The sequence below is a fragment of the Salvia splendens genome, chromosome 6 (genome assembly GCF_004379255.2).
Source record: "Salvia splendens isolate huo1 chromosome 6, SspV2, whole genome shotgun sequence".
NCBI classification, from domain to species: Eukaryota; Viridiplantae; Streptophyta; class Magnoliopsida; order Lamiales; family Lamiaceae; genus Salvia; species Salvia splendens.
Window position 1 is genome coordinate 5463214 of NC_056037.1, and position 54370 is coordinate 5517583.

Consider the following 54370-nt stretch of genomic DNA (forward strand, 5'->3'; position numbering starts at 1 on the left):
GTTCCGAAGGAGGCGCCAAGACCACGTCTTTCTCTGGCGCTCTCGGGGGCTTCTGGGCCTTCCCCCTCCCCTTTGCCGAAGTTGACTCCGGCTTCTTCGGATCCGAAGAGGTTTTTTGCCTTTTCGGAGTCCTCTCGGCATCAGACGCCGAGCTGGTGGTTTTCGGCCTCTCCGGCTCCTTGGACTCCGAAGATTTTCGGGTAGCCTTGTTCAGCATGTACACTGCCAAAAAGCAAGAAAGCAAGGTTAGTTTTCTTCGTTAAAGCAGTAGAACATAAAGGTAAAGAGAAATCCTCACCCTCGGCCTCTTCGTCCGAAGACGAGATGTCGAACACGACGTCGCCCTTGACGAGCTCAGACTCCGTGTATTGTTTCCTAACTATGGGAATCTTGTTGAGCTCGCCATAGAGCTCGGCCAATGGTTCTAACCGAGGATGAGGAATCACGGACTTCGGCCCTCTCCAGGGGAAGCCCGGAGCCGCTGTCCTATTATAAAAAAAGAAGCGGTTTTGCCATTTCGGCCACTTGGTTTTGCAGAATGCCCTAAAAGGCTGTAAGGGGATCAAGTAAAACCAAGATCCCTTCCTTTTAAATTGGAAAAAATTAAGGATTGCCCGCAGAGACAGATCCTTATCTAACCTACGGAGTTCGGCAGCAAAAGCCGACAAGTGCCTCCAAGAATTCGGAGTCACCTGACCTAAAGGGAGTTGAAAAAAATCAAGAAGCTCTACAAAAGGTGGGGGAAGAGGGAAACGAAGCCCGCATTCTAAGCAGGCTTCGTAAACGGTGGCATAACCCTCCGGCGGGTCGTTAGCCCTATGATCATCGTCGGGAACCACCGCCTTCCCCCCAGGAAAAGAGTATTTTTCGTAAAGGGATATCACAGTATCCTTACTCAAGATACTGTGAAAATACTCTACGGTCTTCTCCCCGGATTCTTTCCGGCTAGAAGACCCCTTACCCCCTTTTCTACCGCTACCAGACTCAGACGAAGAAGAAGCAGACATGGTTCTTACTCTTTGAAAGTTTGAAGAAATCCTGAGGAAATTTTTGAAAGCGGAAGGAAATTTTTCACGCAAAAGATAGAGAGTGCAGAAGAAGCCAATAGCAAAGGTGTTCAAATGATGAAGAAAGGCGGTATTTATCAGATTTGGAAAAGATTTCAAATCATCGCACCGTTTCATATTCCACCTTTTCAGGATTCGACGGCCGGATTTTACTGTCGCATTTAATGCCGCATTTAATGCAGTCACGCGCAGGGCACGTCCCCTGACTTCAGCCTCCCCCGTACCCTTTTCCAGAATGCCGAAGTGACTCGCTTCGCCGAAGTGATTCACTTCGCTTTTCGGGGGGGGTAGTGATGGGGTGCGTACTAAACAAGCCCAACAGCAATGACGGCCCATCAGCCCAAAGCCCAAGGAAGAGTATGAGTTCGGCATTACCAAAGAGTTCGGCCTCAGCCTACAGCTCGGTAAAAGCCAACCTATCAAGCTCTGCTCTCAGGTCGGCATCAAGCTCTACTCTCAGATCGGCAACCAAAGCAGGAGTATGAGTTCGGCATTACCAAAGAGTTCGGCCTCAGCCTACAGCTCGGTAAAAGCCATCCAATCAAGCTCTGCTCTCAGGTCGGCATCAAGCTCTACTCTCAGATCGGCAACCAAAGCAGTTCGGTCTCAGTATTCGACCGAACAAGGAGTTAGTGGACCCATACAGGATGTCCAACACACCCACTACCACGTGGTGTCAACTCAGGCCACGATCGTAGGCCATGACCTACGCTACATCCACGATCTTAGGCCATGACCTACACGACATCCACGACTTAGGGTGGTGATGCAAGCCACGATCTTAGTTCAAGATATAAATAGAACTTAGATCAGATAGAAGAGGGTTAAGCTCTCTAGAGATAAAATCATATAGCAAGTCTGTGTTGTAAGCTGTAATCCCAGATCAAGCAATACAATCTTGCCCTCCCTTCTTCCCGTGGACGTAGATTTACTTCAGTAAATCGAACCACGTAAATTCTGTGTGTTGTAGTTTTCATTCTCTACCAGCTTTTACTAACATCAGAAATTCGCGGATCCATCACTTGTCTTAAACATTACATTGCCTGTCTTCCTCCATATTCTGTGAGCAAAAGAGCTTCTTTATCCCCATATTCTGCCAAAAACTAAAGCCAATATTCGCCCATCAAACTTTTTTACAAGATATCAGAAATCCCTTTCTTATGGATTGGTAAAAATAACAGGGTTAAATAGTGGAGTAATATAAATCATGAAGTTTGGTCAAATTTTGATCTATCTGAAATTTTGAAATTAGAATATTAAATCACAAAGTTTCAATTTTTTCATAATTGTCCCATCCATGTACAAATGTCGTCTTTAACGATATTAAATAACGTGTTTCTTCATTTGTAAAAGTAAAAGGATTAATTTTATTGGATGGAGGAAGTATGTCGTGCCCAATATTTTGACTCGTAATTTCTCTTACGTACAAGTAAGACCTCAAACATTTGCATCACCACAATCGGTATGATAATATTGGAAAAAACTAGTACTACTAATTTTTTTATAGAAAATTGAAAACTAGTGAAGTTAAATAAGGTTGGATATAAATTGAGAGATCAAAAAATATTTCTATTTTATTTTAAATCACAATAATTAAAATTATACTCTTCCCGCTAATTAGATGGGCTTTATTGTGAAGTACTATTATTGTTAGCCCATTTAATAGAGCATATACTCCATAAAGAACATAGAAATAATAACGAAAATATAGTAATTACAAAAAGTAAATAAGAAAAAAAAGGGAGAAACATATTTTTTCTTCCTTAACCACATGGAATAGTTGTTGGGTGGGCTTGGTCTTGGAGAAAGTGAGAGATGGGCTTGGGTCTTGGTATTAATTGTTGGGCAGTTGTACGAAGTGAATGCATAAATTCATTATTAGTTCAACTGAGGAATACATTTGCTAACTTTATCCGAATGACTTCACGTGGATTGAATATATGATTTTTCTCTATTACCTTACAATTTAAATAATCTATATTGTTGATAAAAATGATACTATTCTTCAACAATTTCAAGACATGAGATTTGTCGAAAACAATTACCATCCAACGTATCGTAAAAAGTACAAAGAAATTATATGTAAAAATTGATTATTTTGATATGATTATACTAATTCCTTAAGTCCCAACCCCATTTTTTTATAAAAACTTTCTGATTCCATCATCAGTAATAGTATCATTACACGAAGTGTTGGTTTTTTTTTGAATTTTCAAAAAAGTAATGTTTGAATTTCCGAACTTGATTGGGTCGAGCCCATTTAGTTGTCGGGCAAGTTGAATGACGTCACGAGCATCCGGGTCGGGTATAGAAGCATCCAGAATGCTGTGGCATCAACCAACAGCAGTCCCATCCCACGCGTGGCTATATTCCTCCGTGGTTTGGAACTACGGCACTAGCACCAAAGCCTGAAGTACAACACCTGCACTGCTGAAAGTTTCTCTCACTTGCTTATCCATGGCGTCCTCCTTCGTTACCTTATCAAGACCCTTCGCTTCTCACACACCGAATTCCCACTCTCTCTCCCCCACTCCATCAGGTAAATAATTCTTTGATGTTCAAATTTATAATTATTTCCGGTTTACTGATTCAATCTTTGGCTGGCGGTGTAGTTGGGGGATTTTCTGTAGGTCTAAAACGGAGGTCCTTGAAATTGAATGCGATTGCCACGAAATACGAACCTACTAAGGTTTTTACTCCTTTTTCTCACTACACTGAATTTGATTTATTTTGTGTACAAAAATTGAAAATGGAGCGATTCTGTTTGTTTGTAGGTTGTGCCACAATCCGATAGAGTTCTAATTCGTCTCGAGGTTCTACCAGAGGTACCAATTTTCATATTTTCACCGTTATTTGAAATGTGAATTTGATTTTGTAGACTGTTCAAAATTCAAAGCTTTATTTTAATAGTTAACATCAAATTATCTATGTTCTTCATTTTTTATGGTGTTCAATTCGAATGGCTGATTGTAAGATTACATGAGAGCTGTGCTTTTAAATATTGATGATGCATTGCCTTGTTTCGTTAAGAATTGCGCTGTGCTAGTAGTTTTACAAATGACAAGCATAATGCTTTCATTAATTTTCAGATGAGCCTGGATGTGTTGTATTGTTATCTTTATGATTGCAATCATTATCCATACTTAGATACTAACAGATCATTGCGTGTGCAGAAATCGGCTGGGGGAGTTTTGCTGCCAAAGTCTGCAGTTAAATTTGAGCGGTATCTCGTAGGAGAGGTAAGTTAGTTGTACAGTGTAGTAGTAGCAGTAGTAGGAGGGGAAGGCGGAGGAGTTTCTAATTTGAATACCTCATCTATTCCTTTGTAGGTTGTCTCTGTTGGCACGGAGGCCAAGGAAGTGGAGACTGGAAAGAAGGTGAAGCTAAAGAGCTTTGAATATAATTGAACCTATTGTTTCAAGAACATAAAATGTCCCCTCCTCGTACTCACTTTGGACAATTGATTACAACACAATTAGCATTCTGCTAGTCAAAGTGTATCCATCTTCCATTCATTGTATTGGACGTCCAAGCTGATTGTTTCCTTTTTTACAGGTTCTTTTCTCCGACATAAATGCGTATGAGGTATGTGAACTTATGTTTTCTAGATCAAATCGCATCAAGATGATTGATGAGCATATGTCTGAAAGAGATATATAGGTGGAGTAATGGAGATTTAAACATATGGGATGTGCGATGGTGTTGTTACTGCATTGTAGCATTGAAAGATCAAATAAAAACTGCATTATAGTAAGCATATGGTGATACTTATTTATCCCAACCAAGGATTTTCCATGCCTTGTATAGGAGGAAAAAACTATGATCGAACATACATTTATATTTATATTATCTTACCGTGAAAACTCTAGTAATACATCTGTATATATGTTTGATCAGATTGACTTGGGAACAGAGGACCGGCATATTTTCTGCAAAGCAAGTGACTTGCTGGCCGTGGTCGAGTAGATGCTGCTTACTTCAAAATCCTTTTGGCTCGGCAATGTTGTGTTGTTGTGTTCTAAAGCTTAAACAGATTTGTCACAAATTTTGCTTATTTGAGGAAGTGATGGTGAAGATGTAGTTTTGCAGGTGTCTGCTGTGAATTTGATAGTTCTGCCTAATTTTGTGAAAATCCTATTACTATTGTTCCTCTCTCTGTATACTGATATACATGCATGCTCTTGTTTTTTCCAGCTATATTGCATTCTTGGTTTTATGTCAATTTTTGGCAGCCATGTTTTTAACCATTCGCAATTTGAAATATTTGAGTGTGACAGTAAAAAAGTACAGATTTGAATTAATTCATAGATGGAGTATATCATTCCATTCCATTTATCCCTCCTTTTATACTTATCAATCTACTAAACATCAGTGCATGCTTGAACTTCAAACAATAAGGATTTCAATTTGAAAAACATAAATATTGACATCAAATAAAAGGGTAATAATTTTTTCATTACTATAATTTAGGTGATAAAAAATTAAAAGGTACTAGTAAAAATGGTAAAGACTTGAACATTTAATTAATCTATTTTCGACAATTATAAAATGACAAAAATAAGTTAAAATATACTAGTTCTCCTAATTAAGACAAAGTGAATTTATGGATCTAGTGTAAAACCCCATTTCAGCCATATCGAGAACGACCACAATTGTTAATGGATCGAGAATCACTGGAGAAACGGCCTGCGATCTTTGTTGTCGGATCCCCCAACGTCGGTAAACGGACTATACTCTCACGTAAGACCTTTTTCTGTCTCGATTCTCTATATGCGAATTGAAGAATTCTGATTTGTTGCCGTAGATTTGTTTGTATGATATTCGGAAGCTACTGGGGAGTTTGAATGATGGGGGTTTAGTGTTTTGTTGTGAAAATTAGTGTAATGATTCAAGAATTCAGCTGATCGATTAATTCTCAGTGCTTGTAGCTAAAAGAGGCACCTTTATATCGTACTGGTAAAACTAGATGGAAGTGTTTCCATCTGCTTATAACAGAATCTCACTACCAGTGGGCATTATTTGAGCATTATGTTTGGATTACTCCCACTCTATTTCGTCGTTTGTCGAAAAGAGTTCGATTATTATTTATTACGATCGCTTATTCCTGGAGCGGATCCCCTGCTCCACAATTCGTACTCCACTCGCTTATTATAAGTATTTTCCAGCTAAGAGTGGCAAATTTTGTGCAGTATTTCTGTTGTATAATTATAAGTTTCTGCTCTTATTGAGAGATTATAAAAGGAAACTAAATTGTTGTTATTGAATGTAGGACTACTTAAGGTGGATTTTGACGATGCCTCTGATACGTTACCTGAGTTATCTGTCAATGGGTAAGTAAGTTCTGAGAGCCCAATCCCCAGTTATGATCTGCCTCACCCTCTCTATGTTATAGTTTAAAAGTATTTAGGTATAAACCTGAATGTGATTTCATTATCAGGTGGACAATCAACACAAAATATTACATAGCAGATGTTGCAGTTTGGACAGCTAATCTCTCTAATGAGCTATCCATTGCAAGCTTTCATGACGTGAACCGGATAGTTGCCTTGGTTATGGTGTTTGACACCAGTGACGTAAGCCTATATTCTATTTGCTGAGTTTTGTTGTGCACAATCCTTTGTTTGTCTCTGTGGCTTTTGGATGGACTGTCCATTTTCCATGACTATCGTCCCGTCCTTGTAAATCTCATCATGCCATATGATGGACAATATCTTCATGTTGTCATTTGCAGCTCCCAACACTAGTTGCTCTCAAAGAATGGGTTTCGCGCACTGACATCCAGAAGTTTGATATACTACTCTGCATTGGTAACAAGGTGGATCTTCTTCCTGATCATCCATCACACGTGGAGTACAAGAGACGCTTGATGAAGCTTGGTGAATCTTTTGTCAGTTCTAATGTGGACTTCTCTGATTATGGTATATCTGAAACTGAAGGAAGTAGTTTATTGGGGAACGAAGAGCCATCCTTGGGATTTAAGAGATCTTGCATAGAGTGGTGTCTTGAACACAATATTGAATATGTTGAAGCTTGTGCATCAAATGCTGATTTTGACCAATGTAAGAGCCTCTAGTAAGCATGGTCCATTATTTCGAGATATATATTGTTATCATGCTTGCGTGGTTTTTGGTCAGCTTAATTCAATTCTATTTTTTTCCCTTTTAATAGCAAAATGTTGTGATTACTTAACCTATCGATGGAATTATTAAAAGATGATTCTTATATGAAGTGTGATGTGCTTGAAGTGAAAAGTTGTCTACGATCCCATCTTGTTTAAAGTTTGAATGGAGATTCCAGTACTTCATTGTATATTTCATTGCATTACAGGTCTCTCTGTCGATGGTGATTCACAGGGTATTGATAGACTTTATGGTGCTCTCTCTGCTCATATGTGGCCGGGAATGTTGTTGAAATCTGGTGATAGGATAAGCGAGCCTTCATTGCCTGAGCAAGAAGGTTGACATGTTTATTTGTTAGGTTTAAGTCCTGATCATTTTTTTATCTGAATGTCACTATGACTTACTAATTGTTTTCCATCTTTCTGCAGAGTTGTCCGAAGAAGAAGAATCTGACTACGAACCTGAATATAAAATATTATCTCCTGCTTCAGCAGAACAATGGGATGATGTAGGATGGATGTCTGCAGATGGTCCTGTTTCTACCTCGGGAAGTGGGAGGCCTATGGAAAAGGATCTTGATACTTCAGGTAGAGAGAGTGAAGCGAAATCCAGCAGAGAAGAGAATCAGCTGTCAACATCAGCCTCTCAGTTGTCCAAAGAGCTTGACCATGAAAAGACAGCTAAGGCCTTTGAAACAAACCCAATGTCAGAGCTCGATAATGAGAAGACTTATGAAATCGAAGATTTGGAAACTCTAATGGCTGAAATTGGTAACGTGCGCAATGGCTTGAGGTTGATGCCTGACTTCCAGAGGAGGGAGATGGCTGCGAAGCTGGCCTTGAAAATGGCTGCAATGTTTGGAGACAGTAGCGATGGTGAGGAGGATTTGGTTGATTAGAGCGAAAAGAGTAATACCAAATAGACTCCGATTTGGATCCTAATATTTGAAGAGAAAAAACAGAATCAGCTTGCCTACGTATTTGAAGAGAAGCGGGCGACTATTAACTGTTGTTCACTTGCACTAAGTACTGTCTTTGAGCAATGGGAAAGCACAAGTGAAGTCTAGAGGTTAATTCTCAAAGAACATGACGCTATTATATGGGTTTTTTGAATTTATGTGTAATTGGGTAAAAGTTTTTGTATGCAATATTAATAAAACTCCCATGATTTCTTGACGTAAGTTGAGCCAAGTCCCCATAACTTAAGGTATGGAGAAGCATAGTGCTTTGTAGATTTTTGACTAATGATGATGGTGATGCGTATAAGCAAGAAATTACACATATTTGTTAATGAGTGATGCAAGTTTTTGTTTAGCAAATAAAGATTAATAGTTTTTCCTCGTTTATATATTCTCATCATAGTTGTGGTAACTCCAACTTCAATTCTTACTTAAACAATTGATGGAATCTTCTAAATCGATTTTGATCAACAATATTATCAAGAATCGACATTGCTCTCCCTATTGGAATTTGAGATGAAACTCCTCCGTCCCTATGTCCCTCGCCGATGAATCATTGTATCGATCAGACACTATGAGAGATCGCTGTGTTCTAAACCCGAACCTCGAATTCCATATCTCCCAAGTTTTTATAGCACAGTAAGCACTATTTAAGGTGTATATCTCAATTGTTTCATCATCCAGTAGTTAAAAAAATTGATTACTCACATATTAAGTCCTAACACTTCTGTGACTGTGTGATAGTAGTATTATTTTATGTTATGATCAATACATACCACCCTATTATTCAGTGTCACGATTAGAATAAGATCAGATGTTGATGGTACTTACACCAAACATGAACTCTGTAACTGATCGTGATCTCGTACGATTATGTGGAGCTGTCTCTGATATTTTGTTGAATCATTGCGATTATCCCACGTGATTAATGAGATTTTAGTACAACTTTTTTGAATTTGGGTATTACCCAATTTGTTTAATTAAAGGCAAAGTTGAGGACAATAGAGGATCTAAGTAGGGTTTTTAAGGGCCGTAAAACTCCATTAAATTCAGCATTTGGTGTCACGGTGAGATAGCTCTGCCCCAATCCTCCGGGTTGGGGTTCACCAGTCTTGCTTTCTAATGCCGGTGACAATCTTTATTCACTGTCTTGAATCCCACGGATTCTGTTATTTGGCATTGATCGTCGAGGATGAGATCTGGAATGGGAAAAATCAAAACCACTGTGAATGAAAGAACGGTAAATCTGTTACTACTATATTGGTAGAATGAGTAGTCAGTATCAGAAGCAATACGATGTTTAACAATAAAGCATATGCATTCAAATTTGGACAGATACCACACGAAAACGGCGTCGCACTTGCGCAATTATGTTGCTATAATTCATCGGATTAAATGCATTAAAATACATAATTCTGTGGGAGAAAGGAAAACTTGTAAAGTTGATGCATTTTTCAACACCAATGATCATCATCACTACTCTGATTAAACACGTAATTACTCGGATCTTAACTAAAAAGTAAACCCAAAAATAACAAAAGTACCCATCTCAACAAACTCCCTATATATAAACAATAACACCTTCCACCATAATAATACAAGCAAAAAATGAAAATGATGAACCCCTCTTTTTCAATCATCATCTTCATCATCTCCATATGCACCTGCAGCATCCACCTCTCCTCCTCCTTGAGCCTCCTCATCAACACAACCTGCGAATCCATGGCGGCGGACAGCCCCAACATCAACTACGGCTTCTGCGCGACGTCCCTGCAGGCGGCCCCGGCCAGCAGCTGCGCGTCGACGCGGGGCTGGCCACCATCGCCATCCGCGCCCTGCGATACAACGTGACCGACACGCGCTGCTTCATCAAGCAGCTCCTGAAAAGGCGGAGCTGGGACGCCTACGCGAGGCAGTGCCTCGGCGACTGCTTCGACCTCTACTCCGACGCCATCCCCGCCGTCAAGCAGGCCATGAGGTCCTACAACGAGAGGCGCTTCGACGACGCCAACGTCCAGCTTAGCTCCGTCATGGACGCCGCCACCACCTGCGAGGACGGTTTTGCAGGTGGTGACGGCGTCGTTTCGCCTCTCACGAAGCGGAATGCAGACGCTTTCCAGATCGGGGCGATGGCGCTGTCTGTCGTCGGTATGATACGGACAGGGTCGGGCTGATTTTTCATCTTCCCTTTATCTGTGTTTATGTATTGCTTTTATTTATGCTTTGATGTGAAAAACACACGATTTGTGTACTAATTTGCGAACTCAGTCTTGATATTTGTTGTGAGAAACGAGTAGTTTTGTTAATAGACTAACTTGTACTCCTTCCAATCCCCATTAGATATTCTATATTTCTTTATTTAATTTGGACGTTCCTTAACAAAATTTCTTACTATATTAGTACATTTTTATTCTTATTAAAATTGGGACTTCGTAAGTTTTAATACAAAACTGATAAAGTAGGAGAGAGATGAAAAAAAAGTGATTGAAGTGTTTTGTGGAGATAGAGGCACACCTCTTAAGAGATAAAAACTTGCTAAAAATTGGGATGGAGGGAATAATTTTTTAGTAAGTGGACCCTTCACTAACTCATTATACTCTTATTATTATAAATTAACTTTTTTTTCACCCATTTACTTCATAAAGACAGAACAATATTTTAAAACTCATCACTAATAAAATATAAAATGACAAGAGGGAGTATGTATTTTTCATTTCATGGAAATCAATAAACTGTACACTAATAGCTCAATGGGGAGTTTCACGCAAATCTAACATTCAACATAAGTAAACTAAAATTGAAAATTGGTAATATGACAAGCTCAAATCTATAGAAGTAGTTGTGCATTTCCATTTTTATTTGAAAAAAGGCTCTTGTATTTAAAAAGCGGTATCATGATCTTGCATATAATAGGAGTAACATATACATTAAAAGTGTTGCTGACTTGCAGGTACCATGTCCCTTTGAGCGTGACAATTATGATTCATTGCATATAATTAATTCACTACTACTCTTAAGCCAAATCAGGCTTGCCATGAATTTATTACATTTTTAATTTTTTAATTAATTTACTTTTTGTAAGAAAATATCAATTTATATGACTTAGTTAATTTACCTTTTTTCATTAAAATTTCTTCATGTGAAAATATACTGTCTCAATCTTCTAAAAAAGGAACTTTTGGAACAGTACGAGTTTCAGTGCAAAAATTGATAAAGTATGAGATAGATAGAAAGAAAGTGTTTAGTGGAAAATGGATCTCACATCATTAGAGAGAAACAAATTTCCTTAAATAGAGAGTTTCTATTTCTAGGGGACGGACCAAAAAGAAAATAGTTTCTCTTTTTAAGAGACGAAAGGAGTATAATTTAGATTTTATTAAAATTATCAGAAAATTACCTTTAATTTGATATATGTATGCCAAAAAGTAATTCAAATCGAGAGAATTACGTGTAACTGAAAGTTATTGAAATATTTTAAGAGAGACAACTATAATTGAAAATAATGTGTCATTACATATTCGATATATACATGATAATTATACCATCGGATTTACTACATCATAACATGATTACAGCGTTGAATGTACCACATTATATGTAAATTACCATAATAATAAGACTTATCACAATTTAACCAAATACTATTTGACAGTCTAATACACCTTTCGCGAATTTTTACTCTTAATTTTCAAAATTATTTCGTGGTAATTTATTGACCATTAGATCACAAGTTTTAATGGTTTAATTTTATTGACCATTAGCTCGTTGTGCCATTACTTTGCTTCGGTTGACTTGATTTTAAGCCATCCCCAAGTGCAAGCTAGTGTTACTAGGAGATCAATCCGTCGGAAAAACGAGTATCATCACTCGGTTTAACACCGGCAATTTCGATGACAGTTATGAGGTGTGGAATCACATCTTTGTGAAGTTATAGTTTTGCATTTTTGAATTTCACTTTATGTTGAAAAGTAGTATTGTACTAGGAGTCAGGGTCCCTAATATCATGGATTAGCACTTGACACACTTTATTTCGTCTAAATTCCTAACATCTTTTAACTTTTTGCTATCTTTAATATTTTTTCACAGTAGTACAATCTCCTACACTTTCATTGATCCGCTGCTGCATTTACAGGTTTTGTAGAAATTAGTCAACAGAAAAGTCTTAGTTCATCAGATATCAGAAACTAAATGTTATGCTAGATTTAAGTGACTGCAGTTATCTATTGCAATATATATTCATGGAGAACTTTTTAGTTTACATTGGCAATAGAACCTCTGTCTAAGCTTGTTATAATGTAGAATAAATTTACCATATTTGTTTTGTTCAGACAACTATTGGTATTGATTTTCTTACAAAGACAATTCATTTTGAAGACCGGAGTGTACGTTTGCAGCTATGGTAAGACACACTTGTTGATATGGATGATTTGATGCACGCTTCTTGTAAGGAATGATCTTCCAATGTATTCATGTTTAGGGATACTGCTGGACAAGAAAGATACAGAAGTCTTATACCAATTCCTCCATTGCTGTCATAGTATATGATGTTGCAAGTATGTCACTACATCTCCAACTGTCATTTTAACTTCACTTCTTCACACTGGGAAGTGGAATATCCTCTCATGCTTCTTGCTAGCTTGTGGATTAGTAGTGTCATGTTTATTGAAACAAGTGCAAAGGCCGACTTCAATATAAAGGTAACATATACACATTGCGAATCATTTGTGCAACTCAATCTGCTAAATCTTGTTTTTGAATGATGGACGTACCTCAATAAAGTAAAGTATTATGTGTTGGGTTACAAGCCCATCCCACATCGGATGAAGGAGGGAAGTTGGAAGGTATATATAAATCATGTCCAACCCCAATTAGTTTGAGGCCTTTTGGGAGTGACCCAAAAACAAATCCGTGCGGGCTTGACCCAAAGCGGACAATATCAAACTATTGTTGCAGTCGACGATCCTAACAAGTGGTATCAGAGCCCAGGTGGCTATGGGTTGTGCCTGGATGAGCCCCGGTTAGGGTCGGCCCTGAAGGACTCGGGTTAGAGTCGGGCCCAGGATGACCCAGGGGCCAGGGCTGGAACGACCCAAGTTCGTGTCGACTGCGTTCCCGATGTGGTCTCGGTTTGAGGGGAGGTTTGTTGGGTTACAAACCCATCCCACATCGGATGAAGGAGGGAAGTTGGAAGGTGTATATAATTCGTGTCGACTGCGTTCCCGATGTGGTCTCGGTTTGAGGGGAGGTTTGTTGGGTTACAAACCCATCCCACATCGGATGAAGGAGGGAAGTTGGAAGGTGTATATAATTCATGTCGGACTCGGGTTAGAGTCGGGCCCAGGATGACCCAGGGGCCAGGGCTGGAACGACCCAAGTTCGTGTCGACTGCGTTCCCGATGTGGTCTCGGTTTGAGGGGAGGTTTGTTGGGTTACAAACCCATCCCACATCGGATGAAGGAGGGAAGTTGGAAGGTGTATATAATTCGTGTCGACTGCGTTCCCGATGTGGTCTCGGTTTGAGGGGAGGTTTGTTGGGTTACAAACCCATCCGATCCCGATGTGGTCTCGGTTTGAGCGGAGGTTTGTTGGGTTACAAACCCATCCCACATCGGATGAAGGAGGGAAGTTGGAAGGTGTATATAATTCATGTCCAACCCCAATTAGTTTGAGGCCTTTTGGGAGTGACCCAAAAATAAATCCGTGCGGGCTTGACCCAAAGCGGACAATATCAAACTAATGTTGCAGTCGACGATCCTAACATTATGATGCCGAGGTTTGCATGTAATATAAACAGGCGCTATTCAGGAAGATCGTTGCAGCCCTCCCAAGGATGGAAACTCTGTCGTCAACGAAGCAAGACGAGATGGTCGATATCAACCTCTAGTCTAGCAACGCAAATGCATCTCAAGTCTAAAAAGGTGAACCAGAACATTGGTTTATGCCAAAGATATACTCCTATTTTTATTGGACAGAATATGCAAATCTGTAAACAGCTTTCATTCTACCTAGAGCATTAAATTTTTGTTTGTGTCCGCCATTAAATGTCTCATTTTTCCTTTTTCGTCCGTCCTCTAATAAATACTATTTCATTTCACTTTTACTATATTTGGTTAGTGAACCATATAATCATTCCATTAACTCATTTAACTCACATTTTATTATAAAACTAATATATAAAAGTACGAAGCCACGTAGGTCTCATATTCCACTAACTTTTCTACTTACTTTACTATATAAAGTCAAATAATTTCTTAAAACTCGTGTCCATCAAATATGCGACATTTAATCATACCTTAAAATTCACAACAAGAAGTCGTACTTGCCTGAATTTTTGAGCTTCAAAACTCAAAACCATCTCTTCCACGGATTCGTTCCCATGCTCTGATTTATTACAAACACATTTCACACAAACGGCGCCAATTGAAACGATTGAGCCGCGAGTGTGTAATCAAAGATGAAATTGTGATTGAGAATTGAATTTCCTGAAAGAGAGAAATCTTATTCACACAACCAAGCTCAAGAGTTGTTTACACGAATCAGGAAATCAGAAGAAAACTAACTAACAGAAACGGTATTTAAACCCAAAAACAAAAACTAACGGCAAGTGGATCTAACGGCTTAGATCAAAACTTCACTTATTAAATCTAATCCAACGGCTACTGAGTCTTTCAGCTATTGCTCTAACATCTTGTCTCCTTCTTCATTCTTCGAGTTTGAATTGTTTGCGTATTCATTCTCCACTTGTTTACTTTTGTTGTTGATATAGTTTTATCGTAAATTTATGTAGACAAATTACTTTAAGGTTATTTGAAATTGTAAAATTTTAAAATATTTTATGAATGACAAACTATAATTGGAATGAATACACATTCAAATGTATACATCATTATAACATTAGATTTACTACATCATAACATTATTATAATACTGAATGTACCGCATTATATGTAAATTATCATAATAATACTAGTATGATTTATCACAATTTAACCAAATATTTGACTATCTAATACACCTTTAGCGAACTTTTATTTTTAATTATCAAAATTTATCTTCTATTACGCGGTAATTTATTGATCATCAGATTACAAGATCTTATGGTTTAAATTTGGTCATAATTATGTATTTAAATTAATTCAGTTTTAACCCCTAGATATATAAGCCATATTTTTGTTCATTTTTCACCTGCTGAAAGTCTGAAAGACGAAAGCGACTCTTTTTTCTCGTTAGATTGGCAACTTTGTCAGTCGAAGTAAAAGTAGCTGATTCAAATTCGAAAGAGCTGTTCTGCCATTTGTTTGTTTCTGTTGACCAGATTTTGACCGATGGCTCTAGTTTCCGATATCTCCAAATACAAGCTAGTGTTCCTGGGAGATCAATCCGTCGGAAAAACGAGCATCATCTGTACGACAAATTCGATAATACTTATAAGGTGTGGAATTACATTTTTGTGAAGTTAATGTATAGCTTTTCCGAATTTCATCTTATGTTGAAAAGTACTTTCTCTATCCCATGTTATTTGGGACATTTCTTATCGATACGAGATTTAAGAAACTTGTGTTTAGCGGGTTAAATGGAGATTAAATAGAGTAGGTGAGAGAAGATGAAGTAAAGTATGTGAGACTATAAAAGTAAGTACGATTATATGTTTTGTGTTTCTCCGAAATGACTCAAATAAACAACACTAACTACCAGGGAATAAGTGAATGCAGTTATCTTAATGGATAAATTTTTAGTTTACTTCCGTTCACGTTGTCAATAGAACCTTTGTCTTAACTTGTTACTATAATGTAGACTAAATTTTACCATCTTACTTTTTTGCCATTATTTTTTTGTTAAGGAAACTACTGGTATGGATTTTCATTCAAAGACAATGTATTTTAAAGACCCTATTGCACGTTTGCAGATATGGTAAGACACGCTTCTTGATAGGGAATCATGGATGGTTTCATGAACACTGGATTTATTCTCTGCACTCTTTCGTTACAATTAATGAGACAAAAAAATATACTACTCTAGAAGCTTCGTATGTTAAAACCAGACATGCTTGTTTGTAGCTTATCATTTTTTAGTGTTCTAACCTGAGTTATAGTGAAATAACTAAAGCTAATGATCTTCCAATGTATACATGTTTAGGGATACTGCTGGAAATAAAAGATTCAAAAGACTGATGCAAAGTTATACAAGGGATTCCTGTGTTGCAATCAGAGATTATGATGTTGCAGTCATAGTATGACGTTATAACTTCATTGGATGGTGTCTGTTTTCTTCCAACTTTCTTTTTCACTTCATACTCATATATTTGTTGGCTATTAGGCCGACAGTCATTTCTTAACACTGCAAAGTGGATCGAGAATGTTCGCACTGAGAGAGGAAGCGATGATATAATCGTCCTAGTTGGAAACAAAACCGATCTGCTGGATAAGAGGTAAACTCCATGTCTAGAGCCATTTGCTCATATACACATTTCAAATTCCAACACACAAAATTAAACTAAGCATATATTCCCAATTATACTTTTCATGCCTTTTGCTTTTACTTATATGGATGGGAATGTGGGATTCCTTCCGAGCATTGATCATTGTCTTTAAGCATACTATATTGTACTGAAATAGATCAAGTTAAACTGATTTTAAGGTTTTCTTTGTCATTGCTCTGATCACTTTTACACATGCATGTAGTATATTAATATATAAGCTCTGATTAGTTTGATTACTACTCCATAACAGGAAAGTTTCAATGAAGGAAGCAGAAGAGAAAGCTCGTGATTTAAGTGTCATGTTTATTGAAACAAGTGCAAGGGATGCAGACTTTAATATAAAGGTAACATAGTAGTACATTTTATTTACAGAATCCTGTTTTTTGAGCTAGCGATGAATGTAAGTATTTTGATGCATTATAAACAGGCGCTATTCAGGAAAGATCATTGCAGCCCTGCCGCGGATGGAAACTCTGTCATCAGCGGAGCTAGACGAGATGGTCGGCATCAACCTCTACGCAAATGCATCTCAGTCTGATACGAGCACGCTCACTCCAAAGCATATACACGACACACAAGAAGCACCCGAGAGGATAAAATCACGCGTCAACCTCAAAGGAAATGCATCGAGCAGAGTCACTCCAGAGCATATACACGACACAGAAGATGCACCCGGCCAAGAGTATAAGCTCAACAATGGCAAGATTGGGCCCACTGCAGCCACAAAGGAAGGAGGCTCCTCGCTGTTTTGTTTACTTATTTTGTTTTATAGTACTACTATATTTAGTTTGTTATTTTATTCTATCGTTTTTATAAACTCCGTTCGGGTTTTCTTTCCCCAACTCCTAAGTAGGTCGAACGACATAGGTTGTCATCACAATCATTCAAGAAATACAATAATAAAATTAATATTTCTCTCTTCTTTCTTTCAAGAATTAGGGAACCCTAATTCACGCCTTCTCAGATCGAACCATTCACGCCGATATTGAGCTATTTTCGATCCTCGTTCACTGCCTAACATCTGTGCAAGATACATTTTTATTCGACGAAGTATACATCTGTTAAGAGCTTTCTTCTACCTTGAGCATTGAATTTGGATTGTGATTGTCGAGTGTTTCAATACAGACGCCCATTATCGCACCTCACTCTTCATTACAGGATGGAATTATAAACAATACTAGTCTCATGTTGCTGTTTTAGGATGTCCACAAAAAATAATCTCGTTTCTAAAAATGAAAAGTTTATCTCTCAAACTTTTCGTACTTTTATTCACATCCCTCTTACTTTACTCACTTTTCCTAATCACCTCTCTTACTTTACTAATTTTTCATTAAAACTTGTGTCGTCCACTAATGTGACTATTTTTTTAGATAAATGGAGTATAAATTATCAAAAAAACATAAAGTTCACTTAAAACCGTGGCTGTCATGTTTCCGCTACGTACTTTGAAATCAATCAGAGAAAGTATGACGTTAACACTGTTAGTAAAAATGATAGATGAGAACTCAAATATGTTTAGGACTTTTTGCTAGTGGAAAATAACAAATTCAGGTAAAATTCGTGACATTAATAAGTTGAAAATTTGTAGGAAAAATACAACTTTTTGAAAGTTCCATCCAATAACCCATTAAGAAATCATATTGAATGGATTAAATAAAAATAAAATAAAATAGAAGAGATGAATAAAGTAAGAGAGATAAGAGTAATAAAATAAATGAGTAGATACTAGAATAAAATAAGAGTAATTAAATATTTATTTTTTATAAGAGTAATTAAATATTTATTTTTTAATAAAAAATTAAATAAATCAATTTAAATAAGATATTCCAAGAAAATAAACAAAGACTATACATGATAAAATATTTTTTAATAAAAAAATAAATTAATTAATTTAAATAAGACATTCGAAAAAAATAAACAATGACTATACAATGATAAAATTAATAATCCGTACGATTGGTGCATATTCATATCATCATCAGTCATCACTATCATGAAAAAATCAATTCACAATATTTATGATTATTTTCCCAATACAGCAGCAACCGCTTATCTGAAAAAAACAGCACTTTTTCAGTTCCAAAGCTAGAAAAAAAAACAGCATTTTTCGAAATTGATAGAGTTGGCAACCAAACTAGCAATCAAATCCATTCTGCATACAATTTCCCCAAATTTTCTTCAAATCGATCCAGATATTTCGCATCACAGTTTCACAGCATCTATGGTTTTCCCGTCTTAATCTACCCGGTATTTATTTGATTTTTACTTGTATCGTTTTCCGCCAGAATTCAAGGTCTTCGCTCCCGTCATGGCAGGTTTTCTACTTAGCTTATCTTATTCTTTTTATTTGTCTATTCATGGTTTAGTTATCTGTATGTGTGTTTTGAAGAATTTGATGGTTTTATTTATTTATTCATTCATTCATTTCTCACTTTTTAGTGGTCATAGTTGCATGTTTAGTCGAAGTTCTAGTTTTTTTTGTTTGGTTCGCCTTATTATTGCTTTAATTTTACTCGTGATTGATTTCGTCAGTAGTTTATGCACGGAGGGCTAGTCTGGAGATTTTCTGAGGCAGAGAAGCCATCTGCGGTTATGAAAAGAAATGCTTTGTATTTCAGTTTTTAATCCTTCCCATTGACTTGGATGCTTTGTATTAATGTCATTTAAAGAAATGCTAGGCTGTTTAAAGTTTGAGTCATGAAAAGTGCATGATACAAATTTGATAAACAATGAGACTTCATTGTATGGTTCTGTAGTAGGCCAAGTGTTGTTTCCTTTAAATCGCCTAAACATGGGGTAATTGGAGGGGACATCTGTCAACCATTTTTCGACATAAATCCCTTGATTCATATGTTGCTCATGAGGGGCCACTGTAACAAACAATCAGCATTTTTTGCTCTCATAACATCGATTTTCACTTAATCCAACGGGGTGGAGTTTAAACAGCAACTCACTTGCTTGTAGACCTATGGTTTTGCGTGAGTGTTTGATTTGTTGATCTTTGATACATATTTTATGGAAGATGGTGTAATTTATGTGGCAAGGAATATAATATAGGCGAACTGAAATATGTTTGTTTGTATGCCTAAGGAGTCAGTCCATAAAACAAGTTATGTTTATTTCTTTACTTCAGAGGGAACTACTATAATTTTTGCTTATATATTTAGGATAGCATGTCCATGAGCTTACACCTGATAACTTGAGTCTCTTGTAAGGAAAGCATGTATGAGTTCCTAGTTTATCAGTCAAGTGAGTCCATTATGAGAAGCCAAACTAATATGCAGCCGAAACTAGTGTAATGTACATATTCAGTGGGTTTTCTAATTTGCAAAAATGTCGATTTTATTTGATTTGTCCATGGAGAGTATTTGAAGAGTTGATGAGAAATGATATGATGGGAGTTTACCAGTTGGGAGTGATCATATTCCATTGAGTCAGTTGAAATTTATTTCATATTTGACACTTGTGGCTGTTACATTGTGCTCAGCACTTAATTATTTTCTCTGTTGCAGTTGCTCTGCATTTTATTTTAATTTTCTTTTGGATATTTCATTGGACATTGGCCGCCTATGTAGATACTAGTCAAAAACTTGTTTACAATTTGACTTTTATCTTGACAGCATGTGCTCTTTATTTATATCTAGAAAGATAAATCTACAACTTTTTATTCTTGTTCCTTTTATAATTCTGTTTTGTTTATGTCTCATTTTCTTCATCAATGTCGAGACATTGATAAAGAGTAGAAGGAGATAATAAGTGGAGTATATGTTATGAAATGTTATGGTTTTAGTTTTGTGGTTTGCTGAATCAGTGGATTCAGAATTCATGTGAAATTATTGTGAATTTGTGAGACACATATTACATAGTACTACTAATGGGTTATTTAGTTCTATCTTTGTGCTAAAAAGATCAGTTTCATTTTTAACTTGAGAAGGATTGTGCTACCAAGTACTACTATTTACAGACTTGCAATAGTTGTCTATGTACTCACTTTTGGATTTATTGCATTACAGAGAATCTAGTTCCTATTCTGGCAGATCATGGTTATCACCGACCACTTTACAACCTTAAGCGCTCTCAATGGTGGACTGTTGTCGTATTCAACATATTATTTCTTATTGTTGGTCAAGCTGTTGCTGTGCTTTTGGGAAGGTTTTATTATGATAAGGGTGGGAACAGCAAATGGATGGCTACTCTTGTCCAAACAGCAGCTTTCCCTCTCCTTTTCATTCCATACCTTTTCCTCCGCTCCCCTGATGAGTCTACTAGTTTATCAGCGCCACCTTCTACTCGCCTTATGATCATAATCTATATTGTTGTTGGGGTCATTATTGCTGGAGATAACATGTTATATTCCATTGGATTGCTATATCTATCCGCTTCTACTTATTCTCTCATCTGCGCCACACAATTAGCATTTAATGCAGTTTTTGCATTCTTCATCAACCGCCAGAAGTTCACTGTCCTAATACTGAATTCAGTGATAATTCTTTCGTTATCTGCCGCCCTGCTCGCTACCAATGATGGTTCAGATAAACCTTCAGGGGTCTCCCGGAGCGAGTATTTTCTTGGAGTTTTTACTACCCTTGCAGCCTCTGCGCTGTACTCCCTCGTGCTGTCCCTCATGCAGCTGACATTTGAAAAGGTTCTGAAGAAGGAGACTTTCTCTGTTGTTCTTGATATGCAGATATACACATCAATTGTGGCAACTTGTGTCACCGTTGTAGGCCTCTTTGCTAGTGGAGAATGGAGGACTATAAGGGGAGAAATGGACAGCTTTGGCAATGGAGAGGTTTCTTACATAATGACACTGGTGTGGACAGCCGTAGCATGGCAAATCTGTTCAGTTGGTGTTGTAGGTTTAATTTTTGTGGTATCTTCTCTGTTCTCCAATGTTATCAGCACCCTTTCTCTAGCAGTCACTCCTATTGCTTCTCTGGTTGTCTTCCACGACAAGATGAATGGGGCGAAGATAATTGCTATGTTGTTGGCCTTTTGGGGCTTTGCTTCTTACATATATCAGAACTATCTCGATGATCTTGAGGTGAGGAAGAATCAAACTGAATCTTGTGATGCCACCAACACAAGTGATCCTTGTTAACTGAAGATCTCCACTCCATACACTCAACTTTTAGGGGTTCCGATTATCAGTCAATTTCTCATTGCAAATATTACTGCTGCCAGTGATTTTGAGACAGATTTTGCAGGTTTGGAGTTGAATTGTGTTATATCGGACCAAATATTTCTGATACAAAAGTGTAGAGATATGGCTGTGATCAAGAAAGCTGTGCAATAATTCAAGTTATGAACATCATTTATAGTCTATGGTGAATTCTTATGCAATAATTAATTATCTTCTTGTTAATTCCAAGAGTGGACTTAGCACGAAACCCTTATTTATTATTCATAAAGTAATTAAACTCCAACTAGTTAGGTTCCGAATAATAAAACATTGTTTCACGCTCCTCTTGGGGACATTATCAAACGAGACTCCCCTCGCGTGAGTTCCTACATAATAGCAATTCTAGCACCGCTAGATATCAATCACCACCCAATATATCAGGCTTATTGGGTTACGAAAAACCCGCACCATTTGACAAATCAAAGTAGTGTATAATCAATATCGCATGCTCAATGCTAACGTATGTAGATTAAGAAATACATATTTATCAAGACCTCGTCTTTCAGTAGATAGCACAAAGACACGTCTTGCTGTTAGATCCGTTCAGTGTTATACCACACCAATGTCATCTTATTTCATTAAGGCTTAGAAACAATCGGACTGACATTGCAACATTTCTCGATAGGTTGTCAAAGCCTATCTTGGTTGTGAAATTCTCCTTTTTCTTTGTTTAGAACTGACCGTGTTACCTTACAGTGGACGACGCCCATAGTCGGTCTACTAAAACAAAGACTTAGATTTTGTTAAGTTTCTTATACATTTAAACATGTAATAATACAACCATTAAATGTAAAACATAACAACATTATGACAAAATAATCTGTTTTATTCCTTGAAAAATAAAATAAGAGCTATAACAGTATCCAATCACTCGAAACATGATTTCTAGTATACAAAACTATAACAATCTCTCACTTATACTCAAAACACTTTCGAGTATACAAATGTGCTAACCAACAGTCTAATTTCTCCCACTTGTACTGAAAGCGAGTTGAGGTCTTGTATGAGTCGAACTCCTATTCCTTCAACATGGCGATCAAACGGCTTTACCGCTAACGCCTTCGTGAAAGGATCTGCCAGGTTGTTCTCTGACGCAATCTTGACCACTTGTATGTCACCTCTCTGCACTATATCACGGATGATATGATACTTCCTCTCTATGTGTTTGCTCGCTTTGTGAGCTCTTGGTTCTTTCGAGCTTGCCACAACACCAGAATTGTCATAATAAATGGTGATGCTCTTGGGCATGTTCGAAACCACACCTAAGTTCAGAAGGAAGTTCTTAAGCCATACTGCCTCCTTTGCAGCCTCCGAAGCGGCAACATATTCGGTGTGATCAATTGTTATGGTCTATAAATTATCATATGTAATTTCGTTTTATTATTATTTAAATTAAAAAAGATAAAAAATAACTATCAAAATTAGGATTTTAGAACTATTAAGATGGTGTCAATATTATTCCTTGAATATGTCAACACAATTTAATATTGACATTGTATATGTATTGTATTGATATATAAAAATAGTTATAATCATTAAAAGTTTTGAGATACTTTTTAAAAGTTAGTTATAACTATTTTTTTAAGTGACATTTTTTGTGCATTGTATTGATAATCGTGGCTGAATGATCTTGTGTCTTGATTTAATGATTCAATGCCTATCATTTTTTATGTATAGTACTCCCCCCGTCTCCCAAATTTTATTACAGTTTGACCGGACACGGATTTTAAGAAATGTAATGGAAAGTGGGTTGAAAAAGTTGGTAGGATGTGGGTCCTACTTTTAAGTATTAGTTTTATAATAAAATGTAAATAACAATAAGTTAGTGGAATGTGGGTCCACTACCGAAAATGATAAAAGGTGGAATGTGACAAATTTTGTGGGACGGACGAAAATGAAAAAAATGTGACAATTTCAGGGACGAAGGGAGTATATAAATACAATCAGATTGAACTAAGTGATAAAGGTGGAATGTGACAAATTTTGTGGGACGGACGAAAATGAAAAAATGTGACAATTTCAGGGACGAAGGGAGTATATAAATACAATCAGATTGAACTAAGTGATAAAGGTGGAATGTGACAAATTTTGTGGGACGGACGAAAATGAAAAAATGTGACAATTTCAGGGACGAAGGGAGTATATAAATACAATCCGATTGAACTAAGACGGAGTATAAATAAAATGAGCAAAAATAGTACTTTTGCAATGTTATAGTAATATACTCCTAATTAGGGCAATTTAAAGTGGTTAGCTACTCCAGACAAAAACTCATGAAACCATAAGCTTTGTGGTATGATGTTTACTCATGAAACCATAAGCTTTGTGGTATGATGTTTATTCAGAAGAAAAGGCCAAAGGTTGTATATGCACAAATTAACCACAGACTATATATGACGTTGATAACTTGAATTATTGCACAGATCTCTTGATCAGCCATATCTCTACACTTTTGTATAAGAAATATTTGGTCTGATATAACACAATCTCTAAACCTGCAAAAATTGTCTCAAATATTCTATTATCTGTTAACATCTGCTGTCTCAAAATCATCGGCAGCAGTAACAAGTAGTAGTACTAATATTTTTGCAATGAGAAATTGACTAATAATTGGAACCCCTAAAAGTCGAGTTTATGGAGTGGAGATCATCAGTTAACAAGGATCACTTGTGTTGGTGGCATCACAAGATTCAGTTTGATTCATCCTAACCTCAAGATCATCAAGATAGTTCTGATATATGTAAGAAGCCAAGCCCCAAAAGGCCAACAACATAGCAATTATCTTCGCCCCATTCATCTTGTCGTGGAAGACAAGATGAATGGGGCGAAGACCCGCAGGTCCTACACAACAAATATGATATTGATTAATTAAGCTCGAATAAACTCATATGTTTATCTCCTTATTGATGTAGTTTACGCCGACGAAGCCGAAAACGTTGAATTTATCGGAATGGTTTGAAATTCGCACGGAGACTTAAAACTTGAAATTCGCATGGTGCACATTTGAAGTTATTTTAGACACAATCACAATCGCTACTTTCGGGATCATTGCTATCATCTGCTGCATAGAAGGAAGATTACCAAATGTATCTATATATTTAGAGAGAGTGACATGGAAGCATTCCTCTACACATGGAGGAAACAAGACCCCGCCAAGGTAGAGTGAGAGATGATTTTTGTTGTGCGGGACTTGAGAGCCTATGCTGGGCTCAAGTTCGATTTGGAGGGCGAGGAGAAGCTTGGAAGACGTGTGTTGTGGCTGAAGTTTGTGAACTCCTTTCTTGATGAGATCAAATGATTCCAATATAATTTTGGTTTATTAAATTTGGATTTGATTCCTAGTTTGTGATCTCCTTATTGATGTAGTCTAAGATGATGATACCAAAAACGTTGAATTTGTTCGAATGACTTTAAATTTGCACACGGACTTAAAATTTGAAATTCGCACGGTGCAAATTTCAAATCATTCTGACACAATTATTGTTTTCTTCATCATTGCTATCTATCTAGCTAGCTCTATCTAGTTATTTTTTCTTTTCTTTTCTTTCCTTGTTTTTCTATGTTTGTAGTCGCATGGATATAGTTTTATGGTCTTATAATTTTATTATGTCGAATCGATCTTGTTGCATTTTCTTAATTTTAGGAGTTATTGGTTAATGTGTTTAATTGGAGAGAGAAAATGTGTGTGTAAGTATTAAAATAGAGAGAGAAAGAGAGATGAATATTATAATAGGAGGGGTAAAAGTGGTTGGGTATATTAATTGGAGAGAGAACGACAAACTAAAAAGGAAAATGCATCATCTTAAGTGAGACGGAGGGAGTAGTACAACGTATTTATTTTATTTTATGAAATACTTTATGGATGAGTGCTCTTGTTGAATACTCCTTACAGAGCTTCTCCATCCATGTTCCCGGACTCATATTTATTCATTTTTAATTTTCTACTCTTCCGCAAGAGCACAACATCTACATTCATACTCTTCCCACCGTTCTATTATTTAATTTAAATACTTCAGTTATTAAAATATTTCCACATATTAAAATGCATGCAAAATACTCGGAATACTATTACAAATTACAAAAATTTAAAAAGTACATAATTAAAATCCTAAAAAATTAAATTTACATAATTAAAATCATAAAAATTGAGGTTGAGAGAGTTGTTCGGTGTAGTGTGATTTTTTGTGTTGAAGTGAGGGGTATTTAGACACGAAAGTGTGAATTTTGGGATTAAAAGAATGAAAAAATAAATTAAAAGTGTGGAAAAAATGGATATATTTTATTGGGATTAAAATCTGCAAGTGTGAACTATTCAGATTTAAAAAAATAATAATACACCAACGGCCAACCAAAGCATGCCATGTCGGTTGCTCATGCTCTTGCCGTCGGCACGACGGTGCTCTTCGCCAAGAGCACGTCCGTGCCGACGGCAAGAGTACAACGGTGAGCACGACTCTTGCCGTGCTGTCGGCATGACGGATGCTCTTGCGGAAGAACACCGTGGTGGATGCTCTAATGTTGCAATGCAATGGAATGCAAACAATATTCTATGAGAATCAGACCCTTTCAAGATTAATTTTGTTGATTTGAAATATGGATTCTTCTACTTCATTCTTTAATACTCCCTTCGTCCCTAAAAATTTGTCACCTATTTTCATTTCCTTTTGTCCTTAAAAGGTGACAACAACGAGTTTACTCTAGTGACGAGCAGGTCTCAAACTCCCATGGTACCCATGGGAGGTGGATGGGGTCCGATGGCCGGGTACTACAACATGTACCCTTGGTAGCAGATTATGTCCGGGATGGCAGTCGGGGTTAGTATGCCGGGATAAGAGGGGATGCAGGGCGGACAGGAGATGTCGGGCGAGCAGGGGATGCATGGCAGACAAGCGATGTCGGGCGGGCAGGGGGTACCGGGGATGCAACCCGGGATGCAGATGATGCCGGGGTGGGCAGCCGGGATGCAGATGATGCCAGGGTGGCAGCCGGGGATGCAGGGGACGCCGGGAGGGGACAATGTCTATCATCCCAGTCTTGATTTTTTTACTGCTTCTTCGCACACATCGACCCCAGCGGAGACGCAGTTCACTGGGCGTGACACTTTCTCCTTAGAGGAGTTGGGGATAGATCTCGAGGATGCGGACACTCCCGTTCAAACGGGGGGAGTAAGGCGGGGTCGGGGCGCACCGACGAAGAAGAAGGGCAAGGGGAAAGGCAAAAGGGTGGTCGGCGAGTCGTCGCAGCCGGCTGATGACGGCAGCCCGGCACGAAGGAAGTGGACGGATGCGGAGAACGTCGCGCTGTCCAAGGCTTGGGTGAGTGTTTGCGATGATCCCCTCCATTCGAACAATTATAGGATCGTCAACTTGTGGTCTAAAATATCAGCAGCCTACAAGGCATTTTGCCCGGGGGGAGGCCACACAGTGGGGAGGAGTGCCGGAAGGGGTGGGACCGAATCAGAGCTGCGGTCTCCCGATTTTCGGGCTTGTTCACCAACGCCCTCCGCATGCAGACCAGTGGCCAAATTGACGAGGACTGCAGGAGGATAGCGGAGAATGCCTTCCCCGTGCCCGGGCTTTATAAGGAGTCCAGCTACTGGAACTGCTATGAGGTGCTGATGGACTTCGAGAAGTTTCAGGCAGGTGTCGATGCTGGCTGGCCGAAGAAGCAGCGACTGAACTATGCCGGTGATTAGTGCTGATGATGTGGCAGGAGGAGTTTTTAGTACTGATGATGTGGCACAAGGAGTTTGTGGCTAGCCTATGGCTGGCCTATTACCATTGTGGATGCTCTTAGATTATTGAATTGGTCCAAAAGAGCAGCCCAAATTAAATGAGAGGTCCCCCTTCTCACTTCACTTCTTCTCTCTCACTCAAATCCCGAAATCGGGAAAATCCCTTCTTCTCTCACGGTGATTCAGCGCCGCCGCAACACTGCCGCTACCCCTCCCAGCCCTCAGAGTTCACCAACCTGCCTTGGTCTGGATTCACACCAACCTGCCACTTTCCCTAATATTATCATTTTTTTCACTTTTAAATACCTCAAATCGCAACAAAATAAAATTCACCCCAAGTACTCTCCATTCTGATTATCTCTCTCAAATATGTCCGACCAACAACCCCACACACAACTCTGGCGGCTGGGGACAGTGGAGCACGCACTACAAAAAATTCGCTAATTAGTGACGGGTATTTCCGTCACTAATAAGTCCGTGCGAATGAGTTTGATCCCAAATCGCGTTTCGCATGTACCGTGCGAATTTCAAATCATTCTGACACTTTTGCCCGATTTCTACATTGAAACTGCATCAGGGTAGTGGAAATAATATTAGTTGAGAGTGGGGTCCACATTATTGTAATGGTATAAGTTGTAAATAAAATGATGTGTAGAGGTAATATGTTATTTGACATTTTCAAAATTAGAAAGTTTATACTCCCTTCGTCGTACTTTAGGAGTCCCGGTCACTTTTGCGCACTCGTTTAAAATGATACTTAATAAATAATTAAAGTAGAGAAATGGTAAAGTAAGAGAGAAAATAATGTTAAGAAGAGTCTTCTCAAGATTATTCTATATCTTAGTTTATCATTTCTCCACTGTAACTATTTATTATCATTTTTATAAAATGTGTGCACAAAAGTGACTGGAACTCCTAAAGTGGGATGGAGGGAATACTTTTTAGGGATGGACGAAAAAAGAAATAGTGCATACTCTTTGGGGACAAAGAGAGTATGTTATACTTAATTATCTTAAATTAATTGTTCTACATAAATTAAAAAATAATAGAAACAACAAAAGTAAACAAGTAAAGAATGAATACGAAAATAATACTCTCGACAAACAAGGGAAGAATGAATAGAAAAAATAAAGGAAGGTTATAGGTAGTAGTATTGAAATTTGTGGCCGCTGACCATAGGTTTAATTGTAAGATGAGAAACTGTATAAAAAAAAAGGTTAAAGGGCTTTCAAATCAGCTGTATCCGATGATTTGAAATACTGTCGGCAAACACAAATACAATTCAAAGCTCAATAAAAATAAATGTTTCGCATAAACCAATGTATTGGTTCTCCTTTTTAGCAAGCGGAATCTCCCGACCACTGCTGTGACTGAGACTTGAGGTCGACATCGACTATCTCGTCTTGCTCCGTTGATGACACAGTTTCTATCCCTAGGAGGGCTTCAACGATCTTCTCGAATAGTTCCTGTTTGTATTACATGCAAACCCATATCATTAAGCACATTGAGTTGCACAAATGATTTGCAATGTACTTATATGTTACCTTTATATTGAAGTCAGTCTTTGCACTTGTTTCAATAAACATGACACCAAAATCACGAGCTTTCGCTTCTCCTTCCGCGATTGAAATTAGCCTGTTATAGTTATTAAATGTAGGATCACTTGTGGCTTAATATGATTACTTAAAGCAGTAACTTTGCAACCTCGTACTCTATATTTTGTATGTTGACCCAATGATTACAAATTATTTTAAACTATTAATCCTACACCAATCAGATCTATGAAAAAAGCATATTCCAATCTACTCATCAATATTGGTAATTTTGATAAATACACTTGATCTATTTTAGTAAAATATAGGTTTTGCTTAAGTGGAACGTCCTTGTATAGATGAATTAAAATGAAAGACAATGACCAAAGCTTGAAAGGAATCCCACCCATACAAAACTAAGAAATATAATATGAGAGATATAGCAGTGACGTACTTGTAATATCATATACTATGACTGCAACAGAGGAGTCCCTTATATAGCCTGGTAAAGATATTCTGAATATTTCATTTCCAGCAGTATCCCTAAACGTGAATACATCGGAAGATTATTCCTATAGCAGAGTGGGACTACGAATCACATACAATTTCACTTTCACTATACTTTGAAAACTCAAATATGATCAACTACAATTCCTAAACATGGTTTTTCCAAGGTGCACTAGTGGCATAGGAACATACTGAGTATTTTTTTTGGCACATGGTTTCCAACAGAATGTAGCTAATAAATCGTGTTCATGAAATCATCGAAGCATATCTTACCATAGCTGCAAACGTACAGTAGTCTGGTCTTCAATATTAATTATCTTTGAAAGAAAATCAACACCAATCGTTGCCTGAACAAAGCAAATGGCAAAATAGTACGGTAAAATTCTATATTATAACAAGCCAACAAAGAGGTTCTTTTAAATATTCATATTCCAACAATAATTGTAGTCACTTATTCGCTGGTAGTGTGGTGCTGTTTATTTTAAATCTAACATAACATTTGGATTTTGATATTTGATGACCTAAATATGTTAGGAATTTAGACGAAATAAAGTGTGTGTCAAGTGCTAATTAGTGATATTACGGATCATATCGTGCCTCCTAACACAATACTCTTCAACATAAGTTGAAGCTCAGAAATGTTAAACGTTAACTTTACAAAGATGTGATTCCGCACCTGATAAGTATCATCGAATATGTCGTGTACAAACCTAGTGATGATACTCGTTTTTCCGATGGATTGATCGCCTAGGAATACCAGTTTGTATTTGTCGAGGGCTGAAACCGAAGCCACGCATCAAAATCAAGTCAACCGAAACAATCTAATGGCACCACACCTCTTTTGAATTTAAATCAACGAAAAAAGGAATTGTGTTCTCCTTTCAGACTCGCATCACGGACAAAAATATGGTTTTACAAATCAATATATATAGTGATCAAAACTGAACCAAATTTAAATACATGACCAACACCAAATTTAAACCATAAGATCAATCTTGTAATCTCATGGTCAATAAATTACCACACAATATGAGATAATTTTGACAATTAAGAATATAAATTCGCTAAGGGTGTATTAGACTGTCAAATATATGGTTAAATTGTGATAAGTCTTATTATTATCATGGTAAGTTACATATAATGCGGTACATTCAATGCTATAATGATTTAGTAAATCCGAAATTAGGGGAGTGATCAATTGCTAACTAATTAGTAATCACAAATTAAGACTAAATCTTGACCATTAGATTAGGAGATCTAGTGGTTGAAATAATGACACATGAATTAGATTTTAAATTAAAAAAATTATTAAATAAACTTAAAGTGTATTAATGTCAATTTTCTCTCATCAAAATTATATCAAAACTTTAAATTAACGTAACTCTCCTAATTTAAATTATTTTTTTTGCAAAAAATATATCAAATTAAAGATAATTTTATAAGGATTCCAATGAGATCTCAATTGCATATGTTCCGACGATGTTCGGGTGATGAAATTTGATAAATTATATTTCAATTTTCGTTCATGTTCATAATCGGATTTTATCAATGAATGCAAAAAAATCTCAATATAGTGTATACAAAATCTCAATATAGTGTAGGTAAAATATCAATAAAAATGTGTTGATATTTTCTTGTCCTTGTGTTGATATCCTCATGTCATATTATTGATATTTGTTGTTAGGATTTAACCGCACAAGACTTTCACACACTCAGGTAGATCACACACACTCTCACAGTTGTATGAGAACTCACAATGCAGAAGAACACACACACTCACACTTAGAGTATTGAAGATGGTAATCTTGGAGAGAAAACTTGAAAACTCTTTATTGAATGAATCATCTAAACTACATACAAACGAGTTATTTAAAGCTCTACAATTCAGGTAGCAACTGCCACTAACAAACTACAACAAGAATCAAGAAAGCAAGAAAGCTAACTGTTACATTGAACTAACTAACTGCCATTTCCAACGGCTAATTCTCTAGGCTGCTTCTTCCTTCTTCTTACAGCTGAGATGAGTACTCTATTATTACAATTCTCCACCTGAGTGCTCATCTCAGTTCTTGCAGCAAACCTTGATCAACTTCTTGCAGTGATCAAACTTATCTCTACTTAGAGATTTAGTGAGCATATCAGCCGGATTGTGTAAGGTGTTAATCTTAATCACCTTCACTCTCCCTATCTCAATCTCATCTCTAATAAAGTGCAACTTTATGTCTATATGCTTGCTCCTTTCATGGAAACCCGGATGTTTAGCCAAGCATATAGCTGAACTGCTGTCACAATGAATCACCATTGTTCCTTGGTCAAAACCAAAATCAGAAATCACCCCTTGTATCCAGAAACTCTCCTGTACAGCTGCAGTGAGAGCTATATATTCTGATTCTGTAGTTGAAAGAGCAACTACACTCTGCAAACCTGATTTCCAACTGATCACAGTTCCAAACATGGTAAACAAATAACCTGTTTGAGGCTTTCTGGTGTCCAGGTTTGCAGCATAGTCTGCATCACAATACCCCTGCACAACCTCCTCAGATCCACCTTCCCAGCCATTGAACACAATCCCCCAGTCCTTAGTTGACTTCATGTACCTCAATATCCACTTAAGAACATTCCAATGCTCCTTCCCCGGGTCTGCCATGTATCTGCTAGTCACTGAGATAGCATGAGCAAGATCTGGTCTTGTACAAATCATAGTGTACATGATACTCCCAACAACACTAGCATAAGGGATAGCCTCCATCTCATCAGCCTCTTGCTTAGTTTTAGGAGCTTGTTCCTTTGATAATCTGAAACTCTGGGACAAGGGTGTTGAAGCAGGTTTAGCATTCTCCATTCTGAATCTCTGCATAACTTTGTCAATATAATCAGTTTGCAGCATCCACAGCTTCTTGCAGCCTCTATCTCTCTGAATATGTATGCCTAGGATCTTCCTTGACTCTCCTAGATCCTTCATTTCAAAGCTTGACTTCAGATCTTGTTTAACTTTCTGAATTTCTGTCATAGAAGGCCCTGCAAGTAGCATATCATCCACATAGAGTAATAGGTAGGCAATGGGAGTCCTGCCTGCCTTCTTGATGTAAATACAATCATCATATTCTGACTTGGAGAAGCCAATCTTCTTCATCTGTGCATCAAACTTCTTATTCCACTGTCTAGGACTTTGCTTAAGTCCATAAAGACTTTTCTGTAACAGGCACACCTTGCCTTCTTCTCCAATCTTCACATAGCCCTCTGGCTGTTCCATGAAGATAGTTTCCTCTAGATCTCCATTGAGGAAGGCTGTCTTCACATCAAGCTGTTGTAGCTCCCAGTCAAGCTGATTCACCACAGCCAATAGGATCCTAATTGAAGTGTGCTTCACAACAGGTGCAAACACTTCATTGAAATCGATTCCCTCCTACTGTGTAAAGCCTCTAGCCACCAGCCTTGCCTTGAACCTGACTCTATCCTTATCAGTGGTCTCAATCTTTCTTTTAAACAACCACTTACAGCTTACCAGCCTCCTTTCCTTACCATCTGTACTCAGCTTGGATTTGTCCACCAAAATCCATGTTTTGTTCTTGAGTAAAGACTCTATTTCCTCATTCATGGCTTCAATCCATCTTTCTCTATCTTTACTCTGCATAGCTTCTTTATATGTGAGTGGATCTGCACCATCAATACTTTCAGCTGCACACAGAGCATAATACACAACATCAGAGAACTTTGTTGGTGGCCTTGTTTCTCTTCTAACTCTGTCCCTTGCAAGCTGATAGTCTCTGATAGAGTCTGATATAGACTCACCAGCCTGGTTGCCCTGAGTTGGAGCCTCTTCTTTATCTGAATCAGACTCACTCCCTGAGTCAGTAACTCCACCTGCTCCTAGGCCAACCCCCACAGGCTCCACCTTGAAGAAATCACCCTCATCTTCACTGGAGTCCAGCTTATCTTTCAGGTATGGCATCTGATCCTCCAAGAACACCACATCCCTACTCACCAAGACCTTCTGCTTACCAGGCTCAATACACCAGAGCCTATACCCCTTAACACCCCTCTGATACCCCAACATAATACATTTCAGAGCCCTAGCTTCAAGCTTGCTTTGCCTAGCATGAGCATAGGCCACACACCCAAACACCTTGTACTTTGAGTAGTCACTATGAGCTCCATACCACATGTAATCAGGAGTTTCAGATTTCAGGGCAGTAGATGGGCATTTATTTATGAGATAGGCTGCTGTATACACAGCCTCACCCCAGAACCTGCTGCTCAAACCAGAACCAAGAAGTAGGCACCTCACCCTCTCTAGGATTGTCCTATTCATCCTCTCCACAACACCATTTTGCTGAGGATTACCAGGAACAGTCCTATGCCTCTTCATACCCTTCTCTTTACAAAACAGATCAAACTCAGCAGACAAGAACTCTAGGCCATTGTCTGTTCTTAAGCATTTAACACTTCTACCCTTCTCTAGCTCAACCTCCTTACACCATATCTTGAACTTTGTGAGTGTTTCAGATTTTTCTTTAAGAATATATACCCACAACTTCCTTGTATAGTCATCAATGATAGCTAGATAATACTTTCCTCCACCAATTGAACACACCGGTGAAGGCCCCCAAAGATCACTATGTATGTAGTCTAAAGGGGCTGTAGAAGAGTAAATACCTGTAGGATAGGGTGCCTTCTTAGCCTTTCCAAGTATACACTGCTCACAGGGGTTCATCTTGTTGAAATCTCCAGAGATCAGACCCTTCTTGATGAATTCTTTCAAGCTTCCTTCAGCTGGGTGGCCCAATCTCTTGTGCCATAGCATTATGGAATCATCTGATACTGCATTGCTTTCTCCATCAACAGCCTTAGCCTTCAGATAATAGAGAATATGCTCTCTGTCAGCCTCCATCATCACTGCATCTCCAGATTTAACAAACAATTTTCCTTGACTCATCAATATGGTGAACCCTCTCTGCTCCAGCATTCCCAATGAGATGAGATTCCTCTTCACTTCTGGAATATACCTCACCCCAGTTAGGATCTTTATAGAGCCATCTTGTAGGCTTAGCTTTACCTTCCCTATTCCTCTGATCTGACAAATGTGATTATTACCCAGCACCACAGTGCCGGCTGCTTCTTGAAGGTCATGAAACCAGCTCCTATTTGGGCACATATGGAAGCTGCACCCCGAGTCCATAATCCACCTATGACTGACCCCACTGTCACTAATATTCATGAGTTGAGCCGGGGGATCAGCACTCTCCACACAATCAGATTGGTTGTGTCCCTCAGAGGCCATCTTTCTCTTCCATGCATGACAATCTTTCTTCAAATGTCCAGGTTTCTTGCACCAATAGCAAGCTCTGGTTTCCTTCTGAGCATCAGAACTTGAGGGTTTAGAGCCCTCAAACTTCTTCTTGAAGTTCTGCTTTTTGAACTTCTTTACATTCAAGGCCTCTGCAGCTTGAACATTGGAGCTTGCAGAGCCTCTGCTGGCTGTCTTCTGGAGTTCTTTGGCCATCAAGGCTGAATAGACTTCTGCATAGGTGATAGGTTTATCTCTTCCATAGATAATTGCATCACTTAACTGGTCATACGAGCTAGGCAAGGCATTCAATGTGAGAATGGCCTTATCCTCATCTGAAATCTTGACATCAACAGATCCCAGGTCATCAATGATCTTGTTGAACTCCTCTAGCTGCTCAATGATGGACCTATCTCCAGAAAAACTATAGGCATACAGCCTCTTTTTGAGATACAGCCGGTTAGCCAAGGATTTGGCCAAGTAAACTTCATCCAACTTGTCCAAGATCTCCACAGCAGTCTTGGCTTCTTGAACATCCCTCAAGACCTTATCTCCAAGGCACAGAATCACTACAGAATGTGCCTTGAGCTGCATCTCTTCCATCTTTGCCTGGGCTTTATCATCAAGCACTGGAGCCTTTCCTTTCTCCTCTGGTTTTGCAAGAACTGCGGCCAAGCCTTGTTGAATCAAAACCGCCTTCATCTTCATCTTCCACAGGCCATAATCATTTTTGCCTGTGAACTTTTCTGCATCAAGCCTTGCTGCCATCTCTGAAACCGATTGATCCTCTGCAAAACAGCTTCAATCCCTTCCCACAGACGGCGCCACTTGTTAGGATTTAACCGCACAAGACTTTCACACACTCAGGTAGATCACACACACTCTCACAGTTGTATGAGAACTCACAATGCAGAAGAACACACACACACTCACACTTAGAGTATTGAAGATGGTAATCTTGGAGAGAAAACTTGAAAACTCTTTATTGAATGAATCATCTAAACTACATACAAACGAGCTATTTAAAGCTCTACAATTCAGGTAGCAACTGCCACTAACAAACTACAACAAGAATCAAGAAAGCAAGAAAGCTAACTGTTACATTGAACTAACTAACTGCCATTTCCAACGGCTAGTTCTCTAGGCTGCTTCTTCCTTCTTCTTACAGCTGAGATGAGTACTCTATTATTACAACTACAACCTCTGTTCGGCCGTGAAGAAGAGAACGAGGGCTGTTGGAGGAGATGGTAGGAGCTGGCAGCGACTCATCATCCGACTCATCATTAATTGGTCAAGGAAGCAGATCAGGTTGATTGAATGGTTGCTGCTGGTGGTGTCGTGGTACCTGGTTGTGGCGGCGGAGAGCGAGTGACAGAGAGAACATAGAACAGCCAAAAACAGCACTTCTATAGTAGTATAACAATTTGAATGAAAAAGAGTAACACTTTTGCATATATATACTTTCTCATCTGTTTTAATGTAAATTCTCAAAGCTGATTATTCCTGGCCAAGGCAGCAACAAGTTACCATCAAATTTGTGAGCAAGCTGGAAACTGACCTTCAGCTCCATAATTCAACACTCCCTTGTTAATAATTACTATAAGTACATGGTAAAGACATAGATAGCTTTAATAACATTCATTCACCACAAATCACTTGGTCTAATTTTGTTTCATAAACTCTACGAGGTAACTGGAAAAATGAGAAAGTCCTACAATCTAACTTTAGATACATGTAGAATGATCTCCTCAAATCAAACACCTTCATTTGAAGCTGTCGAACATGATTTTGTTAATTCTGTTAATGCCTATGTCAGATATAGGCTCAATTGGCTGCTCGTCATCATCTACTAAAGGAACATTGCTCACCATTTCCCTACTAAATTCATCTGCAAATAGGGCAGAAGTGAAAAGGTTACTATCTTTGATGCTACATGAGAACACATTTTTATCAATCCTTATTGATGATAGAGAACATCATGAGTACAGTGTAAGAAAAGACCTAGGAAGTCAATTTACCAAACATTATATTTAAGGAGGTAGGAGGAGGAGTTGCCATAAAATTCATGCCAATATAAAATGTGATGGCCAGCACAATCGTCACCATCACGTAAGTTGGCACCGCCAAAGCCCAATACCTGAAAAAGTTTTCAAGATATCACTACAAGGCATGTACTGCTATACAGAAGACATTAACCAAGGTAATGTAGCCATAACGTGTTATGAGGATTGGGGCAATACTGCACAATCAGTTCAGTTCGGTTACCAATATACTGTTCGGCGATTAGGGACCGATATGCTGTTCAGTGATCTGACGAACTGCAATCATGCTCGGTGATTGGTCGAGTTTGTAGTCGTGCTCAGGGATTAACCGAGCTCAATGTTCGGTGTTGAGCTCGGTGCTCAGTGCTCGGTGTTGGTGCTCGGTGTTGGCCGAACTTAAACGAGTTCGGAGTTGACAGTTGTTATTAACTGATGCACGTCGTCGGATGCGACTAGTTAGTTAGCTTTAAATGAAAGCCGTTAGGTTTGAACTAGTTGTTAGATAAGTGTTAGTTAAATAGAGCCGAGCTGTGGAAAAAGAAAGAGAATTTTTTTCATCCAAGAGTTTTGTAATCTTCCACACAAATAAAACACAAGATTTCCATTGACTCTCCAAGAATTGTTTTTTTTTTGCTTATTCATTTTCATATCAAGTATTCGTTCTTCTCGTTCCGGAATCGATCTCGTTGTGATAACAAGATTGAGTCGCGTATCTGATAGCATTACAAATTGGCGCCGTCTGTGGGAATCGAAGAAGGACGACGAATTCAACAATGTCTACCGCAAAGTTCGACGTTGAGAAATTCACCGGCGAAAATGATTTCGGCCTGTGGAGATTGAAGATGAGAGCTGTTCTGATGCAGCAAGGCGTCTGGGATTATGTGAAATCCAAGACGGACAAGAAAGAGATTCAAGGGATGGATGCGGCGAAATGTCAAGAACTGGAATACAAGGCGTATAGCTCGATTGTCTTGTGCCTCAGCGATAGAGTCTTGAGGGAGGTTCAGAAAGAGGATGATGCCGCGGGAGTGTGGGAGAAATTGGAGAAAATATATATGGAGAAGTCAATCTCCAATAGGTTGCATCTCAAGCAAAGATTGTTCAACTTTAGATTTTCTGACTCCAAGAATCTGGCGGATCAGCTGGAAGATTTTCGAAAGTATATAGATGATCTTGAGGGTGTGGATGATCCCATGAAAGATGAGGATAAAGCTTTGATGTTATTGAATGCTCTGCCTCAGAGTTTTGAGCAATTCAAAGACTCAATACTTCTTGGAAGGGATTCGAAAGTGACTTTGGAGGAGGTATTTTCTGCATTAAAGCTGAAGGCAATGCAGAAATGTGTCAGCAAGCCAATCGATCAAGCTGCTGAAAGCCTCAATGTGAAGGCAACTTCAAAGAAACAATTCAAATTCAAGAAACCCCCATCTGACAAGTGGAAGCCAAGATCATCTAAGGAAGGAGATCAAAAGGAATCTAGAAGCTGCTTCTGGTGTAAGAAACCAGGACACATCAAGCAAAATTGTTTTGCTTGGAAGAAAAAGCAATCTGAAAATCACAAAGGAGATGGTACAGCAGCTATCACTGAGGAAATTGAAGAGGCAAGAGCTCTCAATGTGGTGGAGGATAGCCCATTATCAAGGCTATGGATCATGGACTCAGGCTGCAGTTTCCATATGTCCTCCAATCTCGACTGGTTCCAAGATTTAAAGGAATCTGAAGGCTCGGTGTTGCTGGAAGATGACCATGTGTGTGATGTAAGGGGTGTTGGGAGCATATGTTTGAGGATGGACAATGGAATTTTCAGAACTCTCACTGATGTGAGATACATCCCATCCATTAAAAGGAATCTTATATCCTTGGGTCTTCTTGAGAAGAATGGCTACGAATTGACTCTCTTTGGTGGAGAGATGCTTGTCAAAAAGGATGGCCAAATGATCATGAAGGCTGTCAGAAACAATGTGCTCTATTATCTGAAAGCTGAGGCAGTTGCTGGAACAGCTAACAACACACAAAAGACCATCAATTGGCATGCTAGGCTGGGCCATGTGGGGGACACTGGGCTGATGCAGCTGGTAAAGCAAGGCATTATTCAGATGGCTGATTCAGAGATACAAAGAGCCATTGGATCGTGTGAAGAATGCATTCTTGGCAAAAACAAGAAGCTGCCATATGGAGTGGGCAAACATAACTCAACACAACCTCTCCAATATGTTCACAGTGACATATGGGGCCCTGCACCAGTAAATAGCATTGGAGGAGGCAGGTATTTCTTATCATTTGTTGATGATTTTTCAAGAAAGGTTTGGATAATGATCATGAAAGAAAAGTCAGAGACCTTCAAGAAATTTCAGGAGTGGTGTACTGCAGTTGAGCTAGAAAAGGGGAAGCCTTTGAGATGCCTAAGAACTGACAATGGGCTGGAATTTTTGTCCCATGAGTTTGATGAGTTTTGCAAGAGAAAAGGAATTAAAAGGCATAGAACGGTGCCTCACAACCCACAACAAAATGGGGTCGCCGAGAGAATAAATAGAACCATTCTTGAAAGGGTAAGATGCATGTTGATAGCATCTGGAATGTCAAAACCATTTTGGGCAGAAGCAGCCTCCACAGCTGTTGTTTTAATCAACAAATGCCCCTCTGCTGCCATTGAAAATCAGACTCCGGATAGTAGATGGTATGGATCTTACGGAGACTATTCAAAATTAAGACCATTTGGGTGTAGAGCATATGCTCACATCAAACAAGGAAAGCTGGAACCAAGGGCTCTCAGATGTGTGATGATAGGCTATCAGGTTGGAGTTAAAGGTTACAGATTATGGTGCTGTGAGGAAGGGAATAAGAAGGTTGTCATCAGTAGGGATGTTATTTTCAGGGAATCTGAAATGCCTTTCTTCATGAAGCAAGTTCAGACTGTTGAGTTTGAGGTGGAGGGTCAGAGGGAATCCTCATCTGATGCTGTAAGAAGTCCACCAGATACTGTGAGAAATTCACAAGAAACCAGTGTTGGTGGATCCTCTGAACATGAAAGTAACATCAAGACTCCACAGAGACTGGTTGCAAGAGACAGAACCAGAAGAAGGATCAAGCTCCCTTCCAGATTTCAGGATTTTGATATGATGCACTATGCACTGGCCATAGCTGAGGAGATGGACTATCATGAGCCTTCAAATTACAAGGAAGCAATAAGGAGTCCGGAGAAGGATCAGTGGCTATTAGCCATGCAGGAGGAGATTGATAGCTTGTACAAAAATCACACATGGATTTTGGTGTTGAGGCCAACTGATCAGAAAACAGTTGGTTGTAAATGGATTTTTAAGAAGAAAATTGAGGCCTTCAACAACAATCAAATCAGATTTAAAGCCAGGTTGGTGGCCAAAGGCTTTACACAAAAGGAGGGAGTAGATTATAATGAAATATTCTCCCCTGTGGTAAAGCATAGCTCCATCAGGATTCTACTTGCCATTGTTGCTCAGAGAAATTGGGAATTGCAGCAACTCGATGTCAAAACAGCCTTTCTTCATGGAGAGCTCGAAGAGAAAATTTACATGGAGCAGCCTCCTGGTTTTGTCCAACCAGGAAATGAAGGAAAGGTGTGTTTGCTGAAAAGAAGCTTGTATGGTCTAAAACAAAGTTCAAGACAGTGGTATCTCAGGTTCAATGAGTTCATGCATAAGATCGGTTTTGAGAAGTCTTTGTATGATCATTGTGTCTTCATCAAGAGAAGAGGTGGAGTTGCTGTGGCATATCTACTATTGTATGTAGATGATATGCTGATCTCTGCAGAGCATAAGGAAGAGGTGGAGTTAGTGAAAGGTGATCTGAAATCTGAATTTGATATGAAGGATCTTGGAGATGCAAAGAAGATCCTTGGAATGGAGATCATAAGGGATAGAGACAAGAAAAGGATATGGCTAACTCAGAAAGATTACATCAGGAATGTGATCAAGAAAGCAAACCAGTGAGTGTGCCCCTGAGCCAGCAGTTTAAGCTCAGTGTAAATCAGTGCCCTAAAGATGATAGTCAGAGAAGAGAGATGGATAAAATCCCATATGCAAACATAGTGGGAAGCATCATGTACACCATGGTGTGTACAAGGCCAGACATCAGCCAAGCCATAAGTGTTGTGAGCAGATACATGGCAGATCCAGGTATGGAGCATTGGCATGCTTTAAAATGGATACTAAGGTATCTGAATGGTACTCAGGATTATGGCATACTGTTTGATGGAAGTAAGAATTTTGATGCACAGCCTCTATTGGGATATTGTGATTCTGATTTTGCTACTAACATTGACACAAGGAAGTCCCAATCCGGCTATGTTTTCTGCATGTATGGAGCTGCTGTAAGTTGGAAGTCGAGTTTGCAATCTGTGGTGGCACTCTCAACAACTGAGGCAGAATATATTTCCATGGCTGAGGCCGTAAAGGAGAGCATGTGGCTGAAAGGAATCTGCTCGGATTTTGGAGTTGATCAAGGAGCTGTGACTGTATTATGTGATTCAAATAGTGCCATATGTTTGTCAAAACATCAGACATTCCATGAGAGGAGCAAGCATGTGGATGTTAAGCTTCATTTTGTGAGGGATGAAGTTGAAATGGGCTCAGTGAAGATTGAAAAGGTAGCTACTGAGCACAATGCAGCTGATATGCTAACAAAGGTGTTGCCCGGACTTAAGTTGAAGTATTGCATGGATTTGGTGAATCTGATTCAGCTGGAGTGATTGTGGAAGATGGATGAAATCTATGGATTGTCCAGTTATGTCCCAAGGTGGAGATTTGTTATGAGGATTGGGGCAAAACTGCACAATCAGTTCAGTTCGGTTACCAATATACTGTTCGGCGATTAGGGACCGATATGCTGTTCAGTGATCTGACGAACTGCAATCATGCTCGGTGATTGGTCGAGTTTGTAGTCGTGCTCAGGGATTAACCGAGCTCAATGTTCGGTGTTGAGCTCGGTGCTCAGTGCTCGGTGTTGGTGCTCGGTGTTGGCCGAACTTAAACGAGTTCGGAGTTGACAGTTGTTATTAACTGATGCACGTCGTCGGATGCGACTAGTTAGTTAGCTTTAAATGAAAGCCGTTAGGTTTGAACTAGTTGTTAGATAAGTGTTAGTTAAATAGAGCCGAGCTGTGGAAAAAGAAAGAGAATTTTTTTCATCCAAGAGTTTTGTAATCTTCCACACAAATAAAACACAAGATTTCCATTGACTCTCCAAGAATTGTTTTTTTTTTGCTTATTCATTTTCATATCAAGTATTCGTTCTTCTCGTTCCGGAATCGATCTCGTTGTGATAACAAGATTGAGTCGCGTATCTGATAGCATTACATAACGTGTTATTCATCGATTCCATTGCTAAACCCCTCAATCTGATAGCTTTAAGTTTGTAGAGGAAACTCGATTTATGTTTCTACTATGTTTGACCTGCACTCTATCATAACTTATTGAGAAACAAAGTATAGAACTTAACAAGATTAGAGGAATTTTGTTCATCTTAGTTGCCTTAAATTTTCCATGACAATTGCAGGAGTAAGCATATTATTTGCATTTTAGAGAGAATCCGCATCAAAGGCAAGCAAGCATATGAAAACACGAACCTGCTTGGATAGTAATAGATCCCAATAGAATGCAACCAATGGTCAGGAACATACGCCCACACGATGAATATGACTGTTACGCGAGAAAAAATAACTTCTTAGCTGCTATTCTAATTATCTAATCATCAAGATTCTGCAAGCTCAACATGAGAAACTACACACGAATACTTATCATATCATCTTCGCATCTTCAATCACAGTCCCATATAATCCATCTACATATATGTTCCGCCAATCAATCCAATGACGCTTTATCATTAATATGCTTCAATAATGTCCAGCAGATTAAAACTCTAGTGACAATATACATCATAGTTTACAATTCCAAAGGTATTTCACAAGCCCTAAAAATTAATCACGAATTAATCCTACATAACAGTCGTATTCACACGATTCAAAGGTAAATTAGGAACGATAAGCACAAATTGAGAACAATGCACAATCAACGTAACAATACTAACCATGGAAATAGAGTGGGTGATTGGAAAGGAGAAGATGAATCGGACCTGTAAAAACAACGGTGGTGATGGATCCGACGAATCCATAAACCTCAGAAAGCTTGGGGCCGTGCTCACCGGAGACGCCTAATTCGGTCTGGGACCGGTGGTCGGCGTCGGAGAAGGAGACGTTGGCCGCCCGGGTCTTGGAGAAGCTCAGAATCCGTCGTGGGCTATTGACAGAGCAACGCTCTTCCATCCTAATTTTGGTTGCTGTGATAAAAACGTTAACCTATAAACCCGACTTCAGTATCACACAAAGTAGAATCTTCAGAAGCTCAACAGAATAAGCCAGGGAAGGAAACTTAAAAAACGCTAAAATGCAACTATAAAGTATTATTATAATAATGATATCTTAATTACAAAGGTTACAGTTGGCATTGCCATATGCTATACAAATCGGAGGCGCTCCTAGATATAGATCTCCACTTATTTCCCTCTCTTTCTTCCAACTCTTCGCAACAATTTGGTGAGTCCCAGATCTTTCTTTTTCTCATCGATCCTTTATAGATAAGGGACTGCGTTTCATTTATAGTATTGGTGATTGGATTAGACCACGTAGAAATTTGAAGTAAGTTGGATAGAACGAGTATGAGATTTATGTTGATCTTTTCCTCCTGTTTGGTATCTTTTTGACATTCTATTTTGCTTATTTTTGAGCTATCATACCCTTTTTCTATTGTTTGGTGAATAATTTGAGCAATGGCTGATTTGATCTCACAATCTATTATGCGGTTGGTGAAACTCCAGATCGCGGGAAAATGGATTATCCTCATTGTCTATCTTTTTAGTTGCTTGGCAGATTTCGGTGAATTTGTAGTCAATTGAAAGATTGGATCTTTTTTTATTTATTATGTTGGTGAGACGATTTTCTATTTGATTCTGGACTCCCTTTGATGAGATATCATCTTCTTCCATACTTTTATGTGCTATTGTTTTAAATTAGGCCTTTTTCTATGTGGATTTGATTCCGAAAGAATGTACTTTGATGCACAATGCCACTGTTTAAAGGATCCAAACCAAATGCGTATTCCATGCATTCGAGTTTACTTTTGCTTTCTGTCTTTATTGTTTTCATATTTGATAAACATATTTGAACCTATATAATTGTAAGACTAGTTTTTTCTATAGATTTTACCTTCTTCAATCATAAAGATCTTCATAGTTGGGCTACATGCTGATAATGGCATCTGAAGTTAAGCCTACATGAATTAAGTTTTCTTTGTGTTTAATGCTAAGTTGTGACCGTGATTAAAAATGGTTGATCTCTCCATTCTTCGTAAAGTATTTTGTTTGTTGTCCATGCTTTTACATGTGCTGTTTCCAGAATGTAATGAAGTACATGATGTTGAGATCTCCTCAAAAATTAGAAAATTTCTGCAAGAAAGTGGTGCTGCTTTTTGTTTCAGCTTTAATCTATCAATCCAACTACTTACAAATTTTCCGATTCTTGCTTTCTTTGGCTTCTCTCATGTGCTCCAATAAGAGCATGAATCTAACTGCTATTAGCATATTTGCTTGTCTTTCAGATAATTTACTAGGATTTCTGCGGCTGCTATGGGGACTGTTGTGGATGCTGCAAACAAGGTATTTTCTTTCAATCTGGTTGGTTGTCATTCTTGAGAACCCTTTCTTTCGATCTGCATTCAAGACAGCTAATTAAGAAGAGCAGTTTTAATAGATATTTGGATCTTCTATCTTGCAAGATACTCACACATTACTTGTTCAGGAAGCAAATGGAAGAGCATCAATCAACAAGAAGGTGACCGTAGTGTTTGTTTTGGGTGAGTTAGTACTTTACTTTCCAAAAACTTTCTGTGCATTATTTGTCTTGCTCCCACTTTTAGTTTCAGTGACCCTCATATATTTAAAACCTTTTTTTCCAGTGAGATCTATGTATATGTTATCCTGATACATACATGCTTTTTCTCTTTAAACTCGAGCAGGTGGCCCAGGCAGTGGTAAGGGCACGCAGTGTGCAAACATCGTCGAACATTTTGGTTATACTCACCTGAGTGCAGGTGATCTTCTCCGAGCAGAGATTAAATCTGGTTCTGAGAATGGGTAAAGTTTTTTTTCTAGCTCAAGCACCATTTTTTATGTGGGTTGTCTTTTATACGGGCAGAAGAAAAGGTGTTTTTACAGAAGAAGAGTTGCTTTGTCTTTCCTAATTGCTCATTTACTCATCTTGATATTGCATGGAGTCCTTAGGTTTCTGTTTAACCATGGACCTTGATTTAAGATTGTGGTTGGCTCCTTAACACTGCAATGAACTAATAATATAATCACTTTCTTAAAAGAATGCATTTGTCTCAAGGCATAAGTGTTTTCTTTGTTTTCATCTTACAATTTCTATGGTTACCTGTAGGACCATGATTCAAAACATGATCAAGGAGGGAAAAATTGTACCTTCAGAGGTCACAATCAAGCTTCTTAAACGAGCAATAGAGGAAAACGGAAATGACAAGTTTCTTATTGATGGTTTCCCACGTAATGAGGAGAATCGTGCAGCATTTGAGTCTGTAGTAAGTTTTATGTTTACTATATAAGTATATTGTTTATATGATTGCTGTTTTCCTTGCATTAGAATTTGGCATGCTAATATGAGATGGTTTACAACATTCCAAAAGCAAGTAATGCATCTTATGATTGTTCATTGGCTGTTCGATCTGCATGTTACAGCTTGCCTTTTCTTTCCACAGACAGGCGTTCAGCCAGAATTTGTACTTTTCTTCGACTGCTCAGAGGAAGAAATGGAAAAACGCTTGCTGGGTAGAAACCAGGTTACATATTTGATTAGTGTCCCAATCATCTTTCTTCTTCTAGTGGTGTCTATACATCTTCACTCCTTTTTTTCATTTTTCTTCCTGTATAGGGTAGGGAGGATGATAATATTGAGACAATCAGGAAGAGATTTAAGGTCTACCTGGAATCTAGTCTCCCAGTTATTGAATATTACAGTGCAAAAGGAAAGGTTAAGAAGGTAATTTAATCACCATTTGCACCTTTATTTGTATAGTCAGAAGAAGCCAAATATAACACTCGATGTTTCCTTGGAAGTAGATTGATGCCACAAGACCAGTTGGAGAAGTTTTTGAGGCCGTCAAAGCAATTTTCATGACGGTAAGCAATTATTGTTCTTCCAGGGATCGGTGCATAAAAGTGATGTTCGTACTGTTTCTGGTTTGGGAGGTCAGATGAGTTGCATCCATATACTCCTATGTAATAAATTTTCTTTCGCTCGACACAGGTTGTTGCTTAAATTTGCGACTTCACTCATCATTTTGCACCAGGTATCAGTGTAGGTAATGATCTACTAACTGCTGGATATACTGCAATTTGTGATTAGTCAGTCATTGTGTTATTATGTATTTTGGTGCAACGGTAATTAACCTTGCTCAAAGTTTTATTGGTTTTCTTGGGCAGGCACTGGATTTCTTCCCCTGAGGTGGAGGAGGGTTTACATTTTTACTTTTATTTCGATTGTAATGTAGTGAGGTTTTCTTGCCTCTATATTGTTTTACCATAGTGTCTCAACGATGTTATTGCCTCTATATATGCTCATATATATCTAATATACGAACGACTGAATTCTTCTATGTTTTCATATTCCTTAGTAGTAATAAGATTGCTACTCTAAATTTGGATGTGTCATTCTCAAATGCTTTCTCTCTCTCTCTCTCTCCAAATAAAGTGTAATCTAAGGTGCCTAAAATATGACTAATCATATATGGGATGACAAAGATGTGATGGTGATGTTGTCACATCTCATGCTCTAGATCTCCACCTATGATATTAGAGTATATTGATACTAGTAACACACCTTGACCATCCATATGATTAGAATATATACAAAATCAAGACGACCAACAATCATAGAATTATTTTATTGCAGAGAGTTAATTGATTATTTTCGACAATTATATACTTAGGATCTGTCACTAATTTAAGTCTTAATATATGGTCTGGATCCATACATAATTAACCGCATTCCGCATATATTGTGTGAATTTACACTATGATGATTAAGATCGGGAACAAAAACACGAATAGACTAAGGTCTTATCAAATCATAAACCCAATAATCATAATAACAAATCTCCTAATTGTAAATAGTAACTAATCTTTAATTCAAAATTAAAAACCCGTATGTATACATGGTATAGTTCCCATTTTGCTAATTGACCCCCACAAGTAATAATATCTGATATAGTATAATAGAAACTGCGAGAAAACTATAAGGAAAAGGTCAATGATTAATTTAATTTTTAATTTTCTATCAAACTCCACTTTGACTAACCATGTGACTTCTATTCGGTCATCTCCAAATTCAAAAAATCACCATTCTTTATTTTTTTCAAATAATTTACCACTGATTACAATTCTAATTCAACCTTTGACTGAATTCTTCTCTGTCACAATCTTGATTCAATTCTCTCATCATAACTATATAAGCAATCAGTTAACCTCCTTTCTCAACACCAAAAAACAGAGCATTTTCAAACAAACTTGATCAAGCATGGAATCATTCACCTCCATTTCTCTCACCTTCCTCAAGAAAATTTCCGGCCAACATGACCGGATAACGGCGGCTGCCGTCTTCGACGAGAGCTCGGAGACTGAGCTCTACTGTTCCATATGCCTGAACGACATATGCGGCGGCGATGGCTGCCGGAAGCTGCAGGAATGCGGCCACACCTACCATTCGAGATGCATTGATGCGTGGCTTCAATCACACTCCACGTGTCCTCTTTGCAGAGCTCAACTGCCTCAGATTATTTCACTCAGTCGGAGTCAATACGAGTGGAATGATGTCGTGTCCACGCTTTTGGCGCTGATTAACGATTTTCTGCACAAAATGTGTAATCCTCTCAACGATGAGCTCTCTTCCATGCTGTGCGCCAACGTTTCTTAGTCCTAGTTTTTGTTTGTTGATTCTTTGTGTGTAATTACATTTGTTGCGAAAGAAAATTAATGGTTTTTTCTTAGTCTTGTATAATTATACTCCCTAATAGTGAATGAAACTAATACAAAATCAAACTAGGACGCTTATTTGGCCGATCCCGGTTCTAATCGGACTAGAAACCGGTTAACCAGTTGTGGACTTTTATGCAATCGAACTGGAATTGAACCGAATAAGATTTTGGTTTATTAACCGGCTGGTTAGTGTAGGAACCTAATAATTGATTTTTTTTTCATTCAATTTTAATTTGAGTTTATTCAAATAAAAATTTAAATATTTCAGTAATGAAAAAAAATTAACAATCTAACACCTACAAATATAACAACTCAAAAATTTAATACCTAAACTTTGAAATTAGCACACAGTAAAATACAAACCAACAATATTGATTTAGAAATTTGCATTAGTGTACGTTAAGTAATTAACATTAGTAGTAAATTATAAAATATAAAATTGAAATAGAAATTTAATAGGGCTCCTGGGTAAGAACCGATCGGTTCTGATTATATTCGAGAACCAATTAAGACATAATCTCATAACGGGTACCAGACCAAAAACCAATCCTCCGGTCTGGCCGGATAACTGAATAATCACCCCTCAAACTGATTATCCAACACGTAGTAAGAACTAGAAATTGCATGAGAAAATAAATACTGCATATACTATGATGGAGTCATTTGGAAATGGTTGTGGGGCGAAAGCCATGTCTGATAGCAGCCTCCCAAATCTTGTCGACGTCAAACATGGAGTTGCCGCACTCGTGCACGTCCCACCCTTCGAGGGCGTGCAGTATTCCGGCGACGCGCGCAGCACTCATGACTCTTCTCGGCAGCCAATTCTACAAAAAAGCATGCCTTAAAAATGTGGGAAACAGAGGAACTGAAAAAAAAAGGTAATGCATCACGAAACAGAGTTAGTCTATACTACTAAATACTAACCTCACAAGAATGAAGATTTTGGAGAGAAGAAGGGGCGATCATGGAAGGAGTGTGGCAGTACAAGGCGTCGTCGCGCTCCTTTTTTTTGGCGGGAAATAGGAGAAAGGAATGAAGAGAGTAGTCCCCTTTGGCGCCTTGAGCTGATCATCTCTTGATAATCCATCTCCAACTATCCATACCTTCTGAGTGTAACTTTTGGACACTGCAACTTCACCCTTAGTTGCCGCGGATAGCTTAAGCATCTCCGTTTCGTAGAATGTACAAATGATTGGCTAGGAATTGTGGTATGGTGTTACTTTAAGAGGTGTTGTCATTTTAACGCATCCTTATATATATATATACACATATATATATATAGACGGACAGCCAGTTGGTTTCTCTGTCAACTTGTTGGAATTCGATAGGTCTTTGAGAGATACTGTTGTTGCCTTTAGCAGTTCTGTGGCGAGAGAAAGAGATCCAAATATGGTAGTGGAGAGCTCTTGAGAGCAGAAATGGGAGGATCAGGAGATTAAAGTAGTCCAACTCCAACTCATTTTTTGGCTTTTGCCCATGGACCCAACATCATATACTACACATTGTGTAACTTTAATTTTATTCTTTTTAATCAACAAAGTTAAGATTCATGAAAACTAAAATAACTAGTAGATAAAGATAAGACGTGTACGTGATGAGAAAGAGACTAGAGTGCCTTAAAACTTCCAAGAGCCTTCCATGGCCAATCGGTAAAGGTTTGTAGCCATTTTCTGGATGTTTTTTTCTGTCTAAATATCAGCCTCTCTTAAATAGAAAAATGCAACGAAAAAGTTATAAACAAATAAAATCAAGGTCAATATATACTAGTACTATGTTATACATAAGTCACTTCAGATAAATTGTTGGAGTATATATTAAAATTGAATATTTAGATTCTCTTTTTATAAAAAAAAGTACAGTTAACGTAACTTTTCTGTCGCCACATGCTCCGGCAAGTGACTAGTGTCGGTTAATATAAATAAAAGATAATTTTTTGGCAAAAGTGTCAGTTATTATAAACTTACAAATTTTAGGTCAAAAATATTTATTAAAAAAATGTAAGGGAAATGAAAAGGATGATTAGCAAAAATTAATAAATCTGAATTCAATATCAATTTTATTTTTATAATTTTCCAAAATAATGCATCTATATGAGAATGCAAAATCATTGAAGTATAAGAGATATAGACATAGAAGGTAATTGTAGCATTATTAATGAAAAAAATCACATATCATTAAATAGAAAAATTTAACAAATATAGATAGTCATTAACATGGGGGCCAAAAAACTCATGTAAGACATAAGAATCTTGTCACTTATCTATATTATAGGGGTAGTGATAAAATGCAAACTCATATTTTGTACAAACTTCAAACTATGATCGGGACCATTAAAAAATATCAACATATGATAAAATTGTAGCAACAGAAAATATCAACACAGCATCAACTGTTGACACTAACATTTTTTGTTGCTATTATTTAATCATCTGTTGACATTTTTAATGGTCCAGATCATAGTTTGGAGTTTCTACAATATTTAGAGTTTGCATTTGATTACATTCCTATTATAAGGAGTATTATTAATGATTTTCAATCAAATAATGTTGTTTTGTTTATGAATAGATAATAGGAGTATCATAAAATTTACAAACAATGACGTCAATGTATGATTTCTAGAGTATCATATTCTACATAATTTCACCAAAAAAAGTTTCCGTTAAATCAATTTAAATGAATTCATTTTCATGATTTTTGTTACTATGTTTGCCAACTTTTTGGGAAATTGTTGTACATCTAATACCATCAATAGCAAATAGCCAACCTGTCACGTACAAACTTACTAAAAATTGGATTCGGGGTAGTTGCACCTTTAAATATTCGAAATGTTGATTCTCCCTCCATAAAATAAAGTAGATGATAGAATAAAATAAGAGTGATTGAATTTTTATTTTTTATTAAAAAAACTTAGTTGGGATATCTTAAAAGGGAATACAATTCAACTTAGTTGGGACGGAGGGGAGTACTATATTTTTCTTTTTATAGACGATCGAATATAAAATGTTTTTGTTTCTGTCACCTTTTTCTGAAGAATAAGTACCTCATCCGTCCCTTATTAATTGTCCACTTTGATTCTGGGTTGAGTTTTAAGAAATTTAAAGAAAAGTGTGTTAAAAACGTTATTGATTGGTTTTATAATAAAATGTGAGTAGAATAAATTAGTGAAATGTGGTGTCTATTTACCATTTATGGTAAAAGTGAAAGTGGACAATTAATGGACGACGGACAAAATGATAAAAGTGGACAATTAATGAGGACGGGTGGAGTAATAATGTTTCGTCCTTAGTTATGCAAAATTGCATAACATGATTCAGATATGTTAATGTAGTGCTAAAATTAATCTTACTTTGAACACATGCAATTCCTAAGCTAATTGCTGACATATTATAGTTTCGTCGTCGTTGTATGACTATGATATATTTTTTTTTATTTTTCTTCGTGACTTCTCTTTGTATTGATAAAAACAATTATTGTAGCCAGGGACGGAACTAGAAATCGAAATGAGCCGGTGCTGAAATTTAACGATAAATATGCCAAATTGTGTGATGCTTTCGTAATAGTATTATCCATTTTCGATTACTTTGGCTCGTTTCTAATAGTATTAAAAAGGTAAAAAAGAAAAAATTAGTGGAATGTCCGTCATTTTATATACTAGTAATTTTATACAATACAAGCAGAATGTGAAATCTATTTTATCAAAACTAATAAAAGTTAGTAAATAAATATGTATTTGGATAGTCCAAAAATAAAATATGAGATGAATAATAGTACAAAATATTAATCAATAATGTTATTATACAAGTAAAAATAATGAAATTATAAAATATTAGTAATAAATAAATTGATTGATATAATATATTACTCCTAAAATTAATAAAATAATACTAGTAAAATGTTGAATAGTACGGTAATTGATTTTGAAACAATTTTAAAAAATAACAAATATTAGTAATATATTCCTAAACTAATAATCACACAAGACAAGAAATGGGATTTAAATGTCAGCTTTGTTACCGAGGTCATAATTATAGTTATTTCCTATTGAACACCCTCATTTCTCTTCCCTCACTCTCTCTCCTCTATTTCTCCTACCCATCTTCTTTCTCAAGCTTTCTGTTTTGTAAAAAAATAAAGCACAAAATCACTATAGGCGATTCTAAGAGGACGGCATCGGCTAAGCCCCCGCTGGAGCGGCGGCTTGGCCTATGCTATCTCCGTCCTTGATTGTAGCAATCAATATCCTGTGTCTCACACATAAACGTATAACACGATTGAAGGATTGAGATAGATGATGTGAACCAATTAATTATGTTCCTCTATATTTGTGAAAGATTGGGATAGATGATGGTGAGAACCAAGAAATTATTACCCTATATTTTGTTAAGGATTGAATTTTAACACCTCTCTCACTTTCTTAGAATTTCATCGCACACACACGAATAGCACGAAATTTTTTTTGCCTTATTTATCATATAATAACGTGTAGTCATATGGGATGTATGGCTTAAAAAATATTGTGGTGTCCAAGATCATAGACCACATTACGGACTGATTAATTACTTGTTTTAGAGCATCCCCATCCGTGCTCTTGTTAACGAGCACGGATGTGGACCCGGATCCACTTTTACTCCCTGCTCTTAGGCAAAAGCACAATACTCACATCAGTGCTCTTTCACAAGAACAAGCTCAAGGGTCCCACCATTCTATTATTCAATTTAAATAAAAACATTTCCACAAAATTAAAATGCATTAAAAATATCCAGAATACTATTACAAATTACAAAAAAATTAAAAATTACATAATTAAAATCCTAAAAATTAAAAAGTACATCATTAAAATCCTAAAAATTAAAAATTACATAATTAAATTCATAAAATTAAAAAAACCACTATTTGTGGCCGAATTTCACTCAAATGTGTTTGATTAGGTCTTCTTGTAGCTCAATATGGGCTCGGGTATCGCGCATTGTGTTCCTTGTTTGAGTGAGAGAGGAAGATGTAGATAAGTTGTATGAAAAAATATGAATGAGAGATGAATGTGAGATGATTTGATGTGAAAAATGAATGATAAATGTGTGTATTTATTGATGATTTTGAGAATAAAAAAATAATAATAAATCAAAAAAATTACAGAAAAACTGTAAAAAAACGGCCATATTTTTGGGAATCTGAATTTTTTTGGTATTATTTTCGATTTTAAAAAAAAATGAATTTCCAACGGAAATGCCATTAGTCAATCAGAACGCGCCACGTCAGCTGCTCGCTGGCACGGACGTGCTCGATGCATCGAGCAGCGCCGCGCCAGCGGCAAGAGCGCAGCGGCGAGCAGGCGGTGCCGCGCCGCTGGCACGGACGGACAGACGGGTATCCACTCACCGCTGCGGATGCTCTTAGACTAGTCGATTCTTTGCATTTCATTTGGTTTTGGCTTTTATATAAACCATTATTAATTAACCCTGCCTATTAAACTCGATATTAGTTTATAGCATACTATAGGTACCCCATCAAAAATTAACAAGAAAAATATGTATTTAATTCTAGCTATTACTTTTATAATAGCTCTCCCATTGGCGGAGACAAAAAAAAATGAAATCGAAAATACTAATGAAAACGTAATCATATAGGTCCACAACTGGCCTAATTAATTAATGAGTTTGTAACTGCAAAGATTGTGTAGGAAATTGGTTTATCCATGCATTTTCTTTATGGGGTGTTCGGTTTTGAAGATTGTATCTCAAGATTAAATATGTAGTGTGTTTGGTTCATGACCCTCCATGACTAAAATAATCTCACAATTCAATCCTAGATTATATCTAAGTACTGTTTAATCTAGAAAACCGAACACCACTTATATAGATAGGTATCCTTCAACAAACGACATAATCGTTTGAATGTGATTCTATCCTTGCGTAAATTATCCAAGTGCAACCGATTTCTCAACCTCACCAACCTACTGATGTGACGATACTAGATTTGTTTCATAACGATGTAGGCTTTCTTTATTTTCATGGACTTTAAAAAAGTTGTTTCACAGAAACCGACCAGAGAAAAATAGTTGGTATCCATCCTATTGTGAAAAGGAATTGGAAAGAATATCAGGAATCTTACAAAATATGTGATTTAGACTCTTAAATTTTAATTTGAGTTTGGTTTTGATGTCACCAATTTTCAGGTTTGCGACAATAAGATTGGACTCATTTTCACGTTTTTTGAACAGCAGAATGTAATAGAACATAGCATTTGAACTATGTTTGGGATAATAATCATGAATTCATAAATTATCTAAACTAATATATAAATCTGAAACTAGCTCAACTAATATTGCAGACACGGTTTACGACTTAGCTGAATTAATGATTTTCAAATTATAGATAAGGTTTAAGAATAAAA

General features: G+C 37.6%; 6 protein-coding genes and 1 pseudogene across 8 annotated transcripts; 5 read left to right on the forward strand and 2 right to left on the reverse strand.

Moving 5' to 3' along the window:
• The first annotated feature begins 3409 nt into the window (after window positions 1-3409).
• Window positions 3410-5289, forward strand: LOC121808265 (10 kDa chaperonin 1, chloroplastic-like). The gene is made up of 7 exons (XM_042208661.1): window positions 3410-3606; window positions 3680-3756; window positions 3842-3892; window positions 4241-4306; window positions 4397-4444; window positions 4623-4652; window positions 4965-5289. Exons 1-7 carry the CDS (start codon window positions 3525-3527, stop codon window positions 5031-5033), a joined length of 423 nt encoding a protein of 140 aa, XP_042064595.1. The 5' UTR covers window positions 3410-3524; the 3' UTR covers window positions 5034-5289.
• A 292-nt stretch (window positions 5290-5581) lies between these two features.
• Window positions 5582-17161, forward strand: LOC121808668. The gene is made up of 12 exons (XM_042209267.1): window positions 5582-5807; window positions 6337-6397; window positions 6505-6640; window positions 6799-7126; window positions 7395-7523; window positions 7615-8052; window positions 11948-12048; window positions 12473-12543; window positions 16281-16368; window positions 16469-16572; window positions 16874-16967; window positions 17051-17161. Exons 1-12 carry the CDS (start codon window positions 5726-5728, stop codon window positions 17159-17161), a joined length of 1743 nt encoding a protein of 580 aa, XP_042065201.1. The 5' UTR covers window positions 5582-5725.
• Window positions 9574-10507, forward strand: LOC121808264 (annotated as a pseudogene).
• Window positions 17162-18632: 1471 nt separating the features above from the next.
• Window positions 18633-21988, forward strand: LOC121809572 (probable purine permease 11). Its single transcript, XM_042210281.1, has 2 exons — window positions 18633-18938; window positions 20637-21988. The coding sequence occupies exons 1-2, from the start codon at window positions 18932-18934 to the stop codon at window positions 21722-21724; spliced, it is 1095 nt and encodes a 364-aa protein (XP_042066215.1). The 5' UTR covers window positions 18633-18931; the 3' UTR covers window positions 21725-21988.
• A 6888-nt stretch (window positions 21989-28876) lies between these two features.
• Window positions 28877-30365, reverse strand: LOC121808669 (ras-related protein RABH1b-like; the record flags this gene model as incomplete). Its single annotated transcript, XM_042209268.1, has 5 exons — window positions 28877-29005; window positions 29084-29208; window positions 29526-29614; window positions 29852-29925; window positions 30255-30365. Coding segments are annotated over 5 exons (528 nt in total), but the record flags the coding sequence as incomplete, so codon positions are not given.
• Window positions 30366-36424: 6059 nt separating this feature from the next.
• Window positions 36425-43475, reverse strand: LOC121808405 (phosphatidylinositol N-acetylglucosaminyltransferase subunit P-like). The gene is made up of 5 exons (XM_042208884.1): window positions 43367-43475; window positions 43013-43235; window positions 42507-42579; window positions 36884-37002; window positions 36425-36753 (listed from the first exon to the last, which is right to left on the reverse strand). Exons 1-5 carry the CDS (start codon window positions 43388-43390, stop codon window positions 36629-36631), a joined length of 564 nt encoding a protein of 187 aa, XP_042064818.1. The 5' UTR covers window positions 43391-43475; the 3' UTR covers window positions 36425-36628.
• On the forward strand, window positions 43343-46602 carry LOC121808404 (UMP-CMP kinase 3-like). Of its 3 annotated transcripts, none has more exons than XM_042208881.1 (10): window positions 43343-43472; window positions 44533-44590; window positions 44733-44787; window positions 44950-45067; window positions 45372-45528; window positions 45706-45786; window positions 45879-45986; window positions 46067-46126; window positions 46254-46308; window positions 46430-46602. In XM_042208881.1, the coding sequence occupies exons 2-9, from the start codon at window positions 44561-44563 to the stop codon at window positions 46263-46265; spliced, it is 621 nt and encodes a 206-aa protein (XP_042064815.1). In that variant the 5' UTR covers window positions 43343-43472; window positions 44533-44560; the 3' UTR covers window positions 46266-46308; window positions 46430-46602. The 3 variants fall into 3 exon arrangements, with proteins under 3 accessions (XP_042064815.1, XP_042064816.1, XP_042064817.1); XM_042208882.1 differs by having other exon boundaries at window positions 43361-43472; window positions 44513-44590; XM_042208883.1 differs by having other exon boundaries at window positions 43445-43574.
• Window positions 46603-54370: the final 7768 nt, after the last annotated feature.

What these genes read in the sequence shown, in the direction of transcription:
- LOC121808265 (XM_042208661.1), top strand. Translation starts at nt 3,525, where the DNA reads ATGGCGTCCTCCTTCGTTACCTTATCAAGACCCTTCGCTTCTCACACA. An exon ending in TCTCTCCCCCACTCCATCAG is followed by an intron (nt 3,607 to 3,679) that starts GTAAATAATTCT and finishes CTGGCGGTGTAG; the next exon opens with TTGGGGGATTTTCTGTAGGT. An exon ending in CGAAATACGAACCTACTAAG is followed by an intron (nt 3,757 to 3,841) that starts GTTTTTACTCCT and finishes GTTTGTTTGTAG; the next exon opens with GTTGTGCCACAATCCGATAG.
- LOC121808405 (XM_042208884.1), bottom strand. Translation starts at nt 43,390, where the DNA reads ATGGCAATGCCAACTGTAACCTTT. An exon ending in CAATGCCAACTGTAACCTTT is followed by an intron (nt 43,236 to 43,366) that starts GTAATTAAGATA and finishes TCGGGTTTATAG; the next exon opens with GTTAACGTTTTTATCACAGC. An exon ending in CACCACCGTTGTTTTTACAG is followed by an intron (nt 42,580 to 43,012) that starts GTCCGATTCATC and finishes CTCGCGTAACAG; the next exon opens with TCATATTCATCGTGTGGGCG.
- LOC121808404 (XM_042208881.1), top strand. Translation starts at nt 44,561, where the DNA reads ATGGGGACTGTTGTGGATGCTGCAAACAAG. An exon ending in GTGCAGCATTTGAGTCTGTA is followed by an intron (nt 45,529 to 45,705) that starts GTAAGTTTTATG and finishes TTCTTTCCACAG; the next exon opens with ACAGGCGTTCAGCCAGAATT. An exon ending in CAAAAGGAAAGGTTAAGAAG is followed by an intron (nt 45,987 to 46,066) that starts GTAATTTAATCA and finishes CCTTGGAAGTAG; the next exon opens with ATTGATGCCACAAGACCAGT.
- LOC121808668 (XM_042209267.1), top strand. Translation starts at nt 5,726, where the DNA reads ATGGATCGAGAATCACTGGAGAAACGGCCTGCGATCTTTGTTGTCGGA. An exon ending in TAAACGGACTATACTCTCAC is followed by an intron (nt 5,808 to 6,336) that starts GTAAGACCTTTT and finishes TATTGAATGTAG; the next exon opens with GACTACTTAAGGTGGATTTT. An exon ending in TGGTGTTTGACACCAGTGAC is followed by an intron (nt 6,641 to 6,798) that starts GTAAGCCTATAT and finishes TGTCATTTGCAG; the next exon opens with CTCCCAACACTAGTTGCTCT.